We start from the raw sequence: 70,346 nt of genomic DNA, 5'->3' as shown, positions 1-70,346 counted from the left end.
GAATATGCATCATCATCTTATTAATTTCTTGGACGATTCATAGACACATAAATAATATGAATGAAAAGATGCCTTTTATTTATTCAATAATAAATAGTCAAGTACAAAATTATGTCCCTAGAATTAACAATGTGTCAGCCAGATTGGCTTCTAGGGCATACATCTAACAATCTCCCACTTGCACTAAAGCCAATTGGTCATATATCTTAGGCCCATCTTCTCAAGGTGGGCTTCAGTCTTTTGCTGACTCAGCTGCTTAGTGAACGGGTTTGCCACGTTATCCGCGGAGTCTACTCTCTGCACCTCTACATCATAGTCGCGTATGAAATGGAAGCGCCGCTCTATGTGCTTGGACTTCTGATGAGACCATGGCTCCATAGCTAGTGCTATGGTGCCAATGTTATCGCAGTAAAGTGTTATGGCATCTAATGACATTACACCTAACTCTGCAATTAACTTTTAAATAGAAGGTTTCCACTGCACCCTTAGATACGGCTTAACATTCAGCTTCTAAGGTAGAATCTATAATGATCGGTTGTTTGGAACTCTTCCAATTTACTGAACCATAATTGCACATATTCTGATGTAGACTTTCTATTATCAATATGTGTGCATCATTCTACCTTCAACTCTGATCTTCTCCCAAAGACCAAGAACATGTCCTTAGTTCTTCTCAAGTACTTAAGACTGTTCTTTCACAGCTATCCAGTGCTTCTTGCCTGGATCCGACTGATATCTGCTTGTGACACTCACAGCAAGAGCTATATCAGGTTGTGTACACAGCATGGCATACATGAGGCTTCCTATTGCCGATGCATAGGGAATCTTGCTCATGTGTTGAATCTCTTCAGATGTGTTGGGGCACATCTTCTTTTGAGAGATGAATTCCATGCCTAAGGGGCAAGAGACCCCTCTTGGAGTTTTCCATGCTGAACCTCTTCAGCACCTCCTCTATGTACATTTTCTGTGAAAGGCCAAGCATCCTTTTAGATCTATCTCTATAGACCTTTATTCTCAAAATATAGGATGCTTCCCCAAGGTCTTTCATGGAGAATTATTTTGACAACCAGACCTTGACCGAGGTTAGCATGGGAATATCATTCCCTATCAGGAGAATGTCATCTACGTACAGTACGAGAAAAACGACAGCACTCCCACTAACCTTTTTGTAAACACACGGTTCCTCTTCGTTTTTGATGAAATCAAACTTTTTGATTGCGTCATCGAAACGAGTGTTCCAACTCCGAGATGCTTGCTTTAGTCCATAGATGGACCTTTGCAGCTTGCAGACCTTGTGATCTCCATCACTGGAAGTGAAACCCAAAGGCTGTTCCATATAGATATCTTCATCAAGATATCCATTCAGGAAAGCAGTTTTCACATCCATCTGCCAGATTTCATAATCATGAAATGCTGCAATGGCAAGCAATGTTCGGATGGATTTTAGCATGGCTACAGGTGAAAAGGTCTCCTGATAGTCAATGCCTTCGCGCTGACTATACCCTTTCACCACAAGCCTTGCCTTATAGGTCTCTACCTTTCCATCCGAACCTATCTTCCTCTTATAGATCCATTTGCATCCAATAGGTACAATACCTTCTGGTGGATCTACTAAGGTCCAGACTTGGTTGGAATGCATGGAGTCTAACTCTGACTTCATAGCTTCCAGCCATTTCTCGGAATCGATATCAGATATCGCCTCGTTGTAGGTTTTGGGATCCTGTATGTGATCCCTATCTCCCACTAGGAACATTTCCTCGGTATCCTCTGCTAGTATACCTAAGTATCTATCGGAAGGATGGGAGACCCTACTAGATCTACGAGGTGGTCGAGGGACATCGTGTACTGGCTCTTTATGAATGGGTTCTATAGGATCCATGACTCGTTGCTTTTCAGAGACTTTCTCTTCAAGCTCAATTTTCCTCCCACTGCCTCTATCAAGGATAAACTGATTTTCCAAGAAGATGGCATGACGGCTCACAAACACATTGTGATCCTCTGAGACGTAAAAATTGTATCCTAATGACTCTTTAGGATATCCTATAAAACGAGCACTTATGGTCCTAGCCTCTAACTTGTCCGCCTGTAGTCGCTTGACGTGGGCCGGACATCCCCAAATCTTGAGATGACCCAGACTTGGTTTCTTACCATGCCATATCTCATACGGTGTGGTAGGAACGGATTTAGAGGGAACTCTATTCAACAAGTAAATAGCTGAAAATAGGGCATCTATCTAAAGAAACAAGGGTAAATCAGTGAAGCTCATCATGGACTGGACCATATCAATAGAGTCCGATTCCTCCTCTCTGACACTCCATTGAGCTGAGGTGTTCCAGGAGGAGTCCATTATGAAACTATACCATTCTCATTGAGATAATCACGGAACTCTCCATTAAGGTATTCACTTCCTCGATCTGATCGAAGAACCTTAATGAGTTTTTGCGCTTATTTTTCTACTTCATATCTAAGCTTTTTGAACCTTTCAAAAGTTTTATATTTGTGTCTCATACACATATCCATACCGTGAGTAATCATCGGTAAATGAAGTAAAAAATTATAACCCCTAGCCTACACATCGAATGGGCCACACACATCAGTGTGTACTAGGATAAGTATTTCAGTGGACCTCCCTGTGTCCTACAAAGGATAACTTGGCCATCTTTCCTTGAAGGCAGAATTCACAAATCAAATATGACTCGGAAGTCAATGAGCCCAAAAGCTCATGTTTCTCCAATTTGTTTATTCTGTCTTCTCCTATATGGCCAAGCCTGAGGTGCCACAAATACTTTAGATTTATCTCATTTTTGGATCTATTAGATCCTATGGTATTCCCTGTTTGCTCAGATATATTCACAGATACGTCCATATGTATGTGATAGAGACTGTCAATCTTAAAACCATGTTGAATCAATTTATTTTTCAAATAAAAATCTTTCTATGCTAAATACAGAAATCAAATTTCTGCTAGCAATAGGTAACAGTCCCTAAGTACCCTGAGCATATCTGACATACCTTCTGAAGGTCTGTCACCCTTCATGTTCTTTATGCTTCCCATGTATATAGGACAGTTCCTCTTCCAATGGCCGTCCATGATGCAATAGAAACACTTTTCCTTGCAATTGGCCTTTTTCTTGGAACTTCCTTACTTGGTGTTTTCTTAGTCTTCTGTTTCTTCGCAGGCTTCTTCTTCTTTCAAATAGACACTCTCTTGAAAGTAGAAACCAACTTGACAGCGAAAACGATACCCCTTGAACTTCTTCAAGGTCCCTAAGGTAGTTACCAATTTATTTAACAATTCTATTTTAGTGCATACAACCTTGTTCATATGGTAGTTTACTATAAACTATTCATATGAAGCTGGAAGGGATTGCGAGATCAAATCCATTTGCAATTCCTTGTGCATGGTCATGCCAAGCTTCTCAAGCTTCTCTAAGTCCTTTATCATGGTCAAACCATGATCATGGACAGACTGCCCATCGTGCATCTTGGCTTTGAAGAGCCTCTTGGACACTTCAAACCGAGCTGCGTGACTCTGATCACCATACAACTCTTGCAGGTGATTTAATATGTCCCTGGCAGCCTTCATGTTCTCATGCTGGCATTGTAATGCATTGGACATGGATGCCATTGTGCAGCACCTAACTTTATTGTCATTGTTCGTCCACTTAACAAGCGTCTTACGCTGATCAGTGATCAGACGGATTGGTAACATGGGGATTCCATGGTCTAGCATATACCCGAATTTCTCACAATTCAAAACTATTTTTAAAATTTGCTGAGCCAATCTTTATAATTGGGTTTGGTCAAACGGTTGTTCTATAGAATATGAGTTAAGAGTCTAGAAGCTGACTTTATAATCCTCAGAGAGTAAAGATTCTAGTTAGACTTTTGTACTTGATCCTAATCTGTTCTAAGGTCTTTTAGAACAAATGTAACTCCCACTATTTTCTCGAATCCCTCATACTCCTCTGGTAGGAAAATGGAAATCCCACACGACTAGGGTTTCTAGTGGGTACTGCGATCCCACCGATTTACATGCCACCTCACCTAACAGTTATTGGTGACACATAGATGGATGAGTGTACAACTCTTGTACAATGCTTCTCAAGCATGTTGCAGTGCAACTTGGTCTCTAAGCCATGAAGACCTCACCTAACAGTTATTGGTCCCATTTCTTAGTTAAGTCAGACCCACCGTATAACCGTAGGAATAAAGTCGTCATTGGGTCCTCACCTAACAGTTATTGGTGCCCAACCCCACCTTTACCCTACAACATCTCATGTCTATAGAGAGGTCCAGCCCCCCGATGCAACTTGACCACTGTGTCCAGCCGAGACAAATCAACATCAGAAAGGCCTTAGCAACTCTACTACAGTGGAAGACCTATTGACTTAATATTGGTTAATCAGGTCTTAGTGTTTGCAACTTGAGCCCTTCATAAGAGGTAATCGAACAATTGGCCAAGTAAGCAGGTGGGAGGCTCCCCTTACTCAGAGAGTAAGGTCCTAATTAAGTAACCACCTTTCATGCTTTCCTAGACACCAATTAGATCAATTAATCTAATATGACTTGCTCATGTCGGTTCACTCTCGACTTGATTGAGGAGGTTTTGTTTTAGGTCTCAATTGGGTTTGCTACATCACATGTAAACCTATCTACCCGACTCGCATTCACATCACATGCAAACGGCACATCACAGGCAGTTATAATCGCAGCATCAAATTAAAGCTAAACTTTAACTAGGTGATGATCATGGATTCTAATTAGGTCGTATTACAAGCACATGCACATCAATCGATCAAGTGGTCTTCAACTCTTGAATTGGTTCCAAGCCTCCTTGATTCGATCCTTGATCAACTCTTGATCCCATCGCCATCAACCGCTTAGATCACCTTTCATCTCATGCCTTTGCTTCAACTTGATCGTTGATGTACATCACATCACAGAAATACAACCAGATGTAAAATAAAAATAAAAATAAATTACATCTCCTTTTAGGAGGCACGCAGGCCTCTCAAAACATCAAATAAGATGCATGCAAGCATCTGAAAATACATGACATCGCAGATCACATCGCAGGTCATTACATTTGATACCAAAAGGGTTTGAATCCTATGATCATCACCGTATGCAACAATTATAATTTTCAGATCTGAAAACTAACTGATTATATCATGACATAGGTCGCTGATCATGCTAATCATGATTCTAAACTTTGTAATCCCATTAACAATGCAATTAGAATCATCTTTTTATCACATAAAAATCAGCATGTAAAAAATCAGCACCCCTGAAAAATCTGCATGCAGAATTTTTCAGCATGCATGATCATTCAATTTTCAGATCTAATAAGCCTTTAGATATTTAATTCTTACCTTAATCTACGAAGCCTAGGCTCTGATACCACTGTTGGGAACCCGCCCATGCCGCTGATATTTCAAAAAAATTCAGATGGCAGCGGAATCGGCATAAGCGGGATCGACGTTCATCGCATGAACGTTGTTTTATGAACCGTTCGTAGTTAGATAAGAATTAAAACTTTTTAAACCTTTAGGAAGATCAGATCTTCACCTTGTGCGGGTAGATGATCACCGCAAACTGAAGTTCGTGGTCTAGGATGAAGGTTCGCTTGAAGCCGTTCAAGTGCCCGGCCTCTACGGGTATCCACACGAAGCAGTGATCCGATCAAAGCTCTCTTGTCTTCCCGGGGTGCTAGCTCCCTTGCAAAGACTTCTTTTGATGGCTGATTTCCTCTCTTTCAATCAACCCTTGATTGTGCTTGAGAGGAGGAAGAAGAAGGATGAAGAAGAGGAAGAAGAAGAATCCCAACGCAGCCTTCTTTTCTTCCCTGCGTTGGAACCAAGGAAGGAGGCCAAGGAGAGGTGCACGCCTCTTCTTCTTTTCCCCTTGCTGATGGCGGCTGAACCAAGGAAGGGAGAGGGGTGGCCACGTGATGGAAGAGGAGAGGGAGAGCTCATCTAGGGCGCCGGCCCCCTTTGCCCCTTTTTATAACCATCTAGGGCTTCTACAATCTAGGAGCCCTAGAGTTATTTCCTAAGAGGGGCTCTCTTCTCCCTTCTCCACATGGAAAAGGGAGGGGCATATCCCCTTCCTCATGGTAAACCCTAATCCACATTAAGTAGGGTTTGAAAAGCCCTAATGTGGTCAAGCCCTAATCCAATTAGGCTTAGCCCAAGGGTGAACCAATTAGGATCCAATCTAGGTAAGTCCTAATCCAATTAGAACTTAAATCAATTTTGACTTAATTGAACTCTTCAATCCTAATCCAATTAGGAGTCTTATTGATTCATTAGATTAATAATTAATTGTGACTTAAGAAACCCTAATCCAAATTAGGACATATTTGATTTTAGTCCTAATCCAATTAGGACTCTATTTGAATCCGAAGTCCTAATCCGATTAGGACTCTAGGAATCCTACTCCAAGTAGGAATCCAATTTTGATTCAAAATTCCTAATCTCATTAGGATTGTAGGAATCCTATTCCAAGTAGGAATCCCAGTCCTACTCCAACTAGGATTCCCAGTCCTAATCCAATTAGGACTCTAGGAATCCTACCCGAAGTAGGATTTGTGTTTAAGTCCAATTAATTAATTCCCTTTGTTCCTTCTTCAACTTCTTATCAATCAAATTGATTATTTGTGATTCCTAATCATGATTTCAACCATCGGATCGGTCAATACTTCTAGTGTGTGTGACCCCATAGGTTCTATTCTGACTGGTAGTGAGATATATTATGATCTCTATCACAATATCATTGAAAACTCCTTTCAATGGGTTGGAACGATTCCAACTCAACTCGTTAGGGTTTATCGATCATCAAGATAATCCCTATGAGTCCCACCATCCACCAGTGACACCTAGCAGCATGTAGTGGCTACCCAGCAGAATGGAATGATGAACCTCTAGGTGCAGTTAACATGTGATAGAGTCCTACTATCGTGGATCCCTACAGGACGGAGGTCATGGACAACTCGTCAAACCCCATCGTCTGTCATATGTCAAGATTTATTCGACTCGAGTTCGCTAATGGAAAACTCTTTTTCCACTTTATATTACTGCCCTGGCCAAGGTCTTAGAACTCAGTCTAACAAATCACATAGGATCACTCCTCTTCTATCAAGGTCGATAGATTCCTTATAGGTGCATACCCTACTCCTACAGTGAACCTACTGCAGCCAATCTACACTGCATGGACCCATATGGCTAGAGACCATGTATGTGTGCAGTCAAACTACAATAACCTCACTGTGAGTAGCCGAAGCACCGCAGGTCAAAGGACCAGTCACACTACTGCAACATCAAGCAAGTCACTGACGAGTGGATAGACATCCAAGTGACTTCTTGTCTTGGTCACGCTCAGTACCCTTGTTCTCTAACAAGCACCTGCACTATCACTTCAGTGTCCCTACACTGTGGACTCAAGTCTCGTCCATCCAGAAGGAAAGTGATCTGTGCACTGATCGGATCGATCACCGTCCTCGTGATGATCCATTGATCAGGAGCATTTAGAAATTAATCACCAATGATGCATGGCTCAAATTCTCAACTCTTGAGAATATGCATCATCATCTTATTAATTTCTTGGACGATTCATAGACACATAAATAATATGAATGAAAAGATGCCTTTTATTTATTCAATAATAAATAGTCAAGTACAAAATTATGTCCCTAGAATTAACAATGTGTCAGCCAGATTGGCTTCTAGGGTATACATCTAACAATTATTGCAGGCTGATTAATTAGATTACTAGTTGTAGTGAGTGGAGAGGATGGAAGAGACAATGAACCAATTACAAACACAAGAGGTTTTATAGTGGTTCGGAGCTAACCCTTGCTCCTACGTCCACTCCCCAAGCTTCACTTGGGAGTTCACTATAATCCCTAGGATTACAGCTGGTTGTCTTACAAGTTCACAAACCAACTTGTTGTTTTCACGAGATCACAACGAACTCGGTCGGTTTTCACAGGCTCACCGACTAGAACCACCTGATTGTTTTTCCGGGATCACAATCGAACCCTTACACCGTTGGTTTTAACTTCGGCACACCAACAAACCTCAACAACCTTGATTCAATCCCCTGATTGAATCAAGAAACAAGAAAACAGTTTGTAAAGAGTATAGAAAAAGCTTCTTAAAAAGCAAATATGAACAATATAAATAATGTAGAGTTAGAAGCCCTCAAACAGATTTTGGAAGAGGAAGAAGGGGCTTCTCGAACTCTGAGTCTCCTCTTTGAATGCACTGATGATCTGATGTCAGAGGAGAGCCTGCGAAGGAAACGTTTGTTGGATGGAGTTCAATGCGCTTTTTCCTTCTTTCTCTTGTATTTACTCTTGAGAGTCTTTGGTAGGTGGAAATCCCTTTTTGTTTTAATGGAATAGCTCTCTTGATGTCTATTACTGTTCACTCTGGCTATTTAAGCAGTCCACTTTGAAAACTAGCCATTAGACACCATTTTTGTGGCCGTTCTGCACAATCTGCAACTCCTGACAGTGTATCCGTTGGGGTCGGAGTCGACTCGCTCGATCTGGAGTCGACTCGGCTGTTGCTGGAGTCGACTCATACTATACTGGAGACGACTCGCCCACTGTTCAGGATTTCAATTAAAGTGCTGTCCCGTTCTGGAGTCGACTCGGCGAACCCTAGAGTCGACTCGCCAATGTCTGGAGATGACTCGGCCCTCCAGAGACGACTCGTTCTCAGGGTTCCAGAGATCTGTTTTTCTGCATTACTTTCTCGAGTCGACTCGGATCATCTTGGAGTCGACTCGGCTCTCAGAGCCCGAAAACTGATCCTCTGTGTTTGGAGTTGAACTGCCTCGGAGTCGACTCGGATTTTATTGGGGTCGACTCGGCTGACTTGGGAGTCGACTCGGGAGCACTTGGAGTCGGCTCGGCAACGTCGGGAGTCGACTCGGCAACCATCAGAGTCGACTCGAACCCTTCTGGAGTCGACTCGCTGACAGGGTCTGAAAATCAACTTTCTGTCTTTCTGTCAGTTCTCAGTCGGAGTCGACTCGTAGTGTACCGAAGTCGACTCGAGCATGTGCCAGAGCTTCTGAAACACTTGGAGTCGACTCGTAATATTCCGGAGTCGACTCAAGCTTCAGACTTTATTTCAAACTGAGTTCCATACTTAGCCAAAATATATTGAACCAAAGCTAGAGACACTTAAACATAAATTCACAAATATTAGGCTGAAACACTAGATTGAATTCATTAGTATAAGATATACTCAAATGCTTTGAGCTCATCAAAATCAAATAGGGTTATAATCAATCACTCCACAATCTCTCCCTTTTTGATGATGACAAAACATTGAGTATTTGTAAAGTGAATTGCTCAACCAAAAGGAGATTTATAACAAAGTTTTGAAATGAATTCAAGTATCAATTTATCCAAAATTGAAAGGTGTGAAACAGTAAATCCTGAAGTTAAAGCTCCCCCTTTCATTTGGAATTATATAAGCCTTCATGTCATGCAATCAATTGTTTGGCTTATACGTGTTTAATGAATTTGCTTTCTTAAGATTTCAAATTCTCTCCCTCAACATATGCATTCAATTTTGTTTAGATTCTCTGAATTTTCTTTTAATGTCTTGAAGCTTTTGAGCTTAAATTTTTTGTTTTAGAGGAAAAATCTGACAATTTGTTCTTGAGTATGATTCAACTAATCTCCGAATATCCCTTGAATAGATTCTGAAGATTACTCCTTTAGGAGCCCCAACAGAGAGATAATGAGCCTCGAGGTATCGAATCCACTTAGAACAAATTACTTTTTGCTTTAAGAATTTTCTTTTTAGTGATTCCCTTTACATTTCAATTCAATATATTTTCTTCCCCTTTTTGTCATCATAGCAAAAAGGCAGAAAAGCACAGAAAAGTACAAGCACTCAAGAATGCACAATTTTGAAAGAAAATTTCTACTCATTGTATTAAATTCAAATTTGAGTACAAGTATGATCACATATCAAAAGAAGTCCTCAAGGGACTGTACATCACAAAAACAGATAAAAATACACTAATTCTTCTTTGTTGTGGAGGATGTGGCTCCCTTACTTAGTCTAGTATGTTGAATGACCATGCTTAACCCCTCATTGATGTTCCCTAGTTGTTCGAGAATCTCCGAGGTGGTTCTAGACTGAGTCGAGGAAATGTTGTTCAACTCTCCTGGAGGGTGTCAAGCTTGAAGATCAGCGCATTGGCTAGTCGCTCTGCACCCTGACTCTGGTTGCCTAGCTCATGTCTGATGCTGTCTCGCATCTCCCTTGTGTCGTCCTTGACGTCACTCATGTTTCAATATTGAGCTTGAACTAGGCTTCATACATTAAATATTTCCTCCTTCAGATTTGCAACCATCTCTGTCACGGCTGCTAAGGAGGGAACTAAATCTGTGGAGGGAGCAGTTTGAGAACCTCGTAGCTCTCTCAGGAGATCATCCCTCAGCTCCCTCACTATCTCCTGCCTCAACTCTCGGAGCTGCTCAGAAGATATCCGAACCTCCAGGGGCTGCTACTGAGAAGGTGGGGCAGTGGAGGTGGAGGGCTCAGTATAGGTAGGAGCAGAGGTGGAAGGAAAGGTGGGAGGAGCTATGTCATGGTCAGGGCTAGGAGAGTGGTGAGTGGTAGGGTCAGATGGTGTGGTAGTGGATGGTCTCCGTACCCAGACTCCCTCAACTCTATGAAAGCCCATACGATGGAGAGTCCCCTCACCCATGCGATCTGTATGACGCAGTGAGCGAGAAGGTTCCCCCTCAGAAATAGGAACCTCTAACTCCCTAAAGATGAGAGTGAATAGCATACCGTAAGGGAGACTCAACCTAGGCTTATCTAGGGGTTCACAGATATATTTGTAGATGAGTTTAGGGAAGTTGATAGGAGTGTCCTGGAGTATGTGGAACATCAGTGCTAGGTCTCTCTCTGAAATAAAATCAAACCTACCCGTTTGGGGAAGAGAGTCCTAGAGATGACACTTAGGAGAAGCCGCATTTCAGCCGAAAGCTGATTTGCGAACACCTCCTCTATGGGGGACTGAGGTGGACTTCCTAAGATGGCCGTAAGGGCCTCTGTCCTATCGGAGGGGTGTGTGGGAACAATCCCCTCACTCGAGAGATGGAGGACTCGAGCAATGAAGTCCTCCGAGATGAATACAGGGACACCAGCTACAGTTCCCTGGATACCACCACTACCTCGGGCTACAGTCCCATAGAATTCCCTAACTAACCCCGGGTAAGTAGGGAGGTCTAATGAACAGAATAACTCTAACCCTTGAGCCCTGAGACGATGCCCTAGGGTGAACCCTTCCCAGGAGAGGAAGTCAAGGTCGACTTTCCTCCCGGTGGAGACTGCCCTCCCGGCGCACGGACGCGAGGGAACCGGCCTAGGCGGGGAAGAAACCGGAGGTGGTGGCCTCGCGGGTTCGTTCCGAGCCTTTGACCGCCGCTCGGCGCCGCTCGCGGCGAGGGGTCTCTTCCGGCTTGGGACAACGACTTTCCTAGGCATTTTTGACCTAAACACGGGGGAAGGACAAGAAAAATGGAAGAAAACTCGACGGAGATGACCTAAAATGGATCGGAGACGAGGTCGGAGACGGCTCTAGGGCTTTTGAACAGTGGCGGCTGAAAATAGAAATGAAGAGAAAAACATTCCACTTAGGATTAAAAGTTGGATTCCCAACCTCGAGTCGACTCAACTCGAGTCGACTTCCAAATATGCGCGAGTCGACTCCCCCATAAGCCGACTCTAAAATATATCCGAGTCGACTCGAACTCTGGCACACAACTAAGAATCTTGTTATTTTCGTGCCAAAAGAGAGAGTTATGGACTTATCTAGGATTTAAGAACTAATTTGATGATTATAGATAAGAAATCCTATGTCCAACATAAACTAATCCTCAAAATCAATGAACTAGAGGAGAGTATCACTAGAATGGATCAATCACTCCTAACCCTCTTCTTAGTATGCAAAATCGATCTTCACTCAAAGATTTTGTGAAGATATCAGCAAGTTGATCATCAGTACAAACAAATTGAAGTGTCACATCACCATTCAGTACATGATCTCTTATGAAGTGATGTCTTATCTCAATGTGTTTAGTTCTTGAATGCTGAATTGGATTTTTAGTTAGATTAATGGCACTTGTATTATCATAGTTTATGGTAATTTTATCTTGTTTAATGCCATAATCTTCAAGTTGTTGTTTAATCCACAAGATTTGAGCACAACAACTTCCGGCAGCAACATATTCGGCTTCCGCCGTAGATAGTGCAACCAAGTTTTGTTTCTTGCTAAACCAAGAGATTAAATTTTCTCCTAAGAATTGACATGACCCGCTGGTGCTTTTTCTATCAAGTTTACAACCAGCAAAGTCTGAATCTGTGTACCCTATTAAGTTTATGCTAGATTCTTTAGAGTACCATAAACCTATATTTTTTGTTCATATTAGGTATTTAAAAATTCTCTTAACTGCAATTAAATGTGATTCCTTAGGATTAGATTGATATCTAGCACACATGCATACACTAAACATGATATCAGGTCTACTTGCTGTAAGATATAGTAAAGAGCCTATCATACCTCTATACAGCTTTTGATCTATTGATTTACCTGATTCATCCTTATCTAATTTGCATGATGAGCTCATGGGTGTGCTGATTGGCTTGTTTCCATCCATATCAAACTTCTTAAGCATCTTCTTGATGTATTTAGCTTGATTAATGAAGATCCCCTCTTTAGATTGTTTGATTTAGAGCCCGAAAAAATAGTTCAGCTCTTCCATCATGCTCATTTCAAATTCACTCTGCATTAAGTCAGCAAATTCTTCGCAGAGGTGATTGTTAGTAGCACCGAAAATAATATCATCTATATAAATCTGTACTACTAACATTTCTTTGTTTTTCTTCTTTAAAAACAGTGTTGTATCAACATTTTCTCTAGAGAATTCATGGTCTAATAGAAATTTGCTAAGTCTTTCATACCATGCTCTAGGGGCTTGTTTTAGACCATAAAGTGCTTTGTTTAGTTTATATACATTATTGGGTTATTGATGATTTTCAAAATCAGGAGGTTGTTCTACATAAACCTCCTCATTAATATACCCATTCAAAAAGGCACTTTTTACATCCATTTGAAATAGTTTGAAGTCTTTAGAGCATGCAAATGCTAGTAATAATCTAATTGCTTCAAGTCTAGCCACATGAGCAAAGATTTCATCAAAATCTATACCTTCTTCTTGATTATAGCCCTTTGCTACTAGTCTAGCCTTGTTTCTAACCACAACTCCATTTTCATCAAGTTTGTTTTTATATATCCATTTAGTTTCTATTATTGAGTATTCAGCGGGTCTTTCTACTAAATTCCATATCTTGTTTCTAGTAAATTGGTTTAGTTCCTCTTGCATAGCATTTATCCAATTTACATCATTTTCAGCTTCTCCAATATTTTTAGGTTCTAAGTGTGAAACAAAAGCTAGGTGATTATTTAAATTCCTAAGAGAAGCTCTAGTTCTAATAGGTTGTGATGGATCATCTAATATTAATTCTTTAGGGTGACCGTATGCATACCTCCAAGCCTTTGTAAGCCCATGATCATTAATTACCTCTTGGCTTGTTGAGGTTTCTCCACTTTGCTTCGGTTCATCCTCTTGTAATGTCATATCATCTATCTTTTTCTCAAGTATTCCTGCATCATCATCAAGAGCTACTCTCTTGCTAGAAGAGACATCATTAGTATCATCAAAAACAACATGTATAGACTCTTCAATAACAAGGGTTCTTTTGTTGAAGACTCTATAAGCTTTACTTGATGTAGAATAGCCCAAAAAGATACCTTCATCAGATTTAGAATCAAATTTACCTAAGTTATCTTTGCCATTATTATGAATGAAACATCTACACCCAAAAACATGAAAATAGTTTACTTTGGGCTTTCTATCTCTCCAAAGTTCATAAGGTGTTTTCTTTATAATTGGTCTCAATAAAACTCTATTTAATATATGACATGATGTGTTAATGGCTTCTCCCCAAAAATACTTAGGGAGGTTACTTTCACACAACATGGTTCTAGCCATTTTCTCTAGGGTTATATTCTTTCTTTCTACAACTTCATTTTGTTGTGGTGTCCTAGGTGCAGAGAAATTATGAGTTATTCCATTTTTACTACAGAATTCATCAAATAGATGATTTTCAAATTCCGTTCCATGATCACTTCTAATAGCTATGACTGAAGCATTTCTTGCATTAGTTACTTCCTTATGAAATTTCTTAAATACAGAAAATGCTTCATCTTTATGAGCTAAAAACATGACCCAAGTATATCTAGAAAAATCATCTACAATAACAAGACCATATTTGTTTCCACCAAGACTTGTGGTTCTAGTTGGTCCAAATAGATCCATGTGTAGTAGTTCAAGAGGTCTAGAGGTAGAGACACAATTTATGGATTTAAAAGAGCTCCTAGATTGTTTGCCATATTGACATGCTTCACAAATTTTATTTTTCTCAAATTTTAGTTTTGGCAAACCTATTACAGAATCTCTTTTAACTAACTTAGATATTGTATCCATACTTGCATGACCTAATTTACGGTGCCATAACCAACTTGCATCATCAACCTTAGTATCACTAGCTACTAAGCAAGGACTGTTTTTAGCAAGGTCTTCAAGATCTACTACATAGACGTTACCACGTCTAATTCCTTTAAATACTAATCCATTATCAATTGAGTTGGTTATGATGCATAAAGATGGCTTAAACAAAACATCAAAATCTCTATCACATAATTGACTAACGCTAAGTAGGTTATGCTTAAGACCATCTACAAATCGTACATTATCAACGAAGGTTGAAGAGGTGATTTGTACTTTACCTATACCAACGATGTGACCTTGGTTATTATCTCCAAATGTCACAGCACCTCCCTTCTTAGGCTCTAAGGTGAAGAATTGCTCCTTGTCACCCGTCATGTGTCTTGAGCAGCTACTATCCAAATACCAATAGTTTTTGTCGACTTTGGCTGCAAGACACTCCTACACAAGGAAATCATACAATTTTAGGTACCCAAGTTTTCTTAGGTCCTTCAAGGTTAGTAATGTTGGTTCCTTTTGGAACCCAAACCTTTTTACTTTTTCTTTTAGCTTCTGCTTTCCTATGGTCACACACATTAGCTTTATGTCCTACTTTTCCACAGCAAAACAGGTTATATTCTTAGTTTTACTTTCCTCTGCTTTCACAAAGAAATTTTTAAGGAGCTTTTGCTTATTATTAGGTTTATACCCTAAACCAGCTCTATTAAACACAGCTCGTTGATTGTTAAGTATCATTTCCAATTTTTCAGAACTATATGTAAACTTTTCAACAATAGGTTTGTATTTTTCAAGCTCTTGTGTTAGCTTTTGTTTTTCTGTTTTTAGTATGTTTAAGTCTTTTGTGAGATTATCTTTTAAAGTTTGTTTACCGTTTTTAAGTTCTAAAATTTCCTTGGTTAGTTTTTCGTTATCTTTAATTAAGGTATTAGTTTTTTTAATTAATATTTGGTTGCTTGTTTTAAGTTCTAAATTTTCTTTAATGATAAAATTCTTGTCCTTAATTAATTTATCATACTTATGGAAGTGAGATTGATTAGTTAGTTTTAGTTCTTTATTCTTAAGATTTATTGTCTTATATTCATCCATTAGTTCATTAAAAGCATCATACAATTCATCAAAGGTAAAATCTAAATGTGTTTTAGATGTTACCTCATTTTCATTTGCCAAAAAACAGAAGTTGGCCTTTTCCTCTTGTTCCTCATCTGATGATGATGATGATGAATCGGAGTCTGTCAGGGTGGTGACAAGAGCTTTCTTCTTCTTGTGCTTGATGCTCTTCTTCAGTAATGGACAGTCGATTCTGAAATATCCCGGTTTCTTGCACTCATAGCAACTGATAAGTGCTAAATAATGCATAAATTAATATCTTATTCATAGCACTTATCATTATTTTAATTCACATATTTTGTAAATTCAACTAAAAAATGTGTTACCTTCATCATTGCATTTTAATAAATTATTAAAGGCAATTCAAGTTTGATTTGATTATTTATTGATTAAGCTTAATGCATGCAGGTCGAGTCGAGCTCAATTAGGTAAAGCCTAAACGGACACTACATCATTTCACAATTTCACATTCTCCGGAGTCGACTCCAAGAACTCTTCTCCAAAATCCAGTGCTTTCCAAGTTCACCTAAATTTCTTCCCACTCATTCCAATTCTCCTGCTTTAACCTTAAAAATAATACAATCCCTTCGATCAATTGTCTCACAGATTTCAAAATATATCATCTTTAGCCACACGAATCCTAAAGAATTCTAGCATTGACCTCTTCTGGTTCCCAACCAAATGAAGCATGCTCTTATCTCTTCATGAATCTAGCCTTACCCCTTCTTTGGAATAGAATCCCATCATGGCTTGATCTCATGAACTCCCCAACGCCCCAGCTCCCCTGTTCCGGATCAGCCTCATCCGCAAGTCATTCCGCGATGCATATCTCTTCCTCGGCTTCATCCTCCCGTGACTCCCGACTCCTTCATCCATGGAAAAGATCCAGCTTGATCCCTTCCTCCCAACTATCGTTACCAAACTTCATCCCAACTTCATCTACATCTTTCCAAACTCTCAATAACGTCACCAGATTATCATTTCCCCTATTTCGATTTCCACCCAGCTATCAGTCTTCATCCTCATCCCGTGAGCATCTCAACCTTCACCTCCCACCAAATCCCGAGTCTCCAACGTCCATTTCATCCTCTTCGCCGGATCACATTTACAAATAAAATCCCCTGTTTCAACCTCCATGTTCTTCCCAACGTCCTTGTTCCAACAACCGGATCAAGCTTATCCTATAGCCAGGCGGGATGAAACCTAAATCCCATGAATCATTCCCTGTTTCACGCATCTTTATCTTCTTCAAATTCCCAGCATCCCGTTCGTGAACCATATCCTCCCCTGTTCCGAGTTCATCCCTTCTCCCACGGATCATTATGCATCTAACGAACAAAGCCATCTCTTCCGAGCTTCACGGGCAACCTCCCAAGCTAACCCCACATATTTTCTTCGCATCAGGATCAGCCCCATCCATCCGCTTCCATCCTTATCCGTGAAGAAACAGGAGAAGAGAGAGAGAGAGGAGTTGCAGCCTATAAAAGGCCCAGGCATGAACCGAGAAGGCCATTCCTCCTTCCCCACCGGGGGGCATTCCCTCTTCTCCCACCAGGGGCTGCTCCCATCATCACTTCTCAGAGGCGGAATCCCACATAGTTCACCAGGAGAAGAAGAAGCTTGGGTTCACAGGCCGAATCCCATAGAGCCAGGAGAGAGAAACCTTTTGGGTATTTTGGAAATATTTCCCAAAGGAAGAAATAAAGAAGGAAGGACCTGCTGCTGCTGTGCTGCTGCCGCCGTCCACCACTGCATGGAAGCCTGAGCTCTTCTCCAGGGCTGGATGCAGCCCTAACAAAGGAACACGGGTTTTATATTTTATTTTATATTCTTGGGGTTGTATGAACTTATTGTTTTTCATGAATTTCTTTTTTTGAATCATATTTAATTTCTGTGATTTTAAGTATGATGTTCGTACAACTGTTCTTCATGATCACTAAGTAAATATAAGATAGTCCATGCTTAAGGAAGATGCAGTATGCTACCACCTTAGATTGGGGTAGATATTTCATGCCAACTGAAGATGGATTATTCCCAAATTACTTTTGTGAATCTCTATTTAAATGCTTATTAGGCTTGTAGCCAATTTGCATGTTTATCCAAGAATAAATTAAAATACAAATAACCCTTGTTCCGATGTTAGTGGTGAATTCCTTGCCCTAGGTTCCCTTAAACTGATATCCCTTTAATTGCATTTCTTTTATTAAATTTCTTAGTTTAATAGTCTTCACAAATTCATCGTTTTAAATATTTTTATTTTTAAAGAAAAACAACTGTATCCCAATTCCTGTGGATCGATACCCGTAATCACTATCCTACCAGATACGTGCTATTGTGTGGTCTTTAAAGTTGACTATCAGCAACCGATTTCCTCACTTTCTCTTTCCTTACCTTTGTCCTTGTTGTAGAAATTTGAGGGACCTCTCCTCTGATGAAAGGACTTCTTCCGGTTGATGAACTTTCTGAACTTTCGCACGAGAAGAGCCTCATCATCATCTCCCTCATTGTCTTCTTCTTCGCTGCTGCTACTGCAAGATGGATCTTTGTTAGAAGAAGTAGATTTGAGGGCTATTACCTTTTTCTTATGAGAGGATTCTTCTTCGCTGTGTTGTTTCATTGTGAGCTCATGCGTCATCAGGGATCCAAGAAGCTCCTCGAGTGGCAGCTTGTTTAAGTCCTTGGCTTCTTGGATTGCCGTTACCTTGGCTTCCCATGACCTTGGCAAAGATCGAAGAATTTTTCTGACAAGGTCACTATTAGCATAACTTTTGCCAAGGCTTTTTAGACCATTGACAATATCAGTAAATCTAGTAAACATGCAAATGATAGTTTCATTAGAATCCATTTTAAATAGTTCATACTTATGAACTAGTATGTTTATTTTGGATTCTTTGACTTGATTCGTGCCCTCGTGGGTCACTTCAAGTCTGTCCCATATCTCTTTTGCAGAACTGCAAGTAGAGACTCTATTGAATTCATTACGGTCTAAGGCATAATAAAGCACATTCATTGCTTTGGCATTTAGTTGTGCCTTCCTTCTATCATTGTCATCCCAATCTTTTTCAAGCTTGGAAATAGTAATGTTATCTACAAAAATACAAGGAATGTATGGTCCAGTAACTATGATACTCCAAATCTCATAGTCTTGGGCTTGGATAAATATTTTTATCCTAGCCTTCCAATATGCGTAGTCGGTTCCATTGAAGAATGAAGGCCTATTGGTGGATTGTCCCTCAATAAGTGAAGATCCAAAAGGGGTTATCATTTTGATCTTTTACTCTTTTGATAAAAGAGCTACTGCTCTGATACCACTTGTTGCCCAAGAAGACAACCCAAGAGGGGGGTGAATTGGGTTTTAAGTAATAATTGTAAATTAAAACTTAATGAGTAACTAATTAATATTATTGCAGGCTGATTAATTAGATTACTAGTTGTAGTGAGTGGAGAGGATGGAAGAGACAATGAACTAATTACAAACACAAGAGGTTTTATAGTGATTCGGAGCTAACCCTTGCTCCTACGTCCACTCCCCAAGCTTCACTTGGGAGTTTACTATAATCTCTAGGATTACAGCCGGTTGTTTTACAAGTTCACAACCCAACTTATTATTTTTACGAGATCACAACGAACTCGGTCGGTTTTCACAGACTCACCGACTAGAACCACCCGATTATTTTTTCGGGATCACAATCGAACACTTACACCATTGGTTTTAACTTCGGCTCACCAACAAACCTCAACAACCTTGATTCAATCCCCTGATTGAATCAAGTAACAAGAAAACAGTTTGTAAAGAGTACAGGAAAAGCTTCTTAAAAAGCAAATGTGAACAATATAAATAATGTAGAGTTAGAAGCCCTCAAACAGATTTTGTGTGGAGTGATTAATTATAACCCTATTTGATTTTGATGAGCTCAAAGCATTTGAGTATATCTTATGTTTACTAATGAATTCAATCTAGTGTTTCAGTGAAATTCTTGTAAATTTATGGTTAAGTGTCTCTAGATTTGGTTCGATACAATTTGGATAAGTAAAGAACACAATGTGAACCAAAGTCTGAGACCCGAGTCGACTCCAGGATATTACGAGTCGACTCCAAGCGTATCAGAAGCACTGGCACAGGCTCGAGTCGACTCCTGTACCTTACGAGTCGACTCCGACTGAGAACAGACAGACAGACAGAAAGATCCAACTCAAAACCTGTCAACGAGTCGACTCCTGAAGAGCGCGAGTCGACTCCGATGCTTGCCGAGTCGACTCCAGAGTAGTATGAGTCGACTCTAGGGAGTTATAGACAGAAAGACAGAGAAGTTATTTTGGACCCTGAGAGCCGAGTCGACTCCGATGGTTGGCAGGTCGACTCCAAAGGAAGCGAGAGTCGACTCCCAGTGTAATACAAGGCAAAAGTCAGAGAGCAACTTTCGGACATTGAGAGCCGAGTCGACTCCCGCAAAGCCCGAGTCGACTCCAAGACAGCGCGACCCCAAAAAGATAGAAGACAGTATTTTCGTCTCTGAGAGGCGAGTCGACTCCAAGACAGTTCGAGTCGACTCCAAGGCAGCGCTACCCCAAAAAGACAGAAGACTGTTTTTCAGATACTGAGAGCTGAGTCGACTCCGAAACAGTCCGAGTCGACTCCAAGACGGCACGAGCCAAAAGACAGAAGATCGGGAGTTCGGACTCTGAGCGCCGAGTCGACTCCCAGAATTTCCGAGTCGACTCGAGTGAGCAAAGTTGAAGAATACCTCTATGGATTCCTTGGAATGAGTCGACTCCAAAAGTGCCAGGCCAGCTCCAGACTTTGGGGAGTCGACTCTGGGTTAAGTCGAGTCGACTCCCAGTCGAGAAGAGCACTTTAATTCAAATCCGGAACAGTTGCCGAGCCGACTCCAGAAAAGTATGAGTCGACTCCTGCTGCAGCCGAGTCGACTCCAGATCGCGCGAGTCGACTCCGATCCCAACGGAAACATTGTCAGGATGTGCAGAATGTGCAGAATGGCTAGAAGATTGTGTCTAACGGCTAGTTTCCGTGGGGAATGGCTTAAATAGCCACAGAGAACTGTAGCAAGGTAGAGAAGTCATATTCCTTTCAAAGAAAATACGAAATCTTCATCTGCCAAAGGATTTCAACGGAAAAGAAGGAAGAGGGCCATTAACTCCATTCAACCAACTCTTCCCAGCATTAAAGAAGTCTCTTTCAGCCTTCAAGTCTTCAAGACATTCAAAAGGAGATCCAGAGTTCGAGAAGCCCTCCTCTACATCATCATAAACTTGTTTGAGGGCTCTTAACTTCTCTCCTATTTATATTGCTGAATATCTGCTTGTTTAGAAGCTGTATTTTTCTGTTTGTTTCTCTATCCATTTGGTCCTTACTTGATTCACTCAGGGGATTGAATCAAGGGTGTAAAGGTTTGTTGGTGAGCCTAGGTTGAAACCAACGTGTAAGGGTTTGATTGTGATCCCAGAAAAACAATCGGGTGGTTCTAGTCGGTGAGCCTGAAAAAACCGACCGAGTTCGTTGTGATCTCGTAAAACAACAAGTTAGGTTGTGAACTTGTAAAACAACCGGCTGTAATCCGAGGGGTTATAGTGAATTCCCAAGTGAGGCTTGGGGAGTGGACGTAGGAGCAAGGGTTAGCTCCGAACCACTATAAAATCATTGTGTTTGTGATTGCCTTGTCGTCTTTTACTTTCATTTCATTCACTGCACATAGCATCTAATTAATCAACTTGCAAAAAGTATTAATTAGTAAATCACAAACCATTTAATTGCAATAATTATTTTAAAATCCAATTCACCCCGCCTCCCTCTTGGGTTGTCTATCTGGGCAACAAGTGGTATCAGAGCCGGAACTCTATTACCCAAAGAGTAAAAGATCAAAATGACAACCCCATTTGGATCTTCTCACATTGAGGGCCAGTCCACACATAGACCTCCATTCTTTAATGGATCCGACTACTCATATTGGAAGGCTAGGATGAGAATATTTATCCAAGCCCAAGACTATGAGATGTGGACCACCATTCTAAATGGACCATACATCCCATCCATTTATGTAGAGGGTGTCACCATACCCAAGCTTGAAAAGGATTGGGATGACAATGACATTAGAAAGGCACAACTAAATGCCAAAGCAATGAATGTGCTTTACTGTGCATTAGATAGAAATGAATTCAATAGAGTCTCTACTTGCATTTCTGCAAAAGAGATTTGGGATAGACTTGAAGTGACCCACGAGGGCACAAATCAAGTAAAAGAATCCAAAATAAATATATTAGTTCATAAATATGAATTATTTAAGATGGATTCTAATGAAACAATCACTTGCATGTTCACTAGATTTACTGACATTGTTAATGGCCTAAAAAGCCTTGGCAAAAATTATACTAACAGTGAGCTTGTCAGGAAGATTCTTTGTTGTCTACCAAGGTCATGGGAAGCCAAGGTGACGGCAATCCAAGAGGCTAAGGATTTAAACAAGCTGCCACTCGAGGAGCTACTTGGATCCCTCATGACGCATGAGTTAACGATGAAACAGCATAATGAAGAAGAGTCCTCTCACAAGAAAAAGGTAATAGCACTAAAATCTGTTTCCACTAACAAAGATGTGTCTTGCAGCAGTAGCAGTGAAGACGAAGACAATGAGGGAGATGATGATGAGGCACTCCTTGTAAGAAAATTCCGAAGATTCATCAACCGGAAGAAGTCCTCTCATCAAAGGAGAGGCCCCTCAAATTCCTATCACAAGGATAAAGGTAAGGAAAGAGAAAATGAGGGGATTAGATGTTATGAGTGTAAGAAGCCGGGGCACTTCAGAGCTGAGTGTCCTTTGCTGAAGAAGGAGAACAAGTACAAGAAAAAGAAAGTCCTTGTCTCCACCCTATCGGACTCCGACACATCATCATCATCATCAGATGAGGAACAAGAAGAAAAGGCCAACCTTTGTTTTATGGCTAACGACAATGAGGTAACATCCGGAACACATTTAGACTTTACTTTCGATGAGTTATATGATGCCTTCAATGAATTAATGGACGAGTATAAGACAATAAACCTTAAAAACAAAGAACTGAAACTAACTAATTAAACTCACCTCCGTAAGTATGATACATTAGTTAAGGATAAAGATGTTATTATTAAAGAAAATTCAGAACTTAAGACAAGCAACCAAATCTTAATTCAAAAGACTAATACCTTAACTAAAGATAACGAAAGGCTGACCAAAGAAATATTCGAACTTAAAAACAATAAACAAATCTTAAAAGAGAGTCTTACAAAAGACCTAAATGGACTAAGAACAGAAAAACAAAAATTGGCACTAGAACTTGAAAAGTACAAGCCTTTTGTAGAAAAATTTACTTATAGCTTAGAAAAATTAGAAATGATACTTAATAGTCAACGAGCTGTGTTCAATAGAGCTGGTTTAGGGTATAAACCTAAAAATAAGCAAAAACTCCTTAGTAATTTCTTTGTTAAAGCAGGGAAAAGCAAAACTAAGAAAATAACATGTTTTTGCTGTGGAACATTAGGACATAAAGCAAATGTGTGTGATTATAGAAAAGAAAAAACTAAAAGAAAAATTACAAGGGTTTGGGTTCCAAAAGGAACCAACATTACTAACCATGAAGGACCCAAGAAAGCTTGGGTACCTAAAATTGTATGATTTGCTTGTGTAGGAGTGTCTTGCAGCCAAGGTCGACAAAAATTGTTGGTACTTGGATAGTGGCTGCTCAAGACACATGACGGGTGACAAGGACCAATTCTTCACCCTTGAGCCTAAGAAGGGAGGTGCTGTGACATTTGAAGACAATAACTAAGGTCACATCATTGGTATAGGTAAAGTACAAAGTACCCCTTCAACCTTTATTGATAATGTTCGATATGTTGATGGTCTTAAACATAATCTACTTAGCATTAGTCAATTGTGTGATAGAGGTTTTGATGTTTTGTTCAAACCATCCTTATGCATCATAACCAACTCAAATGACAATAGTTTAGTTTTTAAAGGAATAAGACGTGGGAATGTGTATGTAGTAGACCTTGAGGATCTTGCCAAACATAACCCATGTTTAGTTGTTAATGAAACCAGTGCCGGCTCGAGCCTTAGGCGACCAAGGCGGTCGCCTAAGGCCCCCGGCCTAGGGAAGGCCCCCACCCACGGCTCGTTTTTTTTTTTTTTTGCTTAATTAATGGCAGACGGGGAGTGGGCGACCGATGGGAAAGATGCTGATAGCTGGGCACTGGTAGATGGGGAGTGGGCGACGGCTACCGGGCTACGCCCGTACGCCGCTACAGTGCGTCCAGCGTCCCCTTTGGCGTCTCCCCGATGACAGACAGGCTGACAGGGTCATCGGTCACACCGTCACAGGCTAGGCTAGGCAACGCCGCAACGGCTACCGGCTACGACAACGTCAACAAGCAACGGCCAAGTGCCAACGGGCATTTCCTCCCCGGCTCCCCCCTTCTCTTCCCCCTTCTCTGCCGCCTGCAGCCTGCCGGTGCTTTCTTTTTAATTGCTGAACCTTCTCCGGTTCTCGGTAGACTCGGCAACTCAGCTTGCAGAGCGCAAAAGAATGGTTTTAAGCTCGGCTTTCGGAGTCCTCTCCAGTCTCCAAGCTCCACCGCTCCATCTCTCCTCCTCCTCGCCGTCCTCGGTCCTCCTCCTCCGGCTCCAAGAAGGCAAGAACCCGGCGAGTCGCGAGTGGCGAGCCGCCGGTCGGATCTTCATCTCCTCTCCAGCTCTTGGACCGCCGGCCGGATCTCCTCTCCAGCTCTTGGACCGCCTCTGCTCCGGAGCCCGGATCTCCTCTCCAGCTCTCCTCGCCGACGTCGCCATCCTCGGCTCCTTCCGTCCTCCTCGACTCCGCTCTAAAGTCCATCGTGCTCCTCTGACTCTCTGAGAGACCCAGCGAGTGGTGACTGGCGAGCCGCCGCCCGCCGGCCGGATCTCCTCTGAGAGGAGTCCTCGCCAGCTCTCCTCGCCGTCCTCGGCTCCTCCGACCTCCGGGCTCCGGCCTCCTCGGGGTCCTCTACTCCTCCACTCCTCCGTGAGCAATTTAGCATCCCACTTCCCATTGTTCCCAAATCCCAAGTTCCCAGAGACCCAGACGGCCAGACCCCAGTTCCCAGTTCCCACTGATTCCAGGCAGTGAGGCAGGTGAGTTAGTTTATTAATTAATTTTTTAATCTAATTAATTTTTGTTTAGTCAAGTAAGAGACACTAAAATTGATTATTTTTTGGTCCAATTGTAGATTAGTTGTGACTTCAGCGGTTTGGCACTATTCGGCCTCTTCTCGCTGTCGCCGTCGAGTTCAGCACTCTTCCGCTTCTTCTCGACACAATTAAGTTCGGCAATAATTGTCGGAACCCGAGTTTGTTTTTCTTGACACAATCAAGTTTTATCATTTTTAACTTTTTTATATTTTGATTTATTTGTGGTGTTTTTTTAATTGCTTAGTTTGATAATATTATTTATAGATTAAAATGTCTAATAGAAAATATGATTGTGGGTATGAAAAACTCAAAAAAAAAAGAAAATAGATTCTTTTCCAAATACATGCATTGCTTACAGGATATTGTTAACAATACCTGTAACAGTTGCTTCTGCGGAAAGAAGTTTTTCAAAATTAAAGTTGATAAAATCTTATTTGCGGTCAACTATGTCTCAAGAAAAATTAAATGGATTAGCTATATTATCGATTGAAAATAGTATTTTAATGAATCTTGAGTACAAAAGTTTGATCAGCAATTTTGCATCTCAAAAAGCTAGACGGATTATTTTTGAATAAATTTTTAAAGTATTTTGCACTTATTAAAAATTTATTATTATTATTATTATATTAAAAAAAAGGCCCCTTTTAGAAAGTTCGCCTTAGGCCCCCAAATGCATTGGGCCGCCCCTGAATGAAACTAAGGATAATGATGCTGTTGACCCCCTAATAGATTTTGATGAATACAAAACACTAGAGTAAAATTCCATTATATCTTAACAATTTAATTGAGGAATTCATGTGTCTTATTAAGAATATTGTTAAGAAATGTCTAGGCAAGTTCCCATAATTTTTATGAATTTATTGAAGAATATTTTGAGTTAAAGAAAACAGATCAGGGACAGTCGAGACGTCTCCGGATAGTTTCAGAGACGTCTCTGGCACAAACAGGAAGAACCGGCACACTTGGAGACGTCCCCGACACCTGCCGAGTCGTCCCCGCGTTAGCGGAGTCGACTCTCTCAGTAGCGGAGTCGACTCTCTCAGTGGCGGCAGAAAGGCAGTTTTCAAGAGATATGCGCGAGACGTCCCCACAGTAAGCCGAGTCGTCCCCGCAAGTAAAAAGGAGACTTCCCGAGTCGTCCCCAAGATAGCGGAGACGGCTCTCTCAGGGTTTTCCAGAGAATGGTTTTCTGGGTGATAAGGAAGCGGAGTCGACCCTGAGACAGCGAAGTCGTCCCCATGCATAAAGTGCAGACAACCCGAGACGTCCCCTGAAGGAGCGGAGTCGACTCTCTCAGGAAATACCAGAGGACATGTTCTTCGGAGATAAAGAAGCGGAGTCGTCCCCAGATCAGCGGAGTCGTCCCCATTCAAAAAGTGCAAACAAGCCGAGACGTCCCCTGAAAGTGCTGAGTCGACCCCAGACAACGGAAAAAGTAAAATCTTGTAGCCGAGACGTCTCCCGTTGAAGCGGATACGTCCCCGGAGCGACTGGGACGCGACTGACAGCTTTTCAGGTTTGGTTTGAATTTCAAATCCTTCTTTCTTTGTCTCTAACGGCTATATTTGCTTTTTGGGCTATAAAAGGGACCTCTTAAGTGCTTCTCAACAACTCTTCACCAACCCAAAGCTAGATCATTCAAGAGAGAAGTAAGAAAGAAAAGTTCAAGGGAGTGAGTGCATTCAAGTGAAGAAATCAAGTGTTTTCAAGCTTCCCAAGTGATTTCAAGCTCAATCACTCTCGTGCGCTTGGGATTCAAAGCTCACACTCAATCCTACGCGCTCCACATCGGAAGAATCAATATCTCCCATGCTTCCAACGGCAAAAGGATTCTTCCGGGTTCTATTGTTCATAATTGCAATATTTGCTTTTTAGAGCTTTTCCTTTCTTTTGTAAACTCTTTCGTTGTGGTGCTTGTTCCAGTCAAGGGACTTGGAACAAGGGAAAGGCGTCCCAAGCCTAAGTGAAATTGGGGGTTTTAGGGTTTGTTGTGAGCCCGGTGTAAAACAACGAGTTGGGTAGTAAACTCGCAAAACTACCGTACTGTAATCGTGGATTATAGTGGAAATTCTCAAAGGTGATTTGGGGAGTGGATGTAGGAGCAGTGGAAGCTCCGAACCACTATAAAACCTTGTGTTTGCGATTGACCTTTCTCATTCCTCCTTCTTTACTTTAGTGCATATATTCGTGTGTTTTATTTTTAATTAGTCAAAAGTTTTTAAAACACCCAATTCACCCCCCTCTTGGGTGACCATCTCTGGGCAACAAGTGGTATCAGAGCAGGTGCTCTGTGTATTTCTTGAAAGACCTAACCGTCTTAGCCAAAGATCTAGATGGCAACACCCTTTAACAATGTTCCTGCCGAGGGGCAAGCAACCAATAGACCTCCACTCTTCAATGGGACAAATTATACCTATTGGAAGACTAGAATGAGAATCTTCATTCAAGCACAAGACTATGCCTTGTGGAGAGTTATAGTCAAGGGACCACAAGAACCATCACATGTGGTTAATGGCATTCGAGTTCCCAAACCTGAGGAGGATTGGGATGAGAATGATGATAGGATGGCTCAACTCAATTCTAGAGCCATGAACTCACTATTTTGTTCTTTAGATGTAAATGAGTTCAATAGAGTCTCTACATGTAGTTCCGCTAAGGAAGTATGGGATAGGCTTGAAGTTACCCACGAGGGTACAAATCAAGTCAAAGAGTCCAAAGTGAACATTCTAGTTCACAAATATGAATTGTTTAAGATGGAACCTAATGAAACCATCACATGCATGTTTACACGTTTTACCGAAATTATTAATGGCCTAAAAAGCTTGGGCAAATCTTACACTAACCCCGAACTTGTGAGTAAAATTCTCAGGTCACTGCCAAAAGCATGGGAAGCAAAGGTCACGACGATTGTAGAAGCCAAAGACCTCAACACTTTGGGGCTAGAACAACTCTTGGGCTCATTGATGACGCATGAGCTCACGATGAAGCAGCATGAAGAAGAGCTGCCAAAGAAAAAGACAATCGCACTCAAGGCTACCTCAAGTGTATGTGAAGAAGAGAGCAGTGAGAATGAAGAAGAAAGTCAAGATGAGGACTTGGGTTTGATAGTAAGGAAGTTTAAAAAATTCATGAGAAGAAAGAAACCCTTCCCAAGAAAGAAATTTGGAGGGAGAAATGATTGGGAAAAAGAAAAGGAAAAAGAAAGAGACCCAATCGTATGCTATGATTGCAAGAGACCGGGACACATTCGTTCCGAATGCCCTCAACAAAAGAAGTATTTTGGAAAGAAGAAGAAGAAGGCATTGAAGGCAACGTGGGATGATAGTGACACATCATCCTCCGAGGAAGAGAAGGAAGAGACCGCCAATCTATGCTTCATGGCGTTCGAAGACGACGAGGTATGTCAAAACCCAACCATAAATTTTACTTTAGAAGAATTATATGAGGCTTTTCAAGAACTTATGGGTGATTGTAGTATGTTAGGAGCAAAGAATAAAGAATTAAAAGCCTCCAATCAAAAACTAAAGGAAAATATTGAAAACTTATTAATTGAAAAGGAGAGCATTAAAAATATTAACACTACTAACCTAGAAATCAAAAATTCAAAACTGAGCATTGAAAATGAAAAGGCAAAAACACTAATTAAGGAATTAAATCTAAAAGTAAAATCCCTACTCGATAATAATACCTCACTTGCACAAAATGTTGAATCTCTTAAAAAGGATAAGGAAGAACTAGTCAAAGAAAATTTGAATCTTAAGAATGAGGTACATAAATACAAACCAATTGTTGAAAAATTTACACAAAGCTCTGAAAAATTAAATCTTATTCTTTCAAATCAAAGAGCTGTTTTTAATAAAGCCGGATTAGGATATAAAACTAATGAGCAACAAAAGTATCTAAAGAATTTCTTTGTAAAAGCAAAAGACGTAAAAACTGAAAAACCAACATGCTTTCTTTGTGGAAAGAATGGACATAAAGCCTACTCTTGTATTCAAAGAAAAATCCAAACTAACAAGAATACATTTGTAAAAGCTAAAAGCATAACTAAAGTATGGGTGCCTAAGGGAACCAACTACACTAACCACGAAGGACCCAAGAAAACTTGGGTACCTAAGAGCTTCACATGATCATTTTGCAGGTATGCCTTGCAGCCGGAAATAAAAAGAGAATGTGGTATCTTGATAGTGGTTGCTCAAGGCATATGACCGGTGACAAGAGTCTCTTCGTCACCTTGGAATCAAAAGAAGGAGGAGTAGTCACATTTGGAGACAATGCTAAAGGCCGAATTATTGGTGTTGGTAAAATCTCCATATCACCCTCCTCATTTATTGACAATGTATTGTTAGTTAATGGACTAAAACATAATTTGTTAAGTATAAGTCAATTTTGTGACAAGGGCTTTAAAGTATCATTTGAATCATCACTATGCATAATTAGTAGTCCATTTGACAATGAGATCATACTCACAGGACATAGGCATGGAAATGTTTACATGGTAGATCTTGATGATCTCACCATGAAGGATGGCCAATGTCTTGTAGCCATGAATCCCAAAGTCAATGAGACTAGTTGGTTATGGCATCGTAGGTTAGGGCATGCTAGCTTGGATTTAATCTCAAAATTAATTACAAAGGATCTAGTCAAAGGACTACCAAAAATAGACTTTGAAAAGAATAAAATTTGTGCTGCATGTCAATTAGGAAAACAAACAAGAAGTTCTTTCAAGTCTAAGAACATAGTTTCAACATCAAAACCCTTAGAACTAATTCACATGGATTTGTTTGGACCCACTAGAACTGCTAGTCTAGGGGGTAAGAAATTTGGTCTTGTAATTGTTGATGATTTTTCACGTTTTACATGGGTTTCATTTCTTGCACACAAAGATGAGTCCTTTCCCGCTTTTATCAAGTTTCATAATAGGGTTTCAAATGAACTCAATCTTAAACTAAAAGCAATTAGGAGTGATCATGGTACCGAGTTTGAAAATTAGTATTTTGAAAAATTTTGTGAAGAAAATGGTATCAATCACAACTTCTCGGCACCTAGGACACCCCAACAAAATGGGGTGGTAGAAAGGAAGAATCGCACACTAGCAGATATGGCTCGTACCATGTTGTGCGAATCGGATCTACCAAAGTATTTTTGGGCTGAAGCAATAAATACTTCATGTTATATCTTAAATCGTGCTTTAGTTAGATCCATCTTAAAGAAAACACCTTATGAGTTGATAAAAAGTAAGAAACCTAATATACGTTATTTTCATGTTTTCGGTTGTCGATGCTTTATTTTGAACAATGGAAAGGACAATCTAAGTAAATTTAGTGCTAAATCAGATGATGGGATCTTCTTAGGTTACTCCTCATCTAGTAGAGCATACAGGGTCTTCAACAAGAGAACTCTCGTTGTTGAAGAATCCATTCATGTTGTTTTTGATGAAACTAATAGAGATTCTTCTAGAAAAGAAGAAGATGGTGATGTAGGTATACTTGAAGACCAAATAAAAGAACTCTCCACTCAAGACAAACAACATGAGGATGAGATCAAAGAAGATACAAATCAGCGAGATGAAGAAGATCAACCTCCATCAAGAAATCAAGATCTTCCTAAAGAATGGAGGTATGCACATGGTCATCCAAAGGATCTAATCCTTGGTGATCCTTCACAAGGTATAAGAACTAGATCCTCTTTAAGAAACACTAGTAATTATCTTGCCTTCGTTTCGCAAATAGAGCCTAAATCACTAGAAGAAGCTGAAAAAGATGATAATTGGATGAATGCTATGCAAGAGGAATTAAACCAATTCGAGAGAAATGAAGTTTGGACTCTAATGAAAAGACCCCCTAATGTTTCAATTATAGGCACCAAGTGGGTGTATAGAAATAAACTAGATGAAGATGGAATAGTAATAAGAAACAAAGCTAGGCTAGTGGCCAAAGGATATAATCAGGAGGAAGGAATAGATTTTGATGAAACTTTTGCTCCTGTTGCTAGGTTAGAGGCTATTAGACTGCTTTTAGCATATGCATGCTTCATGGATTTTAAACTCTATCAAATGGATGTAAAAAGTGCATTCTTAAATGGCTATATAATGGAGGAAGTTTATGTAGGACAACCTCCAGGTTTTGAAAATTACTTACATCCAGATTATATGTATAAATAGCATAAAGCATTGTATGGACTTAAGCAAGCTCCTAGGGCATGGTATGAAAGATTAAGTAATTTTCTAATTGAGAACAAATTTAAGAGAGGAAATGTAGACAAAACCCTCTTTATTAAAAGAAAAGAAAATGACTTATTGCTTGTACAAATTTATGTGGATGATATAATTTTTGGTGCTACTAATGATAGTCTTTGTCAAGAGTTTGCCAAGCTTATGCAGGGAGAATTTGAAATGAGCATGATGGGTGAGCTCAACTTCTTCCTTGGGCTGCAAATAAAACAATCAGAGGAAGGCATCTTCATCAGTCAGACCAAGTATATCAAAGAAATGTTGGAGAAATTCAAGATGAAGGATGCAAAAGAAATCAGCACACCCATGGGCTCAAGTTGCAAGCTTGACAAAGATGAAAAAGGTAAAAGTATAGACTGCAAATTATACAGAGGTATGATAGGCTCTTTACTTTACCTTACTGCTAGTAGACCAGATATATTATTTAGTGTTTGTATGTGTGCTAGATACCAAGCATGTCCTAAGGAATCACACTTGCAAGCTGTTAAGAGAATTTTTAGATATCTAGTAGGGACATCTAATGTAGGCTTATGGTATTCTAAACAATCTGACATAAATTTAATTGCTTATTCCGATGCTGATTTTGCCGGGTGCAAACTCGACAGAAAAAGCACAAGTGGCACATGTCAATTCTTGGGTGCTAATTTGGTTTCTTGGTTTAGCAAGAAACAAAATTCAGTTGCCTTGTCCACAGCTGAGGCTGAGTACATTGCAGCTGGAAGCTGTTGTGCCCAAGTTCTTTGGATTAAGCAACAACTTGAAGACTTCGGTATCAAAATGGATAATATACCAATTAAGTGTGATAATACAAGTGCAATCAATTTAACAAAAAATCCTGTTCAACACTCTAAGTCAAAGCATATAGAGATTAGGCATCATTTTATTAGGGATCATGTGCTGAAAAATGATGTGATGATTGAATATGTATGCACTGAAAATCAATTGGCTGATATCTTTACAAAGCCCCTTTGTAAAGATAGATTCAACTTCTTAAGGAATGCTTTGAGCTTGTATGATCCTAGCAAATGAATTGAACTTGTATTGCATTGTTTGCTGCGCAAACAAGTAATCAACCTCAAGGTAAACATAAGTGAAAACATGAATTCATCTAAGCTAAATGACGAACTGTTTGACTTTCCGGAGGATGGTTACCCTCCCTTGGACTCTTCATGGAGATATTTTCAGAGCCTATTTCATAGGTATTCGAAATTTGGTCAAACACTCCTCATTTCAATATTAATAATTCAAAAATCATTATCAAATTATTATAGGATGTATCATTAAGGGGGAGGATCACAAACAAATTCACTCTAAGTTCATCAAAAAAAAAAAACATGTTGATTAGGGTGATTAAACAAAAATTGGGAGAAGATAGAATTCAGTCTGAAATTTTTCAGTGCCGGAGACGTCTCGGGCAAATCGCAGAGACGTCCCCCCAGGGGAGACGTCTCGCCTTAGTCGCGGAGACGTCTCGGGGACCGAATGAGGGCTTTTTAAATAGGTCGAAATCGCTCGAGCCGACCCGAGCTTCCTCCTTCATCCCCAACCAAAACGAAAAACCCTAGCCTCCATTTGCTCTCCACCTCAAACCCTAGCCTCCGTTTGCTCTACATCACAAACCCTAGCATCCATGGCACCAAAGAAGGTTAGGACGACCCGTGGAAGGCGACCTAGGGTAGCGGCCGACGGTGAGGATCGGCGGGAAGAACCCTCCGCGCCGTCTCCTCCGGTTGCTCCGCCAACCACGACTATTTTCTGTGCAAATCGCACAGTCACGACCGGAAGGTACATAGATTTCTCATTTTTAGATCATGAGGGGTTCTCTATTGGAGAGAGACTCCGAGCCCAAGGGTGGGAGCACCTTTGTACCCTAAATACCTTGACCTACCCCGGCCTAGTTAGAGAACTTTTTAGCAATATGGCCTTAGGGGACCAAGGGTACACTGCATATGTCCGGGGGACATTAGTAGAAGTCAATGAAGATGTCCTATCCACTGTCTTACAAATTTCTAGGGACGGTGAGGCTCCAACCTCACATCCCCAAAGGGAGTCAGCCCTAAATTTACTTTTAGGAAGAGAGGACTGCGGCCCTCTTGATGTTGTCAATTCCCAGGACCTAAATGCAGAGATGAGACTTCTCTTAAGTATTGTCAACCGGGTCCTATTTCCTAAAACCGGTCGCTTCGATTTTGTTTCGGAGCGAGACTTAGTTATAATGCACCACATCCTACTAGGGATCCCTCTAAACCTCCCTAGACTCATGCTAAATTACATTGCCCTATGTCATAGGTATTCTAGGTTTAGTATACCCTATGGCATGATCTTTATCTTAATCTTTAAACACTTCAAGGTTCCCATTCCAACAAATGAACCTGCAAAGCCCTTGAGAAACACCGACTATTACAATGAGGGCACAATGAGAAGAATGGAATTTCATAAGATAGATGGATCGTGGGTCAAGGTACCAAAGAGAAAAACCCAAATCCTAGAGCCTGAGATCCCACATCATGAGTCTGACCATCACTCTCCTCCACCTAGCCACATGGATATCCCTGATATTCCCTCCAGCTCAGCTGGACCTTCCACATCCATGCCACCACCTCCTCCAGTTAGTGGGCCCTCCTTTCTGTCAGAGGATCAGATGCGCACCTTAGCATCTGCCATTTGCCAGCAGATGAGGGAGGAGATGAGATCCATGATCTCCACAGAGTTGGCCCCCATCAGAGCTTCACATGAAGGGCTTCTACAAGAGATGAAGGATATTAGAAGTCAAATTGAAGCTACAACACAAGAGATAATTGGTGTGGGTGCCACCCAAACCATCAGATCATTAGAGCTCAAGGACAGCTTGAAGAGCATTTCCAAGAGTCTTAAAGAGCTAACAAAACCAGATGGCAATGTGAGCACCTTAGTTGCCCAACTCAGAGGAAGAATTGAAATGGCAACTATAGAGTTTGAGGCACTTGTGGCAGGTTTCCACAAGTCACAGGGAGATCAATTTAAGACCCTCATGGATTCCATCAACACATTCATAAATGCAGCTTGTAAGGTTTATGAACAAAATACAGCTGGTAGGGCCCATGAGCAACGTCGCCGATGATGGATATCTTGTAGGATCTTCTTTTTGTAAATCCTAGGCCATTTTTGAAACACTTTTGTATTAGAAATCAATACTTGTAATGATTTCTTCTTTTTGACTATGTACTGACTTCAAAGGTTCACAATGATACATGAATACAATCCCTTTTGAAAACTGTGTACATTGCCAACTCTATGTATGTGTTTCTATGAATGTGAATGTGCCTCTTGATGTGTCATAAGAATCTCATAACATACATTAAGTATTCAGATTTGGCACAACGTATCAAAGCATATGAAACAGGGGGAGCACAACCTGAATATCAAAGGGGGAGTAAAATGAACACTGAATATATTGAATATAGAGATAATTTGTCCCCTTCATTGTTGATGACAAAAAGGGGGAGTAGATATTGAATGTAGAGATAGTGAAAGGGGGGAGCAGTTATATATATGGATATTGAATATGGAATGCAAAATTTATAATCATACTCCAAAGTTGATTTAGAAAAGATAAAATTGAAGAATATTGACCTTAAGATAATTGCCCTTCTGGAAAAGAAAGGGGGAGTCAAAAAGAATCTAGCTTTCAATTATCCTCAGCATCAATACTTCATTTTAACTTGATTCAAATTCAGTTGATATGCCAAAATCATTTAAGAACTATAAAGATCAATCTTATGCACAAGGAAAGAACTGAAAATTGAATACTTTGAGTGATGCACATTGTATCTAGTTCTAATCAAAACATTATACTTGTACATCTGATCGAATACTGTGTATATGTTTAAATCTCAAATTTTGCATATACTCAGTATTTTGTCATCATCAAAAAGGGGGAGATTGTTGACCCCCTAATAGATTTTGATGAATACAAAACACTAGAGTAAAATTTCATTATATCTTAACAATTTAATTGAGGAATTCATGTGTCTTATTAAGAATATTGTTAAGAAATGTCTAGGCAAGTTCCCATAATTTTTATGAATTTATTGAAGAATATTTTGAGTTAAAGAAAACAGATCAGGGACAGCCGAGACGTCTCCGGATAGTTTCAGAGACGTCTCTGGCACAAACAGGAAGAACCGGCACACTTGGAGACGTCCCCGACACCTGCCGAGTCGTCCCTGCGTTAGCGGAGTCGACTCTCTCAGTAGCGGAGTCGACTCTCTCAGTGGCGGCAGAAAGGCAGTTTTCAAGAGATATGCGCGAGACGTCCCCACAGTAAGCCGAGTCGTCCCCGCAAGTAAAAAGGAGACTTCCTGAGTCGTCCCCAAGATAGCGGAGACGGCTCTCTCAGGGTTTTCCAGAGAATGGTTTTTTGGGTGATAAGGAAGCGGAGTCGACCCTGAGACAGCGGAGTCATCCCCATGCATAAAGTGCAGACAACCCGAGACGTCTCCTGAAGGAGCGGAGTCGACTCTCTCAGGAAATACCAGAGGACATGTTCTTCGGAGATAAAGAAGCGGAGTCGTCCCCAGATCAGCGGAGTCGTCCCCATTCAAAAAGTGCAAACAAGCCGAGACGTCCCCTGAAAGTGCCGAGTCGACCCCAGACAACGGAAAAAGTAAAATCTTGTAGCCGAGATGTCTCCCGTTGAAGCGGAGACGTCCCCGGAGCGACTGGGACGCGACTGACAGCTTTTCAGGTTTGGTTTGAATTTCAAATCCTTCTTTCTTTGTCTCTAACGGCTATATTTGCTTTTTGGGCTATAAAAGGGACCTCTTAAGTGCTTCTCAACAACTCTTCACCAACCCAAAGCTAGATCATTCAAGAGAGAAGTAAGAAAGAAAAGTTCAAGGGAGTGAGTGCATTCAAGTGAAGAAATCAAGTGTTTTCAAGCTTCCCAAGTGATTTCAAGCTCAATCACTCTCGTGCGCTTGGGATTCAAAGCTCACACTCAATCCTACGCGCTCCACATCGGAAGAATCAATATCTCCCACGCTTCCAACGGCAAAAGGATTCTTCCGGGTTCTATTGTTCATAATTGCAATATTTGCTTTTTAGAGCTTTTCCTTTCTTTTGTAAACTCTTTCGTTGTGGTGCTTGTTCCAGTCAAGGGACTTGGAACAAGGGAAAGGCGTCCCAAGCCTAAGTGAAATTGGGGGTTTTAGGGTTTGTTGTGAGCCCGGTGTAAAACAACGAGTTGGGTAGTAAACTCGCAAAACTACCGTACTGTAATCGTGGATTATAGTGGAAATTCCCAAAGGTGATTTGGGGAGTGGATGTAGGAGCAGTGGAAGCTCCGAACCACTATAAAACCTTGTGTTTGCATTTGACCTTTCTCATTCCTCCTTCTTTACTTTAGTGCATATATTCGTGTGTTTTATTTTTAATTAGTCAAAAGTTTTTAAAACACCCAATTCACCCCCCTCTTGGGTGACCATCTCTGGGCAACAGATGCTATTTGGTTATGGCACCGTAAGTTAGGTCATGCAAGTATGGACACAATATCAAAACTAGTTAAAAGAGATTCTGTGATAGGTTTGCCAAAACTAAAGTTTGAAAAGAATAAAATATGTGAAGCTTGTCAATATGGCAAACAATCAAGGAACTCCTTTAAATACATAAATTGTGTCTCTACCTCTAGACCTCTAGAACTACTACACATGGATCTATTCGGCCCAACTAGAACCACAAGTCTAGGAGAAAATAAATATGGTCTAGTTATTGTAAATGACTTTTCTAGATATACTTGGGTCATGTTCTTAGCTCATAAAGATTAAGCATTTTCAGTTTTTAAGAAATTTAATAAGGAAGTAACAAATGCTAGAGATACTTCAGTCATAGCTATTAGAAGTGACCATGGAACCGAATTTGAAAATCATTTATTTGATGAGTTTTGTAGTAAAAAGGGAATAACTCATAATTTTTCTGTACCTAGGACACCACAACAAAATGGAGTTGTAGAAAGAAAAAATAGAACCCTAGAGAAAATGGCTAGAACCATGTTATGTGAAAATAACCTCCCTAAGTACTTTTGGGGGGAAGCTGTTAGATGTATGCCCTAGAAGCCAATCTGGCTGACACATTATTAATTCTAGGGACATAATTTTGTACTTGACTATTTATTATTGAATAAATAAAAGGCATCTTTTCATTCATTTTATTTATGTGTCTATGAATCGTTCAAGAAATTAATAAGATGATGATGCATATTCTCAAGAGTTGAGAATTTGAGCCATGTATCATTGGTGATTAATTTCTAAATGCTCCTGATCAATGGATCATCACGAGGACGGTGATCGATCCGATCAGTGCACAGATCACTTTCCTTCTGGATGGATGAGACTTCAGTCCACAGTGTAGGGACACTGAAGTGATAGTGCAGGTGCTTGTTAGAGAACAAGGGTACTAAGCGTGACCAAGACAAGAAGTTACTTGGACGTCTATCCACTCGTCAGTGACTTGCTTGATGTTGCAGTAGTATGACTGGTCCTTTGACCTGCGGTGCTTCGGCTACTCACAGTGAAGATTGGAATGAGTCGACTCCAAAAGTGCCAGGCCAGCTCCAGACTTTGGGGAGTCGACTCTGGGTTAAGTCGAGTCGACTCCCAATCGAGAAGAGCACTTTAATTCAAATCCAGAACAGTTGCCGAGCAGACTCCAGAAAAGTATGAGTCGACTTCTGCTGCAGCCGAGTCGACTCCAGATCGCGCGAGTCGAGTCCGATCCCAACGGAAACATTGTCAGGATGTGCAGAATGTGCAGAACGGCTAGAAGATTGTGTCTAGCGGCTAGTTTCCGTGGGGAATGGCTTAAATAGCCACAGAGAACTGTAGCAAGGTAGAGAAGTCATATTCTTTTCAAAGAAAATACGAAATCTTCATCTGCCAAAGGATTTCAACGGAAAAGAAGGAAGAGGGCCATTAACTCCATTCAACCAACTCTTTCCAGCATTAAAACAACCGGCTGTAATCCGAGGGGTTATAGTGAATTCCCAAGTGAGGCTTGGGGAGTGGACGTAGGAGCAAGGGTTAGCTCCGAACCACTATAAAATCATTGTGTTTGTGATTGCCTTGTCGTCTTTTACTTTCATTTCATTCACTGCACATAGCATCTAATTAATCAACTTGCAAAAAGTATTAATTAGTAAATCACAAACCATTTAATTGCAATAATTATTTTAAAACCCAATTCACCCCCACCCCCTCTTGGGTTGTCTATCTGGGCAACATTTTGGAAGAGGAAGAAGGGGCTTCTCGAACTCTAAGTCTCCTCTTTGAATGCACTGATAATCTGATGTCAGAGGAGAGCCTTGAATGCGAAGGAAACGTTTGTTGGATGGAGTTCAATGCGCTTTTTCCTTCTTTCTCTTGTATTTACTCTTGAGAGCCTTTGGTAGGTGGAAATTCCTTTTTGTTTTAATGGAATAGCTCTCTTGATGTCTATTACTGTTCACTCTGGCTATTTAAGCAGTCCACTTTGAAAACTAGCCGTTAGACAACATTTTGTGGCCGTTCTGCACAATCTGCAACTCCTGACAGTGTATCCGTTGGGGTCGGAGTCGACTCGCTCGATCTGAAGTCGACTCGGATGTTGCTGGAGTCGACTCATACTTTACTGGAGACGACTCGCCCACTGTTTTAGGATTTGAATTAAAGTGCTGTCCCGTTCTGGAGTCGACTCGGCCAACCCTGGAGTCGACTCGCCAATGTCTGGAGATGACTCGGCCCTCCGGAGATGACTCGTTCTCAGGGTTCCAGAGATCTGTTTTTCTGCATTTCTTTCTCGAGTCGACTCGGATCATCTTGGAGTCTACTTGGCTCTGAGAGCCCGAAAACTGATCCTCTGTGTTTGGAGTTGAACTGCCTCGAAGTCGACTCGAATTTTGTTGGGGTCGACTCGGCTGACTTGGGAGTCGACTCGGGAGCACTTGGAGTCGGCTCGGCTCTCAGGATCCGAAAACTGTTTCTCTGTGTTTTGAGCTGAACTGTCTCGGAGTCAACTCGCACATTGTTGGAGTCGACTCGGCTCTCAAGATCCGAAAACTGTTTCTCTGTGTTTTGAGTTGAACTGCCTCGGAGTCGACTCGCACTTTGCTGGAGTCGACTCGGCTCTCAGGATCCAAAAACTGATCCTCTGTGTTTTGGCTTAAACTGCTTTCTAGTCTTGCTTTCCTCTGAGAGTCGACTCGTACTTAACTAGGAGTCGACTCGCCAAACTTCGGAGTTGACTCGTAACCTTTTAGAGTCGACTCGGTTGCGAGATCTGAAATACATTGTTCTGTCTTTCTTCTGTTACCCTTTGGAGTCGACTCGGAAACGTCGGGAGTCGACTCGGCAACCATCGGAGTCGACTCAAACCCTTCTGGAGTCGACTCGCTGACAGGGTCTGAAAATCAACTTTCTGTCTTTCTGTCAGTTCTCAGTCGGAGTCGACTCGTAGTGTACCGGAGTCAACTTGAGCATGTGCCAGAGCTTCTGAAACACTTGGAGTCGACTCGTAATCTTCCGGAGTCGACTCGAGCTTCAGACTTTGGTTCAAACTGAGTTCCATACTTAGCCAAAATGTATTGAACCAAAGCTAGAGACACTTAAACATAAATTCACAAATATTAGGCTGAAACACTAGATTGAATTCATTAGTATAAGATATACTCAAATGCTTTGAGCTCATCAAAATCAAATAGGGTTATAATCAATCACTCCACACCTTTAATATCTGCAATTGTCCAACAAATAGCCGTTTGATGCTCCTTAAGAATCTACACAAGCTTTTCTTCTTGCGGTGCACTAAGTTTATTGGAGATGATCACTGGTAATGTTCCTCTGTCTCCAAGGAACACGTACTTGAGGTGACTGGGGAGAGGCTTCAAATCTGGAATAGGGCCTGCAAAACAGAGGGTAAAGGCCTTTCATTAGAAACTGGTAATGCAATATAAGAAACGTCTGCTGTAACTTTGAAAAATTATTCAATGCTGCAATAATTTTCTGCAAATCAGTACTCAAGACTAACTCCTCATTCTCTTGCTCAAGATGCTTACTAATGGCAACTTCTAATCCATCTTTTCCATCAAGTTCAAAAACTTTCTGTGCTAAAGAATCAATCACATCAATAGAATAAACAGGATTATCATCACCAGGATATTTCATGGCATCATAAATATTAAATTTAATAATTTCACCATCAAATTCCATGGTAAGTGTGCCACTATGAACATCTATCTTAGTCTTGGATGTCTTTAAGAATGGTCTTCCTAACAAAATAGGAGCAGTTTGATCACCATTCTCTATATCAAGCACATAAAAATCAGCAGGAAAAACCAAATCATTAACTTGCACAAGAACATCCTCAACTACACCCTTAGGATAAGCATTAGATCTATCAGCCAATTGAATCACAACACCAGTTTTATTCAAAGGTCCAAGTTTCAAAGAAGCATATATAGAATATGACATGACATTGATAAAAGCTCCTAAATCTATCATGGCTTTCTCAAATCTAGTAATACCTATCGTACAAGGGATAGTAAACATACTTGGATCTTTGCACTTTGCAGGAATTTTTCTTTGAATAACTGCAGAAACATTCTCTCCAACTCTCACCATCTCACATCCTTTAAGTTTCTATTTCCGCTTAATTGTACACAGTTCTTTCACAAATTTAGCATAACGAGGTACTTGTTTAATAGCATCTAAAAGTGGAATATTTACCTCGCATTTACGAAAAGTCTCATATAAATCTTTATTTTGCTCATCTTTTCTAGATTCTGCTAAAGCTTGAGGAAAAGGAGATACTGGTTTATAAGCCGAAAGAGGCGGAAACTTATGCTTAGGTACATCATCGTCATTGGAAACGTTCCTGTCTACAACGACATTTTTCTCCTTTTCTTGTTTCGACGATGCAGGGGTTCCCTTTGTTGGAATCTCAACCTCTTTACCACTTCTCAAAACGATTGCACTTGCATTTTCTCTTGGATTTACTACTGTTTGAGAGGGTAATTTCTCCGAACTTTGTGCCTCTAGCCGACTAATTGCGGTTGCCATCTGGCCCATTTGATTGTCCAAACTTTGAATACTAGCTCTCGCCTCATGTTGAAATTGTTTTGTTTCCTGTTGAAATTGCAAAGTATTAGTGGCAAGAGTCTTAACAATATCTTCTAAAGACATATCAGAATTAGAAGTTTGGCCCGGTTGTTGTCTCGGAGGATATGGCTGCTGATATTGCTGAAAATTTGGACGGTTTTGAGTTGCGGACTGATTTACTTGTGGATTTCTATAACTAAGATTGGGGTGATCCCTCCATCCCGGATTATATGTGCTCGAATAGGGTTCATACTTCCTTTGAGGTTGTCCAGGAAAACCACCCGCTGCATTCACTTGCTCAGTGGGCTCTTCTTGAAGAGTTGGGCACATATCAGTTGGATGTCCTACTACCGAACAAATCCCACAAGCCTTTTCTTTTTGCATATTACCTACAGCCATTTGACGAACAAGAGAAGTTAGACTCGCAATTTGCTGTTCAAGGGAAGAAATATTTACCTCATTAACATGCTTAGATGGAGGGTCAAGCCTAGTGCCAAATTGTTGAGAATTGGCTGCCATATTTGCAATCAAGTTTCTCGCGGTTTCTGAAGTTTTATCCACCGAAGCTCCTCCACTAGCAGCATCAATCATGCTCCTTTCAGTGGGTAGAAGGCCCTCACAAAAATACTGGATAAGTAGTTGCTTACTAATTTGATGATGGGGGCAGCTTGCACATAATTTCTTGAAACATTCCCAGTATTCGTGTAGGGACTCTCCGTGTTGCTGCCTTACACCACAAATTTCTTTTCGAATGTTGGCCGCCCTTGAAGCTGGGAAATATTTCTCTAAAAACAATCTCTTCATCTCATTCCATATGGTAATACTTCCAGATGGTAGATAATAGAGCCAATCCTTAGCCGAATCCTTCAAAGAAAACGGAAAGGCTCTTAATTTAATTTGCTCTTCGGTCACCCCTGTGGGTTTCATACTCGTGCATACCACATGAAACTCCTTTAGATGCTTGTGAGGATCTTCACCTGCAAAGCCATGGAAAGTGGGCAAGAGATGTATTAGTCCAGATTTTAATTCAAAAGTAGTAGCATCTAGAGTAGGGAATGTTATGCATAATGGTTGTTGATTCAAATTAGGGGCAGCAAGCTCTTTCAAAGTTCGATTTTCAGCCATGACTTCCTCTTCTTCTAAATCAGAATCGCTAGCAAATAGGAAATCAAGAGCTAGATCGTTCACTTCAGAATTTCTCCGAGCTTCCCTCCTCAACCTGCACAAAGTTCTCTCTATTTCTGGATCACACTGCAAATCACCTTGATTAGAAGAGCGAGTTACAGTCATAAACAATCAAGAAAACTCTAATAAACCATGAAAAACAAATCAAAAAAAAAATTAGAGTAATGAAAATAAATAAAAATTCTACGCTAAAACACAAAAATGCCTAAAAAAAACTATAAAACAGTGGAATTTGGCCTCGAGAGGGTGGGGCTAGTAATCTAATGGATTAACTAGTCTTGCTCAGAACGTCGTTTACTTTCAGAAAACTATAGTAACAAGGCCTAGTTCCACCAAAAATCAGAATTCTGCTGAAACTGTAACTATCGAAAACTAACGATTTTTCTTTTTTTTTTCAAAAATTTCAAGCACGAAATAAAGATCACAAGAAGCACAAAAATCAACTAGAATCACTCCCCGGCAATGGCGCCAAAATTTGGTGTGCTGTCGCAGGCAACCAAAAATAAAACCTATACTCCTAAAATATATATGTAGTAGTGCGAGTAAGGATCGTTTCCACGGAGAGTATCTAGCCTAGTTTCATGCAACTTGAACAAGGACGGAGGGGGGGGGGGTTTGTGTATAACGAAAACAATAAAACAATTAAAGAACAATTTAGATTAAAGTATTGAAATCAATCAAAAGAACAAATCTTGGCCTAATTCAACATCCACCATCGGAATTTTACAACTAATCATTGATGCAAGGATATATCAATTTACACTTTGAATGTCCACCGTTAGAAATATTTTTCTATCTCTTCTTAGTCATAGTTAATTAAAAACAAACGATCTAATTAACTCTAACTACTAAACAACCCAAGACAAGCGCTAAAGGTTTAATCTAGTAGCAGCCTTAAGAATTAGAGAGATCGATGAAGCTAAACAACACAAACACAAGCGGTTGCATTTGATTTAACCGAGTATTTTTCCTAAGATCTGAAAATTTCTGACGCAGTAAATTATTAGATCTTAGTTGCTTCACAGATTAGAGGGATCAAATAATTACGAATTTGATATCTAACCTAGCAGTAGATTGCAATGATAATAAACTAGTAGGCCTCCTAGTAATTAAAGGAAAACAATCATGAAAATATGCACAGAAGGACATTCGACATCAAAGCATAAATTGAACAATGAAAACAAATTCAGATCTCACAGTTTTATTGATTCCGAGGCTTCTGTTTCCTTAGACTAATAAAAGCTTTAGCCATGTAGAGCCATGGATGAAAACTTCCAAGGAGAAAAGAGAAAGAGGAGTCCTCCCAAAGAAAAGAGAAAGAGCCCCCTTTCTTTCACCTTTATCCCTTCCAAAAAAATCTCCTAACAAATATTCAAATCTAACTAATTATGAAAAATAAAATAAAGTCCTAATATAACTGGAAAAGTGGTATTTCCAGCTGGGATTTTCGTGCATCAAATCTGGAAACTTCTGAGAATTGACCGAGTCAAATCCATGTATTGCAGGCTAAGGACATGCAGCAACTTTAAGACCACTTTTGACCTTGATAAAGCCAGTATCTATCAAAACTCAAAACATGAAAGTTGTAGAGCATTTTCGTAGCATTCCACAGCATCTTGAATCATCTCAATCAGAGCTCGGATGAGAAAGTTATGCTCAGATTACGAAGCAATATCGAAACTATCCAAAATCACTCAATTAACTTCGTTTTGTACTTAACATTTCCATTTGCATCCTAAATCAAAATATAAGAATAATGAGTACATTTAGGCACAAAATAAGTATACAAGACTAAACATTAAGAAAGAAAAATATGACATTTTGCATTCTCATCACTTCTATCTCCATGAGAATCTCGGACTAAGTAGCAGTGAGGGGAGTATAGTTTCCATACCTCCCTGGTGGTGTTCTCTGCCGAAGCCGTAATCTCGGTCGGGGTTGCAGCCTCGGGCGAGGCAGACTCCTCAATCGAGGCAAGTTCTTCTCGCGGCGAGGTGATCGGCTCCTTGAGCGGTCGTATTCCTCGCGACGCCTCTTCTGCCCCTTCGAGGGTCGTTCGGCGGTGTCTCGTCATGAAGCCATGGCCTCTTCAGCCTTTGCATACTTCCGAGCTTGGGCCAGCATCTCCGTGAAGTCGGCAGAAAAATTCTTCTCGATGGAGAAGAGAAACTTGTAGGACCGAGCTCCTATTTTTAAAGCTGATATGGCGATCGATTGGTCGAGCTCGCAGACCTTCCAGGTAGCGGCGGTGAAATGATCGATGTAGTCTTTCAGGAATTCTTCTTCCTCTTGCTTTATGTCGAGAAGAGAATCTGACGTTCGCCGCTAGCGCCGGCTGGTGGCAAAATTGGCAGCAAACTGTCTACCTAGCTGCTCGAAGGAGAGCACGGTGCTCGGCTTTAGCCCGGAGAACCAAAGTCGGGCCGTTCCTCGGAGGGTTCTGGGGAAAGCCTTGCACAACAGAGCCTCCGAGAATCCTTGCAGTGCCATGAGAGCTTTATAACTCTCTAGATGATCCAAAGGATTGGTGGTCCTATTGTAGAGCTCTATCTGGGGCATTTTGAATCTTGGTGGGATTGGCTTGTCCTCGATTAGGCGAGAGAAAGGCGACTTGGTAGTGAAATCGGGGTCGCCCTCGCGCCTCAATTTGCCGCTCGAATTCTTCGACCTTCTTGTCAAGTTCTCCGCCTTGGAAAGTCACCATGGTGGTCCGTCCCGGTACTGACTGATCCAGGGTTGATCCGATTTTCGAAGGCTGCGGCCTTCTATCCTGTGGCTCCTTAACAGCTCTCTCCGGAGAGATGCTTGGGTAGAACCCTGGTGACGGTGCCGTTTTTCATTGTTGATCCTTGAAGAGCCATGGGGATCCCGACCTTGGGACACAGACCCATCTGGAAGAAGTGCCGATCGAACATGAACCCATGAAGGCAGTACAAGAGGGGCCTCCACTTGTTGCAGGCCTTGGACTGCTGTTGCTAGTGCCTGGACTTGCTGCACCGGCATGTTAAATTGCTTAGATTGGATCTGCGGAACTTGATCTGTCGGAGGCCTCGGTGGTGGGTTCTGGACTGAGCGGCCCAGGCTTGGTGCACGCTGTCTGGAGGCATTAGAAGCCCCTCTGCTCCTTAGTCTCATGATCACGACTCGGTCCCTTCCTCTAGCGCTAACTGTTGCTGGAAATTAGACTCGGAGGTGATCGCGGACCGAGAAGGAGGAGCTCCGGCTGTGATGCGGTGGCGGGCGGCTGTCTCCGGCGGACCTGCAAGAAGCCTTTGGCTGGAGGTTCCGGCGAAGGCCCTCTGATGCTTAAGTCAGAGAGGGGTTTTGGAGATAATGGAGATAATGGAGAGATATTTTTGGTTAGGAGAGAAGGTCCCCCCTAGAGCTTTCCCCTTCTTATAGGAGGAGGTGTAGCGGTTATATGCAATCGGATGTGATTGTGCGAATAAATGAGTTACCTTAAACGGTCCGAGATTTCGGGCTAGCTGATGATCAGTTGAGATTGCGTGAATTCAAATGTTGACAGCCGTTGAGGCAGGATTGCGGGATTTGATCCTGGATATGGAGGATTTGATAGTCCTTTTCTTAGGCAGACCGACTGGACTGTTGGTGGAGTCGGGGTCGGCTCAAGGTCAATCGGGCTTTGCTCAGCCGAGACCATACGTGCCGAGGTCATGCTTGCCGAGGTCGTGCTTATTGATGTCATGCTTGTTGAGATTGTGCCTGCCGAGATCGTGAACGCTGAGGTCGTGCGCGCTGAGGTCATGATTGCCGAGAACATGCTTGCCGTCATCACGCTCGCCACCGGATTTCGGTGCTTTGACCATGTGCTCCGGGTGATCCACTTTTTCCCCCAACAGAAACATATGATATCTTTTTGCAAGTAAGTGGATTATAGATGCAGATTTCACCCATACTCATTGATCACCAAGAACCTGGCCTCATTGGATATAACAAAAATTAATTTCAAAAATTTAAATCCTTCAACGTAAATGGAAACGAAAGCTGAATTAAGCATCATAAAACCTGAGAAAATTATGGGCTATTTTATAGTTTGACTTGAACCATATTCAACTTAGTTTGCACTAGAGCGTCCCACCCTTGGATAGTATTTAAATTAAAATAAAATTTCAGATCATATATCAAAATTAAAACAAAATTTAAGGCTATATATTTTATTCAAAAAAATAAAGGGTTGATCATGAGAACCTTCTGGAGTCGGCCGGCCACCTGCCACGTGATGCGTTCAATGAAGGGAGACCGAACCGGCGGAGCCCACCTTCGCTTCTTTATTTATGGCCACGCCTGTACGTCTTTCTTCGTTTGGCTCTCGCTCCTCCCGCCGGGCCACCCCTCAACATCATATCCGATCATTTCTGCACCCCAACGGACCGCCCACGTCAACGTTTCCCTTGTTCCTTGTTCGTGGGAAACGGAACGCGAAACGGATTGGTGTTGGTGGGAAACGGTTAAAATATGGAAATACGGGCCCCATCTACGGTTCCTGCCTTTCAGAACTTTCGACCTTTTTAAGCTTTCCCCGAAAGGCATCGTTTTTGGAGTGGAAGGAAAGGAATTCCTATGGGGCACAACTGGAGTACCAAACAGATCCTCGATACACGTACTGGTGCAATATAAGATGTCGGCGCTGGTTGGTGCGCGAGTGACCAATGGAGTGACGCATGGCAACGACGTATTTGGTAGAGATTTGGGCCTCACAGTTTTGATTGAAAGATTTAAAGCGTAAGGGGCGCGGCATTTCATGGAAGCGATTCTAACCCTCTGCTTCAGAAAACCTAAAATCCATTTAATTTTTACCTCGGCCGCTCTATATATTTGTTAATCCCCCGACAGAACCATCGAGCGACGACTCGTACGCTCCAAAGAATTCAATCTAGAGAGAGAGAGAGAGAGAGAGAGAGAGAGAGAGAGGAGGAACCTCCTCTCCCTGCATTCCCTGTCCTTCGAGATCCGATCCCTATAAAACCCCTCGGTTTGTTCACAGATCCAAATATATTGTTCAAGAATTCCAGATCCGATCTCTATCTTGATCGGGAGTCGTTTGACGCGAATTGGATTCGATTTTTGTGGTGTTTCTGGATTGATTTCAGGGGAATGGCGGATGATGCCGGCGCGGCTGCAGGGGAGGATCCGGCGAAGTCCTCGTCATCGTCGTCGTCGGCTGCGGCGAAGAAGCAGCGGAGGGGGTTCTTCTCCCGGATTTGGAGGGGGATCTTTGGAGTGAGGAGTGAGGACTATGAGAAGAGGCTGCAGTACTTGTCCAAGGAGGAGGCCGCAGTTCATGCGAGGATGAAGCGGCGGGCTCAGTCGTCCAGGAGGATGGTCAGGAATCTTATTGTTCTCTCCGTCATCGTTGAGGTGCGTTCTTGATGCCATCGTTGGCCAGTGCTTCCGTTCGTGGAGTTGTTTGAGATTTTCGGAGTTCGAAATTTCATAATTAATGCTGTGAGTTGCTTCAAGACTCTGTGTTTGGTTTGTAGTATTCGTCAGGTAGGTAGTTGGTGCTCAAGTATGAAAATTTCTTGATTTCTTTTAAATTTTGCGCTCATACTTGCAGTTGCTGTGACCATAAGGCATGACAAAAGATACGAAAAAATAAAAGGAAAGAGCTTGCTTATGAGAATCATGATAGCTTCTTATAGCGTTTTGGTTCCTTATTTAGAAAATTAGCTAACAGAGTGCACTGGCTGTACTTCTAGAGCTTGATTTCAGATGGGTGTCTTGTGGTCATTATGGCTTTTGCTGGCCAAATGTTCTATGGGAAAAGCTTGTAATGGTGGAGTCTTGAATACGATGTCAGGAAAGAAAAGCAGTTAGGGCTATGTTGTTCCAAATGATTTACTGGGAATGGAATTAGAGGTTTGAAGTTGAAGTTCTATAAGATATAATACATACTCAGGATACAACTAACAAATGATTTCTTCAGATGCTTACACCTATTCTCTCCAACTTATTATAGCCAGCTCTTTGTATTCCATAGTTTGGCTCCAAATACGACTCCTAATCATTAAAAAACTGCAGTGCTGTAATGTTTTCAGCTTTGAACCCCCAACATATCCCTTGATATGGTACATCACTTTTATAAGTACGAAAACTCGATATTAGCCACTTGACTTCTTTCTTGAATCTGTATTCACTACTTCCATGGTCAATCAGCTGTGACAATGAGCAAAGTGCCACCCACTTTCATGTCTTTTGGGCTTGTTTTGTGTCCTTAAAAAAGCCTGTTCCCTTATTGCCAACACTATATCCTTTACCTTTTGGTTTCATCAATTTGTTTCACAAAGTTTGTCCTAAGGATTGTCAAACTAGTTATGAACCAATGTTTGATTTAAAAGTTGAGGCATCATCCTAGGTGATTTCATATTTGCTGGAGTATCTGACACCATTTTGTGTTTTGGTAGCTATAAAATCTATGCATGGATATGTAAGTGATGGCCTGATCATTGTAAACCACACATCATTTGAAGAACGAAGTGTTCCAATGTGCTATATGAAGATGACTCTGGAACCATGTTAAACAGGGTTAACAAAACATTGAAATCTCACTAAGGGTTGTTCATGGTTTTTTAATCAATGACAGTTTTATTTGCTCTTATTGATATTCAATTTCTTTGTGAGATCTGCCAAAAAACCATGTTTCCTCTTACATTGTCATAAAATGAATAAATCTGCAATATGTTCTTAGAAAGTTGATCATAGTCATTAACGAGTATGATCGTTTTCATTCTTGATTAGGAATTCACCTTTGTGTCTGGAAAACCTGATATAAAAAGTGTTATTTGTCATTAATAGCCTGGTTTACGATTCTATATCTGCACAGTTAGCATTTCCACAGACCATTGGAGCATCTCTATGACCAGTTTTGTGCATGTGAGATACAACCTCTCGAGATAAATGGAGGAAAACACTTCAAACTTGGAATTGTGGTGCACTTTTTGTTAACTTTCAGTGCTAGTTTGAACTCGATGTCATTTGTATTGAGACCACCTCAGATTTACAGAACTGATGTAATTAACCTATATAAAGGCCGGTTCCAACCTTTTCTCTATTTAAAATTTAATTTGGACTCCGGAGCATGGTCTGAGATATTTTTCTCTATTAATCATGCATGAATGCCAACTATGTTCTAAATCATAAAAACACAAAACTACTTGATATTTTGACACCATCCTTTTTCATTTTCATTGCTGCAATAAGTTTGAAGAAATCTGTGCTGTAACTGGATAATACTAATATTCTAGCCAAAGAAGTTACGACTAGTGTGTTGAGAATAGTTAGTAAGGACATGAATGTGGAGGATTTTGTTAAATTTCCAGCCATGCGGGAGCTTCTTTGCTTGAATGATGATTAGATTATTGCATCAACTACTTCAACCACTATTTGGAATCTTTGCTTCATTAATTTGTGCCTCATGCATGAGCAAATATAGAATAAATATAGTCGTATATATCCTTAATCCTAAACTTTAAGCTACTCTGCATATTGTTCATATTTTTCTCCTTTTGCCTTCTCATTGGGGGGTGGGGGGGGGGGGGGTGGTGGGAGTGTGTGATGCAGGATAATTTAGGAGGATGGCCTGCTATGTGTAGATGGGCTTCAAGGGTGAGGGAAATCAAATAATAGGGAGAAAAGTGTATAGAAGAAGAAATTAGAGATAGAGGACACAGAAAAGGAGGGGGGAGAGAGGATAAGGAGAGGAGAGAGAGAGATATAAGAGACAGAAGCAACTTTCTTGTTCAACAATACAAATACAATGCATGATTCAAATATATTCTCTTAGCTATTCCATACAATCAATATATACAACCTACCCTAACTTGAGGAACTCATAACCAAATACATTAAAAAGCTGACTTGGGGCCCAAGTAACTTAAGGCAGGCCAAGCAACCCAAGGATCATGATTCTAATAAAATATAAAAAAAATGCGCCTAATACATAAATAAATTTGGGCCATATGATAGTTTTCGTGTTTCGATATATTGTGTTGACACTGTAGGTAATTGGATGAGTCTTGAATCATTATAAGAAAATTTGTGTCCTATGATCCTAGCCCTTAACTTTATCATACTCTTCTGCTGCATTGATCTTGTCCTCGAGATCATTTCGATGCTGTCTATCATTATGCTTCATTGTTGAATCCCCAATATTTGATGATGGAGGCCAACTGGAAATTTTCTTGCAATTACTCAATCAATTGATTATTCTATACTTCTACGATCAATGACCATGAAACTTTTGATTATCCAATTGATAGCACCATTGATAAATCTGCAAAATTGGTGAGGAACTGATCTTTGAAGTTCTTTGAGACAATTGCAATCCTTGTAGATGGTGATCCATTCCTTAATGAATTAGAAAGTGCTCGAAGCCTTCATCTTCAAAGCCTTCATTTTTCTTATCGAGGTTCTCTAAGCATGGTGCATCTTCAATTGCAGCTTCTTGATTTGAAGCTCAATTGCTTCTTGGACATTCTATGGACTGATCTTTGATCATAAGATTCTTATCTGATGGATATTTTTATGCAATACTTTTGATTTGTTTTATGTTGATAGATCTGTGGTTGCACTGGAAGAATATGTGCAGAAGCTTGCTGATGATTGAGGGTCAGATATGATGAAACTAGATAGATATATTGCACAACACCCTGGGTTATGGCATATGCTTGCAAAAAAGCTTTAGTTGATGCAAGATCAATCCTGAAACCTAACCCTTCATTTGTTAACATGATGATGAGGGGAAAGAGGAAGGATAAAAAGATCATCTAGGGGAGAAAGGAAGAAAATAATAGGACCCTTTAGCTTTGATACCCTTTGTCAAATTTAGCTTACTATTTGGTGACATGTCAAAAGACAACCGACGGAAGAATAGGAAGGTGAAATAAGGATGAATAGTGTATGATCCTTTTGCTCTGATACAAAAATGATGCAGGACAAGTTAGGGGGATGGCATGCTATGCATGCATGGGTCTAGTGCATTGGGATAATCAGGGAAATATAGAGAGAAGAGAGTATGGTAAAGAAGAGAAGGCACTTGAGCAAGAGAGGAGAGAGTGAGGGTGAGGCCAGAGAGAGGGACGGATAAGAGGAAGCAACAACTTTCTTACTCAATGATGCAAACCCATTACTTGATTCAAGCCTATCCTCTTAGCTAGTTCATACACTCGATACATATGGCCTACCCTAACTTTAGCATGTAACAAAACACACTAAAAAATGTGACTGACTGCCCAAGTAAATTGATGGCCGGGTAACTCAAGGCCCAAGTTGCTTGACAGCTTAGCAATGCAAGGACCATGGCCATGACTCTAATAAAATATTAAACAAATACACACCTAATACATAAACAAATTTGGACCAAATGATAGTTTTCATGTTTCAATATACTTCATTGATACTCTAAGTAACTGGATGAGGCTTGAATCATTAAAATGAAAATTGTATCTCATGATCCTAGCCCTTCATCAAGGAGAGGAGGTTTCGATGCAGAAAAGATTGAGGTGGTCAAATTTGGAATTCTTCATGATGATCTCAATCTTTTTCAAATCTATAATTTCCACTTAAATTTGAAATTAAAACTAAGATCTACACAACAAATATGTAAGAGAGAGACTTTGAGTCTTACCAAGGAAATAGCAAGAATTATAGAAAAGAAGAGAAAGAAGAAACCAAGGATCATTCCTTGATGTATCCAAAAACTTTCTTGTCGTTGTTCTTACTATATGTATATTGGCTTTATATCTTCCAACTCTTGAAGCTTGGTTTTAACTGTTGATTTGATCAAGGTTTACAGTGCCAGTTTCGGTTCACATGCCAATACCCAAATGGTACAGTGTTGGTATATTATGGTTCGTGGTATCAACAGTTGGTATTGTGAAACATTCTTAGGGTTGCAAACAAACCAAACATAAGCAAGCTAAGGCTAGCTTGAGCTTGGCTTGAAATTTGAAAACATTAGCTTGAGCTCAGCTCAAGCTCAATTCAAGCTTGGAGGATGGAGCTTGACCTTCACTGTCTCACATTAAGCGGGCTTGAGATCAGCTCTCTTCAACTTAAAATGACATTGTTTCCCTATTGAAATAGCAGAGATTGTGAAGAGAATCTTAGCAGCCGCTGAAATGGATGGCAAGACTAGGATAATCAGATCAATATTTTGTTGTGAAAAATCACCTTCCTCAAGGCTAGGATCATAAATATGAAAAGAATATAAGTAAAACTGAAGGCCAGTGTCAATGAACGTGGGCTTTCATGGTGAATAGATGATTTTGTAGAGGAGTCGGAGTTGTTGTGGTGGAGCTTGTAGGTGAGAGAGAAGTGGGAGGAATGTGTAGGCTTAGAGCCATGAGGATTGGAGGGAAGAAATAGATCCTTCATCAGAGAGAAGAGAGAAGGGGAGTGCACCACTGTGGAGTGTTAGAGACAGATAGGAGGAGTGGACTAGAGCATCTTAAAAGCTCTTTAATTAATTATGATCCAAGTGCCTAGAGTGCATATAGCATCGTAAGAGCTCTCGTATTGGTCCTAACCTTTGGATTTTGATCAAATGACTACAATGTACTGCATATATTGCAACCATTACATTAAGATGTAACAATGGAAATACATTCTTTGAAAGATAGTTGCTAATTTTAATTTTACATACAATGAAAAATAATAAAAAGTTCTATCCTTAGTATTTGAAGCTATATCAAGCCAAGCACGAACAATCTAGGCCTAGTTAGTTTTCATCTTTCTTGTGTTTCAAGCTCAAATTTCTTGCTCATCTTCATCTCGTTTACTTGTTGAGCAAGCTAGTATCACGCCATGTTTTAAACCAAACATGACTTGTTCATGAAGAGCTTGCTCATTTGATGGCCCTAGGTGTACAAGGTATTGGTTCCCTATGGATATGCATCAGTATGCCTAGTATGGACTGGTATACTCAGGTATTGTAAACCATGGATTTAATAAAATTTGTTCAAAGGCTAAATTAAAACTTGGGAGTAAATAAAATAAAACTATGATATTATATTCCTAATCCTGCCGTGACCACCCTCAGACTAGGTTAACTTGGTCAAACCAAGTCTGTTTGGTGTGCCAAACACAATGAATTGATTTGCCTCCCAAAGCATGTGCCATATAGCTGAAATGGACTCTGGCTTCTGAAGTTATGGCTTCCAAAATAATGAGTTTTTCCTGACAATACAAAAAAATTCAAAGTTATGGCTTCTGAAGTAGGCATGTTAAACATCTTTGGCTATTCAAATTTGAAATTCCAAAAGATGCAATTATCTTATAGATTAATGACTTTTTAAAATGTTAAATATGTTTTCTTCTTTCGTCAAATGGATATTATTATAAGAGAAAAATAGTTCTTGATGCTTAAAGTGAAGCAATTAACCCGAGAAATAGGCAAATAAGTTGTTAACTGAGGACTTTCAGTGCTGATGAGCTTTTTCACAAAGAATAAGTGCTAAACAGATATTTTCGAATTGCCATTACTGTGTAAGTTGAAAATCTTGGTATTCATATAAAGAATGCTATGCTGGTAAAATATGCCTTTTAACACTAATGGTTCATCAGTGAAATTTGTTGTTCTACTTCAAAATGAGTTATGATCAGTGATAAAATTTCTAATGTAATGTGTTTCTCTCTGAGAATGTTGATCAGAAACATAATGCATATTTATTAAATTTAGAGTTTTGGTGTTCACTTATGGCCATGAATAACAAGTGAAGACACTTAGAATTTCACCAAATTTGTTGAATTTCCTTTTCTTGTTTTGCAGTATGTGCAACTACTTCTTACTGAAAAATCATGAATATGGTGGATTTGTTGTGACTATGCTTGTATAGTCAGAATACATGACACTTTAAAGTATTGGACAATAGATAGCTGGAACATCCTTTCACTTTTTGAGAACTAACATCTATAATATAGTGGATTGTAATAATGCTTTGGACGTCTTTTATATTCAAAATGCTTTCGAGTTCCTGTGGATGTCAAAGCAGGTGGCATAGAGGTCAAAGCAGGTGACTCATATTCTTTTGCAATCTTCAGCTAATACTTATTCTACATATAGGATGGTTTTGCATTTAACCCTAGGGTTTTCTTAGGCAAGTGTGGTAAAATAAATCAAAGGTCCGCAAGTAGATGCCTATCATTTGTCATAGAAAGACAGGGCATATAGCTTACGTGAAGAGGATATTTGTCTGACATTATTTTTCAAAAATGATGTGTCATATTTTTCAGTGAATTTTGCACTTTTGATTTTACAATTATCATTTCCTTGTAGATCTTTAGAAGTTTTGTTTTTTTTAGAGGGGCTTTATTTCTGATCTTTCCCTTACCGAGTTTGACATCCGACATCTCAAAATCTGGATCCAGCTATTGTGCCTATATAACAAATATTTTCTTCTACTTTAAAGTAGCAGGTAGTGTTATAATTTGAGATGCTGTGATAACCCTTTGACTCATATGAAATGTTTAATTCCTCATTATAGCATGGGGACTTTTGTTGGATGCATAACTTGCATGTATGTGAAATTTAATGTTTTTGCTGTTTTCCCATATATGGTGAATATGTGGGTATAAAATTGTTTGGTTCTTGATGCATGTAGGTGGTTTTTGTTTGGATGTCAGAAGATCTTATTGGCTGATAAGATCTTCAGGTGGGGCATTATTATTGGAAGTCGTGTTGAAAATGGGATCTTTATGAGGGATGAGGGAGAGATTGCGGAGCTAGAGGAGCAACTAATCTTTAAATTTTGAGGATAACATAAGTCACATTTGAGAAGTGTTTTTATCTTTTCCCTAAAAAATAGGATTAGTTGCCAACCGCTGTCTGCCTCCTATTTATTTCTGCCACTTGGTTCTGTTGGTTTTCTCAAAAGAGAGGCCTTGTTGAAAGATCTTAGTAGATCAATAAGATTTTCTGACATCCAAACTGGACCCTTAATATAACAATTTACTTGATTGAAATGGGCTTAAATAAAGTTGCCATATTTTGTGTTTGAGCATAATTTATTTCAAGAGTGTTTGGCAGATACTCATTTAAGGTGCACAGAAGTTAATCAGTTGATCAGTGAAGGACTCCCTTTTGATAGGGATGCTAAATAGTGCAGGCTATGCTTAGGGAAGGTACTCGATCTTGGCCTTGCATTGTAACAACATCATTGACCTAGCGTAGGATAGGTGCCTAAGTATGAAGTCAAGGACTGCCGAACCGGGTTGAACTGCCCGGCTCGGGCAGTGCTGAGTCGACCCGGTGAAAAATCAGGTCGGTTCAACTAATCTCTTCGGTTCCGGCCTACAGCACTGGCCAGAACCTCTAGGTTCGACCCAGTTTGGGTAGTGCTGAGCCGACCCGGTGTGAAATTAGGTTTGTTCGGCTAATCTCTTCGGTTCCGGCCTACAGCACTGGCTGGGACCCCCACAACACCGGCTGAAACTGGTTCCTTACCGACCGAAACAGGCCGAAACCGGTTCCTTACCAACCGAAACAGGCCGAAACAGGTTCCGTACCGACTGGAGCCTGCCGGAACCGGTCAGTTCGGTGCAGACTCAAATTCATTCGCACCGAGTCAACCTGGTTCCAAATCGAGTTGTTACTGTGCCTCAAACTATTGTGCCTCAAACTATTGCCACCTGATTGATGCTTTAAAGCATCAGATGGGCATTGGGAAGGCCTCTCGGGTCTTTCCAACAGCATTTGAAAGAGGCATCGCCACTCGATCCGATTTTAGATATCGGTATGTATGTTGGACTTTAATTGTATATAATTGATTGCATTATTTTTTAATTTTTACATCACTATTTGATTTGAGAATATTTTATGTTGTTTATTTTATGATTTGTATCATTTTAAAGTAAGATGCATCATATAGATTAAATCGGGATCATAATAACATCAAAAAAACATCAACAAAACATTAAGAAAACATCAAATTAGACTTAAATTCATAGAAATAGTTCAAAAAGAGTGATTACCAATTAAATATTTTTGAAAACTCCAAAAAAATTGGACGTGCTGGTCCGTGAACCAGCACGCCCTACCCGTATCGATTCGGTATGATACCGAACCAGTACCGAACCGTACCGGGCGCCGACTGGTATGGGTCCTGGTATCGGTGTGGCAGATCTTGTATCAAGTTGCCTCACACATTGATGTTTTCCTGCGTAATGCTGGGCTGAAAATTGGACCTAGCTCTAATTTATTGGAAGCTCTGCTTGAAGTTCATGGGCTTGAGTTCGGAGGTCAAACCTAGTTTTTTTTTTTTCAAGCTTAGGCTTATGCTGGTGACCTAGAGATGCCCATTAAAAACCATAATTGCCATTGCATGGTTGCCTTAGATTTGAGCAATTCTTTAAGTCAGCTTGGGCAGCAAGTAATTAAGGGTTTTTGTTTGAAATGGACAACTAACAAATTTTCTGTGGTTTCTTGTTCTTGAAATGTTTATGAAAATGATCTTGTAGAATTAACAGAGTTTTGCTAAATTGGTAGTTAAACTACTACAGTGAGATTCTCATTTTTGCAAGTACGTTTAGGGTGATTTTCCTTTGTATTATCTAAGAGAGGTGTTCTTGTAGACTGAGAATATAGATCTGTTAGTTTTGTTAGTATATTTACAAAATTTTTGGCTTCTTTTTCATGGAAGGTTAAAATGCCAGTCTCTAGCACTATTTGTTGGTTACGTAAGCCAAGTTTATAATCTTATTGGTCGATTATCAATGCAATGATCATATAATGCCTTATAGTAACCTTTACCTTTGGTGTTGCACTTGCTTCAGTATTATGTTCCTGCTTTGATTTTAGATGCCTCGAACTATCAAATTCTTATATCAATAACTATTGCTATTTTTCTACTTAAAATTGCTTTAAACTTGACCCTTCAATTCTCGTACTATTTGAATCTTAATGTCAACAATCTTTGCTTAAAAAACACTACTAAAATAGCAATCATTTTGATTAACTACTTGGATGGTATTTAATTCCATCATTTTCAGGTGCTTATGATTTGTATCATTTTCAACAGCCTTTGCTGCCAATTATAGTGTAGGATTCTCTTACAAGTGCAGAAATATGTGCAAGTTCGATATATCAATAGTTTATGGACATCATAAATTGTAAATTAGGTTGTTTTCCTTTTCTAGATTTAATAGAAAGTTATTACTGGTAAATATTCGTCAGTCCCTGCTGGTTCAGAACTCCTGAAAATATGGTATTCGGACTTAATTACCTGTTGGAAACTAGTAGTTTATCTTAGGATCCTGCTTTCAGCATATATTTATCAAAATATTCTTTGTTGAGTAGTAGAATGGATTAGGAAAGTATCGTGTTCTTAAAATTGTGTTTTCGTGTCATTTCGATGTCTTTAGAAATGATGTAAATTATGTTACGATGATTTCTTATTCAATAATGTAAACATTTTCTTTATTGTGGTGGATTCCAAATTCATCCTCATGTTCTTACTTTCTCTTATCTTTCCTTTTCAAAGTGTCAACGCCAAGCTCACGTTGGTCTTATTCTCAAGGTCACATCATTTTGGGTTTAATTTTGAATATGCTTGTCTTGATGGGCTTCATCATATTACCAATATGATTTGTGCCCTTACCAAGGTTTGGTAAAACTGGTACCATGACCTGCACCAGTTAGGTACCAGGTCAGTATGGTATCGTATTGTATTGTACCATACTAATACATAGTATGCATGCTAGTACCGATTAGGTGTGGACAAGAGTGAGCAAACGAGAAAGAGAAGAAGGTGGAGAGAGAAGGGGGATGAAGGACCTACTAGATAAGGGGAGGCAAATCGGTGTTGGAGATCGTTAATCAAAGTCTAGAGATCATGGAGGGGGCCGATGGTTGGTGAAGCGATGGAGAATATCGAGAAAGGCTGGAGGTCACGTGGGGGGTTGGTGGATGGCAGATGCAAGGTTCCCCATGGTAAGCGTATTACCAGTGGCCTAAGTGGAGGGCAAGGAGCCATCATGGGTGGATTGATAGAGACAAAATGAGCGAGCAATTGAGAAAGTTCGAGATAGTTTGGGGAAGGGAGGGGTTTTTAAAAGAAAATGATTCTGCCGAATCAGTAGATGCCTATTAGAAACTGGTCCCTAGCAGACTCCATGGACGGATTGAGAGAAAGAGAGGGCGAACGAGAAAGTTTGAGATAGGTTTGGCCAAAGGGAGGGGTTTTTAAAGGGAATCGATTCTGCGGAACCAGCAGATGCCTATCAGAATTGAGCGGAACCTAGCAAAATCGGGCAATTTTGCTTGGTTCAGACCAATCTGCATCTATTCTGTTTGAGCAGCCAAACTGACTTGGTTCCACACCAGTTCGGGTTGGTGTAGGTCTGTTTGGCAAACCCTCGCCTTACCTACATGGCACATATCTATGTTTGTTAGAAGGTGATGCATTGTTCTATATGGTCCTACATAGTGTAGAATCATTCTGTAGCATGTTTGATTGGTATGCTATGATTGAAAATGTAATATGCTTCTTTGCTTGCTTGCATAGTGTTTTTTTGATGTTAGTTTGTGACTTAAAGTTTGCTAAATGGTGTAGTGTGTTATATATATCTTTTAATAATTCAATTGAAGACGGAAAAACTTAGAGGATGAAAGATCTATATAGATCACATGTAGGAGGGCCCTTGCAGGCCAAGAATCTGTATTTCTTTTTCCTGTATTTGGCACTAGTGACATTACAATGACTGCAGAAGTGAAAAACAGTGATTATAAATTGGTGCTTTCTGTTTTGGTTTTAAGGATCTCACACCACAAATGCAATTGCATGCGAGCCTTCTTGAACCTAAGATTATATTTGTGAGTTTTGACTTTGTAATTGGAAGGCATTGATCTGTAATTTGTGGCTTATAAAGTTTGAGGGAACACATCTATTGGTGAAATGAAGGATTCTGGTATGGATATGATGTTAGGTAGAAGGGTTCTGAAGCTAATATGTTGATTTCTTTTGTTTGGCACATTTGCATTACCATCTTGTGTCTAAGCTATGTTCTTTCATATAATCAACAAATTATGTTAGTATCAGCTTCGCATTGTGCTGCTTCTGAGTTATTTTTTGAAAAATTCAGCATAAAATCAGCTGTCAATGATGGAGAATATAGTGGGGACATTTTTCACTTTTGAGACATTTTGGAGTGCATCAATGGCCAGATTGGAATGGGGAGTCATGATATACATTGTTAGCCAAGAGCAGTGTGTTTAAAGCCAACCTTCAGTTTCTCCTGTTTTGTTTTCCTGTTATTTTGCTTTTTCACTTCTGCTTTATCATTGTTTACTAATAAATCTACAGGTTGATCAAGGTTGTCATAATCAAAAGTCAAGTATTTGAAAGCAATTTTGGTAACAAGGAATCAATTGGAGATAGGGTTTAAGAAGTTCACAAAAAAATCAGAAAAGGATTGGAAACATTAAAAAATAAGATAAATTGAAGACTCTCGGATGGCAAGTGATATTATAAAAGAAATGAGTATTTAATCTATTACCTATAGGTATTTTACAAGTTAGTTGTTGATCGGTCATAGTTATTCTAGGGAACCATCTGTAGATAATACGATTGGTCAAGAGTAATGGGGAATCAATTAGTGGCTTCATGAAATTTGACAATCTTTCAATGAAATTTATGGTGGAATCAGTTAGTGATATTCTCAATGATATTTATGTTCTCTTGGTCTTTGTAGCCAAAACTGGAGAATGTTCATGTTATTGTTTTTTGTTTTTGTTCTCTCTTTATTCTTGAATTAAGCCTGGATAGCAATGACCAAGGATTCATGTCTAGACAGTAGCAGCATGTCGTGCCAGTATGTACCATTGCAGGAAGAAAATGGTATCCAAGATGGATGTCAACACCGGTTCCTTCTTGAACTAAGATCACCCAACTGTCCTGGTTGTTTCTGGACACCTGGGATGCGTTGGGATGGTCACCGAGATGGGCTAGGACATTTTTGTTTCTAAAATTCTTTTTAGTTCTTGTTAATGACTGTTTTAGTTCATCCTGATCATACAGTCCCTCCCAGTTTTGTACTGTCTAAAGAGAAAGCCAAGACAGGGTCTGATAAACACTTGGCAACAGCTGTTGAAACATCATTGGAATAGCTGAGGTTAGATAGTTGCAATATGCTCCAGCGTTTGGTAATGTTTCTCTTAGCTGTAGCCCATGGATTCTAGGCTGAGAACATGGGCTAAGTTTAATGGGGCCTTTCACCAAAAATAAGAAAGTGCAGGCGTTTCTATTCACTTTTGCTGCAAATGGTGTGATTCCCTAGTTTGCAAATTTGTTTGTTATCTGGGTAAGCAATGAAATACGCATGTCTTATGATTTAGTTGATGAAATCGAGATGGTTGCCTGCGCCATTGTTAGATGATATTTTGTCAAGCATTACTACTTTAGAGAATAATCAAATAGCAGACATGTACATAATGTCATTGATATACCTACTTCCAGATGACGGTGTATAGAGAAATTCTGCACTTACCGAAGCTAGTTTGTATATTTCTCCATGTTATAATGCGAGAATTGTCATAGTTGAAAGATCTTGTCAGTGTTTTATATGAGATTCAATGTAATTTTAAGAGTACTCAAGATGGCATATTTGATAATTTTAGGGGCGTCTTTGATTTTATAATAGCAAAGTTTATATGTGGTCTAGATGAAAATTCTTAAAAAATGCTTAACTTAGTTTTCTGTGTTGCTGGGACATATTTTAGACTTGTTTTCATCCGCTCTGCACAATGGCAGGAAATAAAGATATTAGTCTATGCAGATTTTCAGATATTAATATCAGAATACTGAAATTAGTTGGCCCCCTAGCTAGGTGAAGACCATGCTATATTGTGGATTTTCTTTTTCTTTTTTTCTTTTGTCAATTGCTGTTTCTTTTCTTTTTTAAGTTTCTTTTAAAAGCATGGTTACAAGCACTTGTTACAGGACAATTTGTGCTGTTGCCACTGTTGAAGTAGGGCTGGTTATTTTCCATATATTCTTTTGTTTCAGGAGTGTTGTCAGTATTTATTTTGTCTCTCTGAAAAGTATATGCTTTCCTATTTAGTTATAGATTGCATTTTCCACTTGAACCATGCTTCTCATATCTCTTAATTTTTTTCCTTTTTTCAGGTTGTAGCAGTGGGTTATGCTATTATGACGACAAGATCACTAGATCTGAACTGGCAGATGAGGGCAGTTCGAGTTTTGCCTATGTTTGTTTTGCCTGGTTTATCTTCTGTTATCTATTCAACACTTGTAAGCTTCACAAGGATGCGTAAATATCTCGAACTCTAAACTCAAGCTGAATTGTTATTTAACCTTCACATTTACTAGTGATCTTCTATTTCTCATCTACCTGTAGATTGTTTTTAATATTTATTACATATATATATATATATATATATATATTTGTCTTGTGTATTATTTGGTCGAACTGATTTACCATAGAGAGTACCTTTATGTCAGCAAGAAGATTGCCTTTCCAAGATCTTTGTTTGGTCCAAAACTTTTGTTTTCTTTAACAATATGCAATATAAATATGAACGCTTACTTGAGGACACATGGCTTGGAAATTTGAATTTGTGATGATTTTGACACACAAGGGGCTTTAACAGATTTTTTTTTTTTTGTGTCATTCAAAAACATGTATGCATATTTGATGCATCATGCCTTTACAGGATGCTAAATGTTATGATCCTAATCGGTGATCGTTGAACCGGTACCGAGAGTCGTATTGGTCGACGACTGGTATGGTATGATAGGTATGTACCATATTGAATCACGGTGTACTGGAACTAGAGGGAGAGGGGGGAGAGAAGGAGAGGGAGGAGGGAGACGGAGAGAGAGGTTGAGGCCTCCGGACTCACCTGAGAGAGAGAGATAGTCCAGACATGGAGATAGAGAGGCCGACGAGGGCTTTGCAAGGGGATAGAGGTTGGAGGAGGAGGCGAGAGGGAGAGAGAGGGGAAGCGAGGGCTTCGAGATTTTTGAGCCATCCGACAACTCCGAACTTGGTGATGGGGACCGAGAGAGAGAGAGAGAGAGAGAGAGAGAGAGGATTCACTTGGTCTGATGTCATCATCATCGGACATGGATGAGAAGCTGTCCAATGGTGCCATCGGAGGATAAAGGCTGGTGGAGGAGAAGGGAGGTGAGGGCTTCAACATTCAAGGGCATCAGGAAAGTCCGAGCTCTTTGAGCCTTCGAGCCTTCTTAACCAGCCTCGATTTGATTGGTTGAACCGTGCTTGTAATTGATTGTTAGGGTTTGATATATCCTGAACTGGCTAGTTCGGTACGGTTTGGTAATCCCTGACCTTAACAAAACACCGAAAATGGCTAGCATTAGAGGTTTGCTAGACTTAGGTCTTAACCCGTATGTAGTAGACCATCATGCTCCATATCTGATGTCACTGGTGGGCCACTCTATGGCGGCTCTCACTCTAGTCTGGGTAGCCCTTGCTATGTGACAACTTTCACTTGAGGACAACCGGGTAGCCCTTTCCCTATGGCAGCTACACTGTAGTCACTAGGATAGGCAGCTCTCGCTCTAGGTATTTTTTTTTTCCGGCAGCCTTTTCTCTAGATTGGCCATTCTGTGGCTCGAACTCTGGACATAGGGCTAGCTTCAATACCAAATGTTATGACTCAAATCAATGCACCAAAAATGCTTAGGTGTTTAGAGGCTTGGAAATTTGAATTTGTAAATGATTTTGACACATAAGGGGGATTTAATGGAAATATTTTTGTTGTTCTGAAAAAAATTATGTATTTTGACATGTTTAAGCCTTTATAGGATTCTCAAGCAGAAAATTCTTCTACGTATCTCTACTACTAAAGAGCATTACATATTCAAAATTTGAATAATATGCATTTTTCTGAAGAATGCTTCCTTTTGTACTTTAACACATCACATTGTAAATTCTGACCTCATTTTGTTCAGGTCCTTCATCCTTCATGATCTATTAGGAATATCATTCAACCTACAATATGGCATATTTTGATGTTTGACTGCTAATTTAAACTATTTTGACAATCCATATTAACTATCTAATTCCTTTGTATTCTGCTGAATCATGCCTTATATAAATTTATCTGTCTGACTGCTTTTTACCATTTTAAATGAGTTTTCTTCCTTCTGTCAATTTACTTTCTAGTTTCAACTCCTTTTGGCAAAAATTGTTTTACTCAAATATAATCTTGCAAAATACAGGAGGATTTATGTATTAATAAAGTTGTCAGTCATTGCTCGTCCTTTGTGCTGGAGCATTCTCCTGGCTTTTGTTGTTATCATCTTAATTAATATTCCATTCAGTTTAAACAAAGGCATGGAGCTTGTGTCCATATATTATTTGAACATGTCTTTAAAATACTGTGGAGATGTCAACATGTCCACAATTCCCATAAACAGCATAACCTGTGTCAATGTTGGTTGTGCCAAAAAGGTGATGTTCTAGAAATATTTGGGTCCTCAGTGATGTAATAGTATTCAACCATGCATCATGATCATATGTTCAAAAGAAATCTAATTGTATCACATAAAAATTACATCCCTGATAGATGATAATGGCAGATTAATTGACTCTAAAACATCTTGGGAATACCTAACTGACAGACTCCCCATTCTCTTAGGGCAATCGTAACCATGATATCATTCTTATCATTTAGGATTAATTGATGGAGATGGAAATTCACAATTTGGCAAAACTTCATAAGAAACAAAATGTATATGAAACAGAATTTTCTAACAACTATAGAGATGCTCTAACTTTATATCTGAGTGAACAAAGATCTTCATATTAAAGTTTATAGATTTTTGGTATGTTAGAGGCTTTCTATGTTAGAATACTTTGGGAAAGGGCTAGATAGTTGTGATTGTGATATATTATTATAGTCAGCAGGAATCTAATGGGTTGATAAATCCTTCAGTTTTACAACATCACTGAGCTTCAGGTTGGACAGTCCATGTGGCTAATAAGCTATCTTTGCACGGCATCCCCATGTACAGGATCAGTTTGTATTCTTGACATTTCTGCCGTGTCCAATTTTCTTATTCTTAAGCAACCTCCTGATTATGCTTAGTCGATCATGATTATTTTTTTTGTCTTTCTTTTCTTTTATTTTTGTTTTGACAAAATTTGACCTGGCTTTCTTTTTTATTGATTCTTTTCCCTCTTAAGAATGCTAGCCTATCTTACTGGTGTCTTCTTAGGCTAGATGGTTGTGATTGTGATGTTTATTTATTATAGGGTGAAATGCTTGCCTCTAGTAGAAGGATTATTTCATTACATCTTTGCAAGCCAACGGAAATAACCATATCCACAATAGAATCCTTCCTGCTTTATTGTGGTGGCTTGTGTTGATTATTATTTATAAAGTCCTTGTTGAATACAAAAAAAATTGATCCATCTTCATGTCTCCGTTCAAGTTTTCTTGGGTTGCTTCTGTACCTTTTAACACTTTATTTTCCTGATTCTTCAATGGGGTCCCTTGCTTTGCTTAGTCTATTGCTAATTCTTCATTGCATGTGATCATCCCATCCCAAAAGGCTCTGTTTTCTTTACCATCTGTTGCTGAAACTTCACTGATAACATAATTCACCATATTGTATCTTGGTGGCAAGGCTAAGTAGCAGCCTGTAACTAGTTTACTGAGTTACATGTCTTGTGACATTTTTTGCAAGATGTTAAACGAGTTTCCTTGGTGCTGCATATGGCTATGCAGATGTTTGGTCTGTTTTATGCCGAATTTTCTTTGATGGACTAACAATATGTGAAGAGTGTTTCCTTTTTACCTTTTACTTTTCTTCGGTTTCTGCCTTAGTGTTTCTTTGCTTCAGGTATCTTATGGGATTTCTGTTTCTTAGAATTGTAATTTTCTCTTATCAGAATGTTGTTGCATGTGTTGTTGTACTTGATATCCTGTTAGATTTCTAATGACTGAATAATTTAATTTATAGAGTTCTTTATAATTTTCATGTGTAATTTAACCTTTCAGCAGTTTCTTCTGCTGACATATTTCCTGAGAATGGATAGATTTTATTGGCGTCTTTAGTTATTTTTCTTTCGGGTTTGTGAGATGCTTTTTAAGGAGCTTGCTGATTCCTACAAATGTTGATAGTTGTGGATGTGTTACAATATGTGATAGTTGTTTATGTTGTATGATTATTGGGATACTGATGTGATTCGGCACTCATAACTGATTATGATTATAATATCTGCTGTTAGTTGATCGCAAGGACCAGAAAATGCTTGAAAAGCTACGTGCTGAGAGGAAAGAAAAGATTGATGAGCTTAAGAAAGAACGAATTATTACACAACACAACAACTTATTCAGGTGATTAGCTAAAGTTGGTCATGTACTCCTTTCTTCCTTCCCCTGTTCATCATTTTTGTGAAGTCAGGATCTGTGCTTGCATATTATATGCAATATATATGTTGTTATTTAGATACTACTTCCAAGTTGAATTCCTGCTTTTGATTTCTGACATTATATCTTGTGCATATCATGAAATTGGGATTGATAATGACCATCATAACTCATATTATACTATCTAATTCAGTCATCCTGTTTAATGCAATGTTCTGTACCTATGATGTGATCTAGTTCCGGAACTCGGACTGGGCTAAAATGAAAGTCTCTGAGAGCTTGGATCCATTGTTCTTGTCTTCGACTAATATGGTGCTGGTTTGCTTATATTTAACTCCATTATTTGGTGCTCTTTGTCCAGAAATATGACCTTGATCCTACTGCAAAGGCTGCGGCAGCAAGTGTTCTAGCATCTAATTGGGGCAGATTCTGGTTTGAAAGTTTATGTTGGAGATGAATCTAAGACCGATTCGCTGTCAAAAAGCAAGGCTGTTGAGCTGGTGCAATCTGATGGGCTGCGGAATAGGAAACAATCTCATCCAAGAAGCAATTATACTGGGAGCACAACTACTCAGGTGGTAAATGAAATTTCCACGGAGTTCAGGGGTGACAGCCAAGATGTGCCAATTCAGTCTCAGAAGGTTGTTGAACATTTAAAGGTTCAAGCCTAGCAATGGTGGATGGATTGCACGCATTGCTGCACTGCTTGTGGGTGACGATCCATCAGAGTCTTATGCATCATTTGTGGCAACTGCCACATGCATAATGGTGCGTAAATAATATCATGTTCCCTGATGGTAATTCATTGAACATTTGTTTGTTCATTGGATGCAAAGTAATTGATTCTGTGGTTGGATATTCAGGACTAGTCAGGAAGAGGATTTTCCTCACATAACATACTACTGTCCACACTGCGATGCTTTCAACACACCGCCGCAATCTGTGAAGTTGCTCAGTTTGCGGTTCTGGCAGGACCAGTCCACCTGCTCCAATTGATGGGAATCATGCTGCAATGCCCTGATGGGAGGGAAGTTGCGGACAATATGACAAATGCTCTGGAGCCCTCTGTGGTGGGGGTGATAAAGTAAATGCTGTTCAGGCTAGCTGAAGATCTTGCATAATTACATAACAGTGTTTCTTTTACCTGTCTCTAAGTTGTGATATGCCTTGGTTGTGGAATGGAAGTGTAATAGGACCACATACCATTTTACTTATATTGTGAAGGAGAGTAGGGTGTCTGGTTATATGTACTGTAAATTTGTGTCTCATTATCCATGAATCCACCAATTTATCGTAGTAGCTGTTGGTAGAAGTAGGAGTGCTAAATGAGAGATGATTTGTGAAGATAGGATCTCCTTGTCTCGGAGCGAAGGCTGCAAATGGGTTGATTGACTTATGACCCAATTCGACTCCTAGACCGACCAATTTGGAGGAACCTATGGGTCAGGTCGGGTCTTAAAATTGGTTTCGTTCTATTTTTCAGATCGGGTTGGGTTTGCTGAATCTCAACTGATTCAGAGAGCTGACTCGATCCATTTTTTTTGGGTCAATTTTAATCATTTATCCAACGACTCGATCCGTGTGACTCGAACCTAAATTATCCATTTAGACCTGCAGTCTGTAGGTTTACAGTCTCTACCAGTAAAAATCAAGCTAAAATTGTTTTTATAAAAAAAAAAAAGCAAGGCAAGAGTTGGGGGAGTGGTACAATAGTATTTATCTCAAGCTCTAGATCATGCCTCTCCACTCTTAGGGCAACAATCGGTCATAGGCAGAATGCCATGTTGTCGATGGGATGGCTATATATACAGGCGGCTCTTCTCCACCCTTTTCGTACAAAATTGAGTGGCCTTTTCGGTTCTCACCGCAAAATAAAAAAAAATGGCTTAGCATATAATAGGTGGTGGAATGTCATATCACCCTGATGGGTCACCCTTAATGATGATGGGACGACTATAAATACAGGCGGCCTCTTTCCTTCCCATACGAAATTGGGTGGCCTTCCCTATTCTCACCACGAAGTAAAAAAAAAAAAACTGCAGGGTAGTGGAAATGAAAGGAGCTATAGTGGCTGCTGTTGCTTTGATTTTAGGAGGGTGGAAGATTCGCTCAGGTGAGGGACTTGCGGATCTTGTCGGAGAGCATGGCATCGAAGGCATCAAGGTCCTCTATTGCTACTGTGAGGTAGTCGGAGCTGTGGACAAGGCTCTCCATGCGATTAGAGGAGAGGGAAAGAGAGAAGATGGGGAGAAGGAAGGGGACTATTGAGGTTAGTTACTGATAGAGGAAGTCACCCCTGTCGCCACTAAAGCCACAGATGAATTATTTGAACTTGCAAAGGATGGAGTGGCCGGTGAGGGAGCCCTGAAATGGATCTCCGCCATAGGAAAACTATGCCTGGTCATTGCAGAACACCGCCCCCGTCCACCCCGACATCTCTCTCTTTCTCTTTCCCTCTCTCTCTCGATCTCGCTCGCTCGCTAGGCTGAAAAAAATCGGAAGCTCTCTCGCTAACTCCTTCCATTCCCTTTTTAGTGGTAGTAGTAGCAGCAGTAGGAAAATCCTTCTCGGCTAACTCCATGCCTTGCCTTCATTCATAAATTAAAGCAGCAAGTCCGGACCCAACTCGGATTTGGACCCAGACCCGACGTAGATCCAAATTTTTGTGGATCGAGTTTGGGTTATACATGGACTCAATACAACCCGAATGACCTGTTGAGTCAAAAATTATAGTCATGGACCTAACCCGACCTGATTTCAATTGGGTTGGGTCTGCGTCCAAAATTAAAATCCGAACAAGAAACCGGGTCAGTTTGGATCTCAAGACCCGAACCGACCCGCTGCTTTTTGTAGACGATTTATTATGTTGCTAGAAAGATTATATGGCTGCATAACATTTTTTTTGATTAACTATTAAAAGAAGAAAATAAACTTTTAAATTTTGGAAGTGTTCACAAGGATTAAGATATAGCAATGCATGTACTAATAAGTATGTAATTTTAGAAAACCCTAGACTTGACATGGGTATGTTGTGCTTTAAATCAGAGTTGCACAGTGGAAACATGATAAATTGAATTATTTGACATTAGTCAAACAAAATGACTTTGATTTAAGAAGTGTTATGACTTGATTTGGAAGAAGTATCCTCTACTCTTGGAACTATAGGTACAAAAATTTCGTGGGCAAATTTTTTTTTTAGGAGGGAAGAATGTGAAACTAGTGGATTGGGCCGGTCAACATAACCGACCTAGCCATATTTGGGCCAACTTCATGTGCGACGCATGTGAGGGACGATCGAGAGGCAGACTCCGGCTGGGAGTTTTCTTCCTCTCCGATCGCGATGGTGATCGAAGTCCCATTGCCGCCCAAAGATCACCTGGATAAGGCTGGGATTGTATATTTAAAGAGCTCCTTTTTCCTCCTTTGAGTTCACCCAAGATCAAGCTATCAATCCCAAGCTTCTCCTTCGATCCTCTTCCCCAATTTGTCGTCGGCAGGAGCTGTCGGACCTCCTCGTCGGATCAAGGTAGGTTTTCTTCTTCTTCCTTTCTGTCTATCTAGCTATTTAGATGAGATTTGGACCGACGAATCACTGAAAAAATCATCCGAAATAGGGTGCCCTGTTTTGACCCCTTTTTCTTCCAAGTTTTGCTACCGTTGGCCACCGTTGCCGACAATGACTGTGACTGAGAGCATCCATGGCCACCTCCACCTAGGGCTAAGCCACTATGGGCTACCACCTCCTCTAATCGAAGGGAAAAGGGGGAGGTGGACTCTCCCCTATTTGGGAAAGAAGAAAAAATCTCTCTCTCTCTCTCTTCTTTCTCTCTTTGTTTCCACTCTCTTTCTTTGTTTACTTTCTCTCTCTCTTCTTTCTCTCTTTTTTCTCTCTACCTGAACGTCCTCTCTCTAGAGTTGATTGGACTACATAAGTGACTTTTAGTGATTTCTGATTGATCTAGGTGAAGGATCTTGATCGAGAGTCGTTGGGCAATATGCTAGCTCCACCCTAGTCCTTGCCAAATGCCGTTAGATTTGGTCACCGTCAATCTCTCTCAAACCATCTGTACCTAGTTCGAACATGATCAGATAAGTTTTGCCTTGATTAGGGGTGTCGGCACTCCCGCTTGGTCAGTCTTATGAGGGTATTCGAATTAGGATTTCTATTTTTTTGGAATGATTATGATAAATTCTGATATTTTTGTAAATACCAAAATTTTAGAAGTATTTTTGAAACTGATTGGACTGATACTTTAGATTCGCTCGCAAAGTAAGTAATGTAAATCTTTTTCTAGATCTATTGGCAAATTATAGATATTTTTTAAATGAATCATTCTTGATTTTTGAAGTTGATACATAGTGTTTTATTATTATATGCATCTCTTTCTAGAATATTGTATAATTCTTAATTGATCGTATTGATTTTGATATAGATTATGTTCGGTTGATTTCGATGTCGTATGAATTTATGCATCTTACTATTTGAAACACTGAACATGAGAAAACAAGTTTTTGT

At 40.1% G+C, this 70,346-nt stretch overlaps 2 protein-coding genes across 2 annotated transcripts; one reads left to right on the top strand and one right to left on the bottom strand.

The window, feature by feature from the left end:
* Positions 1-40,809: 40,809 nt before the first annotated feature.
* On the bottom strand, positions 40,810-41,859 carry LOC120106504. Its single transcript, XM_039119434.1, has one exon. It carries the CDS (start codon positions 41,857-41,859, stop codon positions 40,810-40,812), a length of 1,050 nt encoding a protein of 349 aa, XP_038975362.1.
* Positions 41,860-47,107: 5,248 nt separating this feature from the next.
* LOC103721919 (uncharacterized protein At2g24330-like) lies at positions 47,108-67,174 on the top strand. Its single transcript, XM_039119432.1, is given in 10 exon segments — positions 47,108-47,446; positions 47,565-47,832; positions 61,593-61,737; positions 65,689-65,754; positions 65,757-65,797; positions 66,192-66,244; positions 66,246-66,488; positions 66,490-66,566; positions 66,569-66,602; positions 66,700-67,174. Coding segments are annotated over 9 exon segments (1,050 nt in total). The 5' UTR covers positions 47,108-47,446; positions 47,565-47,568; the 3' UTR covers positions 66,827-67,174.
* The last annotated feature ends 3,172 nt before the right edge of the window (positions 67,175-70,346 follow it).

This window comes from Phoenix dactylifera, unplaced genomic scaffold (assembly GCF_009389715.1).
Source record: "Phoenix dactylifera cultivar Barhee BC4 unplaced genomic scaffold, palm_55x_up_171113_PBpolish2nd_filt_p 000548F, whole genome shotgun sequence".
Lineage (NCBI taxonomy): Eukaryota > Viridiplantae > Streptophyta > Magnoliopsida > Arecales > Arecaceae > Phoenix > Phoenix dactylifera.
Note: the sequence above shows the minus strand (reverse complement) of the source record. Positions and strands in the feature narration are given on the sequence as shown.

What these genes read in the sequence shown, in the direction of transcription:
- LOC120106504 (XM_039119434.1), bottom strand. Translation starts at nt 41,859, where the DNA reads ATGATTGATGCTGCTAGTGGAGGAGCTTCGGTGGATAAAACTTCAGAA.